Here is a 61,777-nt window from a genome sequence, read left to right as displayed (position 1 = left end):
CACTACTCTATCCTCTCAAAATACTGCTATTAGACTAGGAATAAAAAACTCATGTGCTTTTAGCCTCTATAAACTGATGTTTAACATAAATTCTTCAAAATCAACTGTTTTTGCATCTATAAGAACTCCATTCATCCTATATCCCGAGTGACAAATTGCATTAAAATCTCCTATCACAATTATAGGGTCTGTGGTTGCCATTTGATAACACAAATCTCTCCATTATAACCTTCTTTCGTCAGCTATTGTATGCAAGCCTTACTCAACAACCATTTTAAAATTATAAACCCCACTGTTAACCTTGAAAACCAATAAATTGCTCATGGATAGCTTCAATATGAAGGTTAACATTCATATGCTTCCACCCAGTCCAAATTCTCTCTCTTGAAGAGTGATTATAATTACAAAATTAGGACCATCCTTTCCAAACTTCTTCTGAATTTTACCAACAACGTGAGATCTAATTTTAGTTTAATTTCCAACAAAGCATAAACTTCTACCTTTTGAGAGACTAGAAAATATCTAATCTCTCTTATTTTAAAGGGATTATTCATTCCTCTAAGATTTCAAGTTGTGCAAATTGATAAATAAGGGTTTGATTCCTTAGCGCCTCCAGTACCCGCTAGCTGAGATCTAATTTTCAGATTTTAGTTCATAATTGACAAATGTCCTCATAAATGGAAAAGCCACATGTTTCCCTTTGTCTTTTGACTTCCTTGTAAGCACTTTATGAGTAGATGCTATTAGCGTAACCATAGTGGTTACATTAAGGCTCCGTTTGGTAGGGCGTACAACGTTTTTCTGGAACACTGTTTTCCTCTATTTTCAATTTTTCATTGTTTGGTTGGCAAAAGAGTGTAAAACCATTTTCCCTTGGGGTAAAATTACTCTCCCAATGATGGAAAATCATTTTCCCTTCAAAATGAAGGGAAAACTATTTTCCTTATCTCTCTTGTACACTCCTCTCACTACCTCCTTACTTTCCCTTTCATTTTCCTTTCATTTCATCATTTATCTTACATCAAACCAAACAACGGAAAACTAATCTTGGAATTGTGTTTTCCATTGTAAATTGTTTTCCATGAAAATCATTTTACACTGAAAATGATTTACGCCTTACCAAACGGAGCCTAACGGAAGGAGGGGGATCAGGATTTTTTTATTATCAAATATACCTTACCTTTTCTTTTCTTTCTAGTTTCTTTCATGAATGGAGTAATATTTATCCTTGTGCAACCTATTGATATTGAGCACGAGGTCAATTCAAAGTACATCTTTTGTTTGTAAATTTAAACTATCTTTAGAAATTAAACAATAACAATGATTGTAATCAGTACAACAACGTTAATGTTGGTAGTATCAATTTACACTATTTTTTTTTTGCATGCAATAGATTTTTTTTAATAACCCAAATAATGAACTCCCCCTACTCCCCACCTCCTCAACCTTTTTGAGGCTATGAGCATATAAATCTTGTAGAGCTTATCAAATGAGTCCGACCCAAACTTTTTCCGAGCTTGGGAAGAATTATTTGGCCCGGATTCTGGTCCAACCCAAAATTTTAACTTTGGGATGAGTTTTGGGCAAGTAGAAAATGATTTTTTAGTTTAAATTTCGACCCGACCCGATCAGGGGCGGTTCTTGGCCCATGCAGTATAGGCGACGGAATAGGGCCCCAAAAATAGAGGGGCCCCAAAATATATTATATGTATTAAATGTTTGTAAGAAAAATAAAAGGAAAGCATTTGGATCAATGGTAAAGTAGTAAGGGATGGGACAAAGAGGTGCAGGTTCAATTCTACTTAGGAGCAATTTTTTTTTTACTTTTTGCTGTTTTAATTATGACTGCTGACTCATTACCTACTCACATTAATATGGCTGCTTCAAATCCCCAATTCCCCATTAATGGCTACTCTCTTCTCTCTCCTCCTAACTCTCTCTCATTAATTTCTACTCATACTCTTATATTGTTTTTTGCAATTTTTCAATAAAATTTACTCTATTTATATCTAAGTATTTATTTATTTATAATTATTTGATATGTTGAGAGTATTTTTTTTAATTGAGAATCTAATATCTTTTATGAACTAAATATGAAAGGCTCAATTTTAAGAGAGCGTATAGGGTCCCCGTTATGTTTGCCCCGCCCCTGGACCCGATTTCGACGCAAAAAGTCCGTCGATTTTGGCTCGAAATAGCGGGCTTTGTGGCACAAAAGTTTGACCTTAATTTGGACCAGTCTAAGCCCGATCTGACCCATGACCACCTCTAGAATCTTGAGCATTATCCAAGATTACAAATAACTAGTTATTAGGCCCGGCTATGTCCGGGTAAGAAAACAATTTCATTTATTAATATAATACTTTATGATAGTAATACTAAATACACTTAGTCTAGTGGTTAAGACTTTAGTATATGTACTTGAGGTTTCGAGATCAAACTCTATAATACGCAATTTCTATTTTTTTTTTATTGTACATGGATTATATGAACTAAAACTCCCTAGGGAGAGTGTCATGTGGTACAATTTCTTGTTTATGCACGCCTTTTTAATATATTTGTATAGATATTAACTAAACTCCTACCAGAATAGTATATGATTTATGAAAATTTAATATAACAAATATAAACATATTCCCAAAAAGCTCATTAATTGTTTTAACTTTTAACACACATTCTTCATCTAACTAGTTTATCTTTTCTTTATCTTCTTTTATATATATAAAAAAAATCGCCAGGTGTTATGATTACCTAAGTTTACATTACTTCATTAACTCACCTAGGCTTAAGCTAAACCATCCTATCATCCCCCAGGCCCCCTCCATACATGCACTTTACCAAGGTTTCCTTTTAAAAAATGAGCATCGTATCAATGAGCCAAAAGCTCATCAATTGGTCTGCATCATAGTTACTTGAAGCTTCCTATTGCATAATATTGATGTACAATATGCCTTCCACGCAATTCTACATTGTTATGTATATAGTTCTATAAGAGAAGTAGGAGAGAACCAAGAATATGTACAAACTGCAAAAGGAATTAGCTGACCAACATTTGTCTGTCCTTCACATACAACTAATGCAAATTTTAGTACAAAAACGCTTGAAACGGTCTCCTTACCAAATAATAATTGTAGTAGCATGATGGGCAGTAACATGTAATGTAGTTTATCCACTTCAAAACATAATTGAAGATTAATGGAATGGAGGTGATTATTTAAATTGAATTTCTTGTTGCACTTGGGGAGCAGCTTTACCTGGATTCCCCCAAGTCACTAAAATTCGATTGGTGTAGTCAAAGCAACTAAAATGTGACAACTGTTTGATGGGGGATTTTTGGATCCAAGTTATCTGGGAAACTTCCCAGTTAATGCTGTAGAATTCTCATATCCGTATCACCGTATGTTGTTTATCAGAAAAGATGCAAAAGTTGATATTTTACAGCAAAACACACCTATTTTATAATTATTCAAGAAATAACATACACTCCTTTCAAGAACAAAAGTAACATATACAGTACAGTAATAATACTACACATTTTTTTTAAAAGTTGGTTAGATGAAAGACATTACGAACTGACATCTTGTATAAGTATAATCAATTAGATTTTGCAGGTCAAACTCCTTGGAGGGAGGGGGATGATAAGGGAAACCTCACCTCCAAAGAGTTCCTAAAGATTTGATCCCATGACCTTAAAGTCATAAAATTAAACTTTTACCAATAGGGCAAGCCTTGCTTGGTATACTACATATTTTTGGTATGTTCATTAAAAAAAAAGAAAATATAACACTATAATAGAGTAACAAAGTACAAAATACGTAATATAAAAAGTAATACTTTTTTTTTAATGTAAGGAGAATTCCTTTGCAAGGAGGGGGAAATTGGAAATCCTTTTTGCAAGGAGTGATCGAACTCCTGTAATAGGGGTAGAAGGAGAGTCTTACAACTACTAGGCCAACCTTACTTCTCAAAATACATATATATTTAGTATGTTCATTAATATTATATAGTAGTAGGTATGAGATATGAAAATATCAAAATCTTCGATTGGGTAATTTGCCCAATGTCAACGGAGAATCAAGGTTGGCGTAGTGGTTGTAAGGTCCTCCTTCCACCCCTGTGATAGGAGTTTGATTCTCACCCCTTGCAAAAAAAGATCCCCAAATTTTCCCTTTCCTTGCAATGAAATTTTCCCTACTTTTTTTTTTAAAAAAAAAAAAGTTTTGTCCAATGTCAAGAGCATTTTTGGGGTAGTATCCAACGGTATTTGAGTTTTTTCTCACTTGATAGAGTAGTGGTGTTGAAATAAAATCACTTTTTTTTTTTTTTTTGAGGGGAAAAAGAAGTAGTGGCATTACTCAAGGGACAAATTGTCTATCAAAACATAAGGAGTCACCTCCGAAGGATAGTGGTTCTCCCAAATCTGTTCAACTCCAAAGGGAGTAAGTTTAACTAAATGATGAGCCACATAGTTTCCGTCGCGTCTCACATGAGACCAATGAAAAGAAGAAAAACTAGAACAGGATGCTAGAATGTTAGACAAAATGTTATCTAAATCCGAGAAATAAATGGTGTTCTTCGACAAGCGATTAATAATGGATTGGCAATCCGACTCATGGATGATATGTTGGAGCCCAAATCGTCTACACAGCCGCACACCCCATTCCAAACCTTTCGCTTCAGCGATTTCAGGGGCCCAACGAGCACGGACCTTGCGAGTAGCTGTAAATACCACCCTCCCTGCATCATCTCTCGCTATGGCTCCAAGCCCGACCCAGCCATCCTCTGCCAGAGAGGCATCCACATTAATTTTGTGTGTGCCTGCAGGAGGTAAGTACCAAGTTCTCGAGCTGCCAGCAGCCTCTCGGTTTTGGCGCTTGTATATGGCCTTAGCGTACTTGCCTTGTTCCTCCGCGTATCGTGCGGTCCTCTGCAGCAATACTTGGTTTGGTGTGTTCTTGGCATCAAAAACCTTATTGTTCCTCTCGCCCCACATACACCACAAAAGGAAGGCACCTTTCACTCTCACTTTCCCATCTACGCTTTGCCAGCTTTCAAGGACCTCGCACATGGTGCGATTAGCATCCATTTCTCGCATCACAGCACAACCACTATCCATCCATAACTCCAGTTCTATACCCGGGTAGAAATAAAATCACTTAAATTGGACATTTTGTCCAATAATGCCAGTTGCTAGATAACTCCAGTTCTATTTAATATGAACTCCAAGAAGGTAAGCTAAGGCTGATTCCCAAGTAGTACTAAATTGATTATTTTTTTATTTTTTTTGAAGGAATAAATTGATTATTTTTTAGATATTTGTGTATTTTGTTGATAAGCAACTATACAGAATTATGAATCCAATAATATCCATGGTAAACATATTACAAAACCACTTGAAAAGAATAAACAAATATTTTTGCCATTCTCCTCGATACTCTCGGGTAAGATATTATAGTAACAAAGATAAGAAATCAAATGACAGACAGACAAGGGCATCAAGAAACTGGAAAACTAAGCTCCAATCTCGAAGAAGAGCATGAGGAAGACAAATGCAGATTCAATTACTGAATCAAAGAAAAGAAATAACAGTAAACACTTAATTGAGCAAGGTGATAGATCTAAAAGGCAGGTTTTGTTCATCAGAAATATATAGCGTATAGCTAATCCATATCTCAATCATATTCATAGCTATTACAAAATAATCCTTACAATGTCATAAATTGGCTAGTTGAGCAAGAGCAGAAGCTCTGCAAGCCAGACTGCACAACATAGGTATATTACAGTTTCATTTGCCGCAAAAGCGAAGAATTGAAATTGCCCTCTCTAATTTACAGTTAGCGTACATCGCTTGTACATCTTTTCACAATATCAATTTATACAATATATACTTTTGAAGGCAAAAAAAGCGACCTATCCAACCTAGAGCATGTGGGATAGCAGCATGATGTAAATAATATTACAGCCTATTTTTACAAATGCTACAGGGTGCAGATGAAAATTACCAGACGAACCAACTTTAGATAAAACGTTCCTCCTGAGATCTGACAATGGATCTAGCAACCTACTTGTTATCTGCCCAACATTTGGCACTATGCTGTAGTTGGGCGGTTAGCGTGTCCAATTTATGTATTCATAGATCCAGCAAGAAGCCTTGGTTTAAAAAAGAAACTCCACGACTCCATTGAATAGTATGTCTCACATTTTAGAATCAGCTCCCTTGATACCAGCTTTGCTATTCAGAAGGCAGATAGGCAATAAAGAACAACCGGAAGCTGAATCCTGAATCCAGTGCAGCATGATGTATTGATGGTTATAAAATGGCACAGTGAATCCTGAACAACCTGCACGATGTTTGAATGATGGTGTTAGCCTAAATTTGATGAAGGAATATTAAAATGATATAGGTGGAGTATAGCTTCCTGAATCAAATAGCCTTGCAAATAGATAGGGAAGATAAGAAACGCCAAAGTTCGGTTTATGATGTCATTTTACTATTGTTTAATTGGTAACTAAGTCAAACTAAACAAAGAACTTTTAGACTAATAGGAGCCTCTTAGATAAGTGAGGACTATAAATAAGGTCTTCTAGCTAGCAAGAATGAGTCAGCCTGGAGACAACTAGTGTCAGTTTATGAGGAATTAATCAAGTTTGTGGAGAAGTCCGCAACTGATATAACCTTCCCTGTCACTCTACCACCATTATATAACTAGCCATGAAAGCATTCACTGAGTATACTCATGGTCCACGGAAGTGGTCATCACTCACCAAGACTTCTATCTTTGTTGCTCTGTCATGGACTCATGGGTGATACTGACTACTGAGGCTTATCTGAATTTCTATGACTGGGAGGAGAAAGAACGAGAGTTTCAAGCTAAAGTTTATGTTGAAGTTCAGATCTTACTAAGATGCTATTTCTGTAAATGCATATAATCAAATATAACTTGATCACATACTGAAATGAAGAGAAATAAACAAGAATGAAAAATGAAGTTCAAAATAATTAAAGATTAAAATCAATGTTCTTTTTATGCATGAGAACATTAAAATCAATATATAAACATTTATATACATATGTATATATATGTATGTATGTGTGTATATATATATATATATATATATATATATATAGGAATGAGTTCAGGTGAGAATGATGTTTTATATGAGAAGTGAGAACAAATATAAACCCTTAGATTAGCTTGTTTAACGGCCCAGATTATCGGGTAAAAGTTTAATGAAAAATTCAAAGCAAATGTCGCGCATCCCATTTGGGTCTAACATTCTCCCTTTAATTCTCTCTCATCTCATCTCCTCTCCTTTCTGCCATTACATCTCTCATGATATTCACTTCCTCAAGTTGATTGTGCTTTTCTTCTCTATAGAAGTTCAGTAAACTCCATTTTTTATCTATTTACATTCAAGTCTTACCTCCCTTTCAATATCTCTCCTCAATACCTTGGAGCTCCAACAATAATGGTGGAAGAATCTCAAACTACGAAGGAGGGAGCATAATCGCCGATAGAGAGGCCGAAGAAAACAGAAGAAGAGTCTGCAATAGTGGTTAATTGTGATGGTGGTGGTGCGTGAGGAAAGAGAGATAGTAGGGGGTAAAATTTACTTTCGACAACAATGGTGAAGTTGAGGTTTAATTTGATTTTTATTTTTGGATTTGGCCTCAATTTTGCACTCTAATGTGTTGTAACTTTGATATATCATCTTTCAAAGATTTTTTTTGGTTTTTGATGAATTTAGCATAATTCTAATTTGTAATTGTTTTAACTCTTAAGATAAGTTCCTACAACTTTAAATATTAATGGCTATAACTCCAAAGAAATGTTCATATAACTCTAATTATTAATTACTATAACTCTAAAGAAATGTTCCTATAACTCTAATTACTAATTTGTGTAACTCTAAAGAAATATTCCTATAAACTTTTATTTGTAATTTTGCACTCTAAAGTCTAATGTACTAATGGGATTTATTGGCAAAAGGTGTATATATACATATATATTTGACTTTAGTTGATTGCCATTCATTGGATTTTTATTTCAATGAACTACCGCTCATCCTATTTTTGTGCTTCAGTCCCTAAGGAGGGATTTGTAGAGTGGTAAATTCAAAGAAGCGATCAGTATTATATGTATGGGTGGGCAGTTGTCGCGGTGGTGATTGGTGAAGTCGGTGAACTGAAACAGGAAAATAAGTGAAGAATGAGAAGAGTGTGTGCAAGAGAGTGAAAAATTTGGAACGTTAGATCTCCTAAAATCATATGGTTGTGATTGTTTCTCATTTCTCATATAAAATGCTTTCTCATGTGATCTTGCCTATATATATATATATATATATATATATATATATATTATTATATATATATATATATATGTGTGTATGTATGTATGTATTTGTGTGTATATATATAAGATGAACTTTGCGCACATGGTTAAAGTTTAGTTGCTAAAGTATGAAACCTCCAGAAATGTCACAGTAGCTCCTGAGATTTTGTTAAAACATTCGGGAGCCTCGCTATTTTTTCATTTAATAAGTTGTCTTACAAGAAGTTATTATTTTAGATTGAAATAGTATTCAACTTTAGATTGACAAGATCACTTTTTGGGAGGAAGATATCCCAGCTATTATAAATTTGCAACAGTTTCTGAAGTTGTGCAAGCAGCACTCTAGAGAACTCGTATTCAACTTGAAATTGACAAGATTTCTTTATAGGAAGTATATGTCCCCGCTATTGTAAACTTGCAACAGCTTCTGTAGTTGTGCAAGCAGCACTCTAGAGAAACTCTGTAACCAAATGCTAAGTTAGGGCTGCTAAAAAAATTCTACGAAGGTGTCTTGCCCAAGAAGGAGCCTTTACCAGGACGAATATCTTCCACCAACCTGCTCCACTGTCTGGATACTGCTAAGTCACTTAAGGATACTGCATTACTACTAGACTAACAGAAAGTTCTTTTTCCAATGTCTTAGGGGTAAGCATGGAAATGGGGCTTATTGCGGTGCAAATGACAGGAGAAAAAGTTGCTGGCAGAACATAGGTAGTGCAAATTAAGACATGAAAATAGCACAGATTCAAAATTATTGAAAGGCAAAAGCACATTAGCATGCACACAGACTATTGGCTATTATACAGCCAATTCCGGTCATCTAACAATACAAATAAGACAAAATGCTCTTAAAGATGAAAATGCAAAAATATTGCTTACCACCTGTTCAAGCAGTTCCGGTAACTAATCTCTCTCTTTGGTCCAGCTTTTTGACCTTAAGAACACCAAATAAAGCTTGAAGGCCGAAAAGTGCACAGACAGCATAAGCAGCAACAGCAGGCACCTGAAAGGGACATTAATTTGAGCATTCATAGTTATCTGTACGAGGAAAACTTGTTAAGCAGAGAAAAGAGCTATAAAATTACTTACTCGAATCGAGTGGAGTTGCAACAGTGTGGCTAGATTGACCAAGGTTCCAGCAACTACAGCCTGTTCAAGCGAAATTAAGATAACAAGTTTTCCTTAGTATCCTGTCTGATTCCAGCTCAAATAAGGCATTGCTGAACAAAAATAACTTCTTCCATTGCAGAAACAGGAGACCAAAAAGAAAGACACATAATTAAGACACTAAATTCTTCAGTTTTATTTGAAGCCAAGTTAGCATTCGACAGCTTAAACGAGTTTGTCAATGAGCCAACTGGATCTTTCACCAGACAGGTTGTTCTGTATATGCTAACAAGTACATGCCTATCTTCAGACTCCAACTATCGAGACATAGATCTCAAATATGCGAAATGGAAACAACTCAAGACAAGAAAAAGCTAGGTATCTGCCAATGAATGATATATATTCCTTGAACTGAATAGTGTTATCTTTATTTGCTAACAAAAAGTAGAGAGAGGGGATTGAAGGGTGAGGGTGTATCAAAGTACTCAGTAAGATAGATAGCTTTCATATTTTATTTTCTTATCGATCCTCTTTAGGTTTTCCACATTTCTATCTAATCATTCATCAACATAGTATGCTCAAATATATCAGTCAAAAAGTAGTCATCCAGATGACACACATTTCCTATTGTCTTCTGGACAGCTGCTACACGCTGGAAGGCTCTCTCAGACTCCAGAGCTCGAACTCGAAGCTTCAGGTCTCCTTTTTCCTATTACACATATGAGGCCATGTCAGGGGTGAAGGAGAAAGAGAAACCACGAAACCACATACAATAAACTGCAGATACATCTGTATTAAAAGGTTGGTGACGATAACTACCAGTCGTTCAATGATATTGGCCAGCTTTTCAACTCTATCTGCCTGTCTAAACAGATTGTAGAATGCCTGGGATTGCCGGTCCCATCTCTTCCGGAAATCCTAGAGATATATAGTTCGAATCAGGTTTAGATTTGCCAAAACTAATTGTAATTGAAGCCTCAAGGTGTGCAAAAAGATTGATTTACTTCAGAGAGTTTTTACCTTTACAAGAACTTCAACACCAGCTTCGCGAAATTTAAGCAGTTCTAGAGCATAACTGCAAGGCAAGATGACACACAAAGAAAATTCTTTTAACCCTGAGATCAAGTACGCTGAATAAATAAAGATGAGGAATTGGAATCCGAACTTACGGTTTTGCAATTTCAGTAATATCAAACCGAGGGTCAAGCCCCTTCCCAATGCCATCTAAAACTGCAAATTTGATCAATGAAAAGTATCAGGATTTCAGTTAATTTAGTCAAATAGAAAAAGAGATGTTAATTTTGAAGTTGACTACCAGAGAATGCTCTAACAACAAACGTAAATGTAGCAGGAAATCTGAAAGGTTGGTCTGCAGCAATTGCCAATAAATCTTCCCCTGAAATATAATGCACCACAACCATCATCAGCCAGCCGCATAGGACCCATTGAGTTATAAGTCAAGGATAATGCTATGGTCAGTTATAGGGAGAGGGGTAACATCAGAAGTACAATATAGTTAGGTTAGCTTGGAGAGAAAGCAAGTAAGTTAGCTATATAAATAGAAGAGATTAGAGAGAGGAAAGGGTATGAAGAAAATATCTGAGAGTTCATTCAAGTGGTTAGCTTGGGAGTGTGTCAAGTCACTCGAAACTTGATATTTACCCTTTCATTTACTGTAATTTCTCCTTCATTAATGAAAATCATCTTCTTCAGTTTTCAATTAATCTACCTTCAGTGCATTACAGATAACCTCCAAAAAACTTCTTTCAACCAAGTGGTTCATCCTTGTCCTCAAATTCGAAGGACATGGTCTGGAGGAGTCGAGATGAAGGTTAAAAAGGACAAACATGAATGAAAATTATACTCCCTCCATCCAAATCTAGTAGTTATATGCTGTAACAGAAAGTCTGATAGAAGTTGTTCCATTTCTGAAAAGATAAATGGTTTATAATTCCCACAATACCCTAACTACAACATGCAGTGGCGGATTATAGAAGGGGCGGGTGGGGGCTTGGCCCCCCATAACTGTATAAGATAAATTAAGTAAATTGTAGTTTATGTCACAAAACAAACTCTGGCACAGTGGCAGTGAAGCAAGGTGTAAAAGGAAGTTTGAGCACTTAAGGTTGCAAGTTCGAACCTTGCATCAGCACATTTAGACTTTTTTGTTTTTTTTTTTTTTTTCATTTTAAATACTTCTCTTTTTTCTTTTCTTTCTTTTCCTTCTTTCTTTTTTACTTCTTTCTTTCTTCTTCCCCTTTATCTTTGGCTTGTATCAATTTGCCTAATTTAGAAAAATATTTTTCCATTGATTGTACTATTTTATTCTTTTTCTCTAAAAAAAATTTCTTTTTTCTTTAACTATAATAGTACTTTTTATTTCCTCAAACTCATTCCTAACAATCATAAAATATAAGTTTATCTCTTTTTTTGTGACTTAAGAAAGCAATTTGGTAATTTACTTAGTTTTTTCTACTGGATTAAGTTATTTAGTTGCTTATGAACTATACCTTCAATTTCTTAAAAAATTATTCAAATTCTTGAATATCATAATGATCAAACAAATAAATGAAAACAAATCTTAAAAATTGCGCCTTTGAGATTTTGATTTATTACATTAACTACAAGCTTTTTGTAGCCATTAATAATAGTATCTTTATATTTTGGTGTGTATTAGTGTTCTTATTCATCATTTAAAATTTTACACTAAAACTTTTAATTTATCAACTCGGCCCCTGTTAAATAGTCGGTCAAGATCCACCACTGACAACATGACAATCATAGCTAGAACAACACCTCAGATGCCAAAACTCAAAGCTATATACAGCAGAAAATATATAGCTGACTCGAAGCGCACAAGTTTATGTTATTGAAACTAGTTTTACCAATTGCAGCTAGCCTTTGCTTTTTCTTTTGAATTTTCTCCTCCTTGCTTAATGGCTTTTTGAATCCAAGTTCTGCTGCTGCTATTTCCTTCTCTTTCTTTTGTGCTGCCAGACGTTCCTCAAAACTACATAAAAGAAACCCAACAGCAGTCATGATAATTGAACGGAAAAAAAAAAAATCATCCTAAGTTCTTCACATGTATCCTCTGGTCAAAGTCTCTATTCAACCAAGATACTTCCATTTTTTCAATAGAGGTAAGTAAGCTGCTGAAATCATCTGAAGCATCAGGCGTCCACACAAATGTCTACTCTTTATCTTTTCCTTTATTTTTCAAGAATAAGTGATGAGGACAAATGTCAAATTCGTAAAAGAAGCCAAAATTAATCTCCAAATAAAAGGAGAGCTGAGGTAAAATATCCAATACCATCAAGCTATCATATACTATAAGTCTGTAACAATTAATGTCGAATCAATAATAGTCAAGTGCCTCTTGAGACCCAACAATTGACTACAATATATAATACTCGAGAAAAGGATAGCTTCAAAAACAGCTGTTCATGTATTGATGCTAACCAACAGGATGAAAAGCTTCTGATTGAGTATATATCAGTTTTCAGACCACAAACAAAACTACAAAAGCAACAAAAGCTCATAGACAGCTTCAATGTCAAGTGCATAATGGTAAATACGGAGCAACTCTGTCCCATGACAGCCACCAGCAAGCTCTTTTACATGGTCTGATGGTTATATCTATTAACTATCATACTTGACATATGCCCCAAAAAAAGTACCTATTAAGGAAGAATTTTGCAGTTCGTCTCACAGCAGTCATATCTCCAGTAGGTACTAAAACACCCATTTGAACCATAGATTGTAGGACCTAAATAAAAGGGTATATTCATGAAAATATTATACAAAAGGATGGTAGCACAGCATGAACTTTGAACAACATGATAGCCATAAAGAAAACCTTATCTGGGTCCTTCTCATAGATTCCATAAAATGCCTCGAGCAAACCCTCTCTAATGTTTGAACTGATACTGCATGGTACAAGAATTAACTCTGTTAAGCATGAACACGCTTTCAGAGATAGATGTATGATACATCCTCAGTAGTATACCTTCCCATCATTCCAAAGTCATAAAATATCAGTCTTCCACCATTCACATCATCAACAGCAATATTTCCAGGGTGCTGCCAAAAGAAGAGAAACACTTAAATCAAAATCATTTTTGAAGTGTTGTAATGAAGTATACCTTAGAAGCATCAAAATATCCAAGTATTAACCACCATCTCTTCGAGAAACAGAAATGATGAGGGAGGACTCCCAACCTCACATCAGAAATAGTTTTTACACCCAGCGAAACAAGAAGCTGGTAAAACTCGTATATTCTATCAAGATAAGTATCACACATTATGATATATATCGTCAGATGTTCAGAACACGATAACATCCGCACTATTACTCAGTTCTATCATAAGCCCAAGCACATAAATTACTAATGAATCAATTTTGAATAAATATCTTAAAGGGGGGAGGGGGAGGGGGGGCGGAACGGGTTCACCTTTTTTTTACTTAGCCAGGTTAAGCTTTTGAAAAACGGAAACAAAAGGAAGTACTCACTGGATCAGCATGGAAAAAACCATGAGAAAGTATTTGTTCCAGATAAGACTCAACAGCATATCGACCTAACCTGCAAGAGACAAGACCAACAATGAAGATTTATGTGGGAAAGAAAGACTTTCTTGGGTTAAGCTCATTTTCATGTAATACCTGCTTTCCAAGAGGTGCTATGAAATACTTTTCTTGAATTGTTATCATTCATAGCACAAAGAAAAAAACACACTCTTACCTTTTGCGATCAACTCCCAACTCATCTAATGCTTGAATTCTATTTATTTTAATCCCTGGGACATACTCCATGGTCAAGACCTGCACCAAGCTAAAATTGCTTAACATGGATATTAGAGTAAATCAACAGAAGTAGCTCTTCTAAATTTTTAAGATTCGGACATTCAGTGCAGCTAAACCTGTGGAGTAGTGTATTCCCAAAAGATTGAAGGAACTTTAACATAATCCATGTTTTTGAAATTGCTAGCAAACAGTTCAGCATTAGCTGCTTCCTTGGTGTAGTCAATTTCCTGAAAGAACTTACAGTTAGGCAATCATTTGCACATAAATGTGCCAAATATCAAAGTAAAACAAGACGTCAATACATGCAAACACATTGTCAAACTAGATAACTGGTTGTCTTAGAATTCCACCTAGCATGAAGCCATGAATCATCCTCTTTAGCTATCAAACCCATAATATAAACATGGTTCATTGTACTATGAGAATAAAGTACCTCTGACTTGGATTTGCTATGTTGCACCGAAACAGAAATGTGGTTACGTGGGAACAAGAAAGCACAAGTTTTTAAAAAGTAGGTAACTTGAAACAACAAATGAAGAGCATATGAAATTTGCTTACTGTTATTATAAGAAAATATTAAAAATATACTACTATCTCTGTGAATGGAGTAAATACAATATTTAGTAGAGCATCTTTGTGCAAGAACATAGTTTAGTTGGGAATAATTCTCACTTACTCCCTCCGTCCCAAAAGAATTTGAACACTTGTTGGGACATGTAATTTAAGGTGATTCGTTGTAGTGTGGTTATCAAATGTTATTTTATTTAAAAAGTAGATGTAATAGGAGTTGCTGAGGTACTTTTTATTAGAGGAGAGATAAAGTTGGGTACCTTTTTATTGATAAGGATAGAGTGTGGGCCAAAGGAGTGTAAAAGAAACAATATAGTAATATTGGGACCGTGGCAAACATGGAAGTGTCAAACTAACTTGGGACAAACATAAAAGTAGAGTTTTCAAACTATTATGGGACGGAAGAAGTATATAACTCCTGCTTCATAAGTAGCGAAACACTTGCTATCTTGGGATGTTATACAACATGTGAAATATCAATTTTTGTCACATGGGTCCTCTTCATCTTTTCCTCGTCCGAAGTCATCTGTTTCTATCTCTCTAATCTTGCTTAATGAGAGAGCCACAATGCAATGCCTCTTTTGTTCTAAATCAAGGGAGTTATACTAAATCAAAAGGCTGGAAAGCAAAGTAGAAAATAGTTAAAGTGTGACCTTAGTATATGCCTATTGCCTAGTTCTGTAAGGGTCAATAGATCCCTCTCAACTCTTTTGACTGGTCAGAACCAACCTCGGAAATTTAAAGCCATCTCCTCAAAACATATCACCTCACTGTTTGTTGCTGAAGGGAGAAAGCACCTTCAATGGGATACCTTGGGAAGCAGAAGTTTCCAAAACACGAGGGAAGTGGCTTACCTACCTCCCTTTTAGTAAGTCACATTCCGCACTAGTTCTTGCTTAATGAGTGCGCCACAATGCAATGTTTCTTTTTTTTTTTCAAATCAAGGGAGTAATACTAAATCAAATGGCTGGAAAGTAAAATAGAAAATTTGAAGTATGACGTCATTATATGCCTATTGCCTAGTTCTGGAAGGGTCAATAAATCCATCCCTACTCTTTTGACAGGTCAGAAGCAACCCCAGAAATTCAAAGCAATATCCTCAAAACGTAACACCTCACTGTTTGTCGCTGGAGGGCGAAAGCACCTTCAGTGGGCTCCCCTAAAAAGCAAAAGTTTGCAGAACACGTGGGAAATGGCTTATTTACCTTACTCTTAGTAAATCACATCCTGTACGAGTTCCTACGAAGTGTGAAATACCTAGTGTCAACCAAACGTATTAAGATCATGTCCAAGGAAGCGTATATGAGAAATAGATTCCCAGGATTATACCCTCCAAGAACTGAATACCTATATGAATCAACCAATCAATTAATATTCTTTAGAGCCTTTAAATATAATTCATGCGTGCATAGCCTATTCCATTATAGAAATAGTTCATTATGTTACAAACTGGCCAAGCATTACAATTTTCACCTATACAGAGTTTTAAGCAGATCAAGCATGAAGGACATAAACTTTTTAGAACAATAAGACAATACTTCAAAGGATCAGAAAGGTAACCTGGTACAACACACTAGCACATTCATCATAAATTGCCACCCAATCCCTCTTTGCACCGTCAGACTTTGGGTCAATTTTCTGAAGATATTCTGCTATTACCTACAATAGACAAAAATCATCAAACAAATGGAATAATAATGGAATGAGAATGCTTCAGATAAAATTTAAAGTTAAAATAGAATTTGCTAGAGTGGTTAGCACTGTACAGTTAAGTAATTGACCATTGGGTTTCTACAACAACTTGAATACTTTTAAGGTTTTAACAACTTCTTCGCCTCGCCATCCTCCCAAAATGATTCAAAGATGCATTATCACAAATTCCCAACTTAACCTTGGATTGTTTCCCGTTCTTTTATCCTCAAACCTCAATTACCGACAGCGATACATTCTTATTACATTTTGTTTTTTGCATAGGACTCGCAATACCCCTTCCCGAGCAAGTTCCTTGGGAGTTGGGACATAGTTCTCATAAAGTCTCAAAATCTTAGGTGAGTTCACTACGCATACCAGAAAACTCCGGAATTTTTTTAAAACATCTTGTCCTGGCAAAAAAACAAGGAGCACAAATCTGCATTCATTCTCCAAACACGTCATATCAGCCAACTAGGATTACCAGAACAACCATCACTGAGAAAGCTATGGTAACTAAAAACCTAATGAATGATTAAAGGTAATCTTCCTTTTTTCACCTCCAAGGCTCCAACCTTGATAAAAGTAGTTTTACATAATGGTTTGACTAACATTAGTCATTCATCATCAGCATGACAATTACTCCCTCCGTTTCCATTTGTTTGCCCCATTGTAACTCGATTATAATTTCAATTTTTGGTTGAGTGGAGTTAATGGAAAAAAAAATGTGGGACAAAACACATTGTATATGAGAGTAAAGTAGTGGCCCCTCATAATACTTAGTATGGGGCAGTCTTTTGGGGACATCCCAAAAAGAGAATTGAGGCAAACAAAAGGGAATGCAGGGAGTATACAATAGTTAAGAGATGGTTTGCGAGATACAGCTACCTGCTTGATTTATTAAATGAAAAAGCCTCTATATCACTATGTGGGTTATTTCATATACCACCACAACAAGGAACAATGCTTTCACTCATCAATTGACTCAAAGATCAAAATGTTTGTGTACCTTTTACATTTATACTATTGTAAAGAGTAAAGACTGTGTTCATGTTATTCATAGATTATTGATTTTTTGGTATCATTCAATGCACACATATAGGGGTGATTATTGGTCTCCGACCGGATCAAACTAAACCGGACCAGACCAGACCAATCAGAAAAGTCAAATTTTCAAGACCAAAGACTGAATCAGGAAATACTGGTCCGGTCCCAATTTTGGACTGGAAAAATCCGATTCGGTCCCATTCCATAGTCCAAACAAATTATTCATTTATTTCCATTGTAAAAAAAATTGTCACTTCTTTAACGTTTATATTATAATTTATTGAATATTTGAAAATATAGTTAATATACTTCCACTGTTTTTTTTATAGATGCTACGTTCCCTTATATGGAAATGTCATAATAGATGCTACATACCACAAATGGATCCCTTTTCACCATAAAGATCTTAAAATACTATTAAAAAGTTGGTGGTTCCCCACCTTCTCCTTAAAAATACCCATACTTTTTCCTTAACAAATGTTTTTCTATTCAAAAAGTGGTGGTACCCTACTTTCTCTCTCTAACTTTCTAACAAACCCACCACTTTCTCTATGTAGCATGTATGAAAAAACTGAGGAAGTATGATATAATAATACTTTTGGATTATCAATAAAAAATTTAGATAGAAAAAGCAATAAAATTAAATTTTACATGAAAGTTATTAAAAAAAATTATCAGTTTAACCGATATTGGACCAAAAAATCTGAAAAAAAGCTTAGTCCGAACAGATCTATTATCACGATGTGGACCGGTAGATGCACACCTCTGTGCACATGTAATACAAATGGGAAAAAGTTAAAAGCACTCATTCCTTCAATTAAATTACAAAGCCATTAAAGATGTAGGCAAAAGTATATACATTACTTTTATTTTGCCTAGTTCATAAAACCAATTTAGATTCTACACTCAGGAGCATGTTCTTTTCATGACACAAGCATGTTTTTATTAACAGAAATCCATTTTTTATTTTATCTATCTACTTGCATGTTTTTTTTACTATAATGATTTTTTTTCTCCTCTTACATTTGTGTTTTCCTTTTTTTATGCCTCTATGTTCTTTTGATTTGAATAAACATGTATATAAATACGAACATGTAACCAAGCATGATGCACAATTGCACAACATATGTCCAAGTGTAGGATCTAAGCATTTTGGTTCATTAATAAGCATGTTCTGTGAGCTTACCCTAATTGCAAACAATTATCATGAACGGGATATAGTTTCAAGATAAGTGAAGAATGTTGCATTTCAAAAGGGAAAAAAAAAATAATGTTTCTGTCACCAGGTTGTAAGTATGCACTATGCACAATATAATCCTGCAGGAACCGATAGCATAAGAGAAATTAAGTACTACTCCATTCTTAATCAACCTAGGAACGTTCTCTTCAGGAATTAGGATACTGAAGTCACACTAAGAAACTAGTAAATGTAAATTGTGCAATAGGTAGTTGCAGAAGGAAAAGAATTAAACACTAACCCTCAGATTTTTAAGATCAATATCAAAGAGATCCTTGAGCCCAGGCCTCTGCACTTTAATAACTACATCTTGTCCTTTAACTCTGGCGCGATGGACCTGACCTGCAAATAACATATATCATGCTGCTTATAATTTGTTCAACCAGGGGAGGATAGAATATAAAGAGGGCAAACAATTACCAAGACTTGCCGCTGCTATGGGCTCATAATCAAAACGCTCGAAGGTATTACTTATGGGAGCTCCAAGCTCCTCTTCAACAATAGATACAGCTGTCTCTGATGGAAAAGGAGGAACTTGGTCCTGCATACAAATGGAGGTTCTGTAAGGGTCATATTTACATAGACAGTAGCTGATGTTTAGACATATTGGGCGAGCTGCATTACTATAAAGTGTTGTGATATCAGCATGAGGCAATCAAAAGACTAAAATACTTCAGCTAAACTTGCTATCAAGGTGTTCAAGTTTCAAGAATTACAAGAAATACAAGATGCCAGTAGCCTATTAAGCACCAAACTTTTGAAGCTTGACAACAGAAAATGTAATATTCTTCAGCTTTGTCTCTCCATCAATAAAACCAAAAAATAATCTGGACTAAGATAAGTGTTAGCACTACTTGCAAAGTCATGGATGCGCTCTGATTATAAAGTCAAAACTTGAAACTCAATGTGTTCATAACATTAGCCAGATGAGCCCCATATATGAGACATCCCCGATCTTCCCAAGACATCTATAACTTAGTATGCACCCTGATTCAGGAATTTCATGCATCAGAAAATCAACATATACTAGTAAAGTGGCTCATCTGAGACTAAACAAATATGGGAACCATACATAACAAAATTTCTCAATTCCATTGGAGGAATTAACAGAAAATATACGGAAACACGGAATGGTATGAATCAAGAGCCCTTCTACAATTTTGGCTAGAGAAGCATTGACCTGAAGTTCTGAAAGCTGGTCAACATATTCTTGAGCAAGTATATCTACTCTTGTGGAGAATTGCTGCCCAATTTTTATAAATGTTGGACCAAGCCTCAGGATATTTTCCTTCAACCATTTTGCAAGAGTCATCCGCCTCAACCTCTTCTTCTCTTCGGTCATACCTCCTACGAGTCAAAACTACGTTAGATCCATCCATTAAAATAAAGAATGCAGAACAACAGCCTAAACTATCAAAAGTCTACTTCTTAAAATGGATTTTGTTAAATGAGTGAATAGATAAACTGCTATGCTATACCCAAACGGGAATAGACTAAAAAAAAGCATATTAGAACAACTGTAGGGTTTTACTATAGGGAAACATCACTGTTGTATCCTGAAGTACTGGAAACATCAAACAATGATGGCTTTAGATTGAACAGATGACTTCTGGTAGAATGGCTCATATGAAAAAGCAAGAGAGAGTGAGAGATAGCAGATAGACCGGAGAATCTGCCAACCAGAATTAGACAAGAAGATGGAAATGGTTTTCCACAATGAAAGAAATTATATCAGCCCTATTGAGAATCACGGTACATAACGGAAAAATCACTTTAAATAAGAACATACAGAGTGGTCCATTTCCAGATAATATAGTAACTTAGAGAGATCAAATCAGAGACTTAACTCCAATATATTCACCTTTATAGGAAAACTTCTGGTTGCTCAGCCAAACTCTAAAAACAAATGTCAGAACAAAACCCCAAATTTCCAATGTCCTTTGTATTGTTGAATATGTTTTAAACCTGCTCCACCGGCCTCCAGGTGCAACAGAAACCTACAAAAAGCAACTAAGATAAATACTTAACAGGTATATATAGTGAAAGGGAAATAATAACATAAATATGTCGCAATCAGTTACAAACACAGACTTTCAGCAGTTCTGTGATCTTGAAAGTATTCAAAAGTTACCCTCAGTCCCATATCTATCTTCCTGCATTCCATTTTCAGGGTATCCCAAAATAATCTTCTCATTTTCTTTTTCAGCACCCACTCTTCACACCTTTTCAAGTAGCCCATAAAGGTTATTTTCGTAGGTCGTGGGAGAGATTTAACTTAGAGACAAAGTTCATCAAACACTACAAACCATTTCTCGTTGTTTTAGGAGATTTTACTTTGTAGAGACCCAAAATATGGAACTTCAGCTCACTATCAGCGAAGAATAGGTGTTATCAATTATCCTAACACATACATTAAACCCTTCTAATATTCAGCATTCTGCACGACCAAAATGTTTATTTTTTCTTAACTTTCCTTCATTGGGTCATTATAAGAAACTCGGACCCTCCACCAAAATGAATACAACATTAGCAGCAGCAGCAACAACAACAACAACAATAATGTCAAAGCCTTAATCCCAATAGGATTTGGTCAGTTGCATGACTCTAGATTTTATATCTAGTTGTCGACCACATATATCTCTCTTCCTGCATCCTCTTCTCATAAGTACTACATGCTCTCGTAAACCTAATCTTCTCATATAATTTCTAACACTCTTTACCCAAGTCATATCTGGCCGCCCTATCTTCCTCTAAATGCTCTAGTATCCGAACTTTCTGCTACTCTAACCGGTGCGTCATCTAATCAACGTCTCACATGCCTGAACCACAGTAAGAGTTCTCTCTTATGTTATCATTAATATCTGCAAAATTCAACCTTCTTTAGAATATCTTTGTTCCGCATTCTATATCATGATGTATTCCAACACATTCATCTCTGCTACCCCATCTTCCTAGGTTTTTCTAGTACCCCAATATGCATGTACCAATGTTTTGCATATTGACAAAACAATGTCAACTTATATGTTATATCCTTTTGAGATTCGACTTATTACTGACAATGTTTCACACATTACTGTTTTCTTCATATCACGTCTATGAAGAAAATTCGACAGCAAGACCCTAGAGAGTGGATCAAAAGTGATCTGTAAACGAACTAGGCACAACCATTTATAACTACTATTATACTCGTTTCCATAAGTGTGAAAGTACCACATCTCTACTAGCATTAATAGTCATCCTTTACATCTTCCCACAGTATTTTCACAGCAGGTTTTCCCTGCTAGGTTAGTTAGTGACGTGTAATGCTGAGTAGTACAAGGATTCACACACATGGAAATGTGGTAGAAGTGTAGAACGAATCCCAAATAGCTTGTGTGGAAATCCTTTCTTCCAGAATTAAGTACAGTACTATAGAAAAGGAGGGGTACAAGTCCATTAGGCATACCAAGGAAATAATAAATTTCTATGCAGAAGATTTGTGAAGAAATATGAAAAGATTTTGTCCTTCTAGCATAAGAGCAATACAAAGGAATCTACATAAAAATGAAACAAACGTGCAATTGCTTGCTTCTTTTTTTTTTTTTTGAGGAGAAACGGGTAAGAAATTATATTAAAGCAATTTCCGCCAAAGCTAAGATGCTTTGGGGAAAAGAATCAACCCATACATATTATGAGTCCATCTCAATCTCCCATCTAGCTATTAAATGGGCAACAGTATTTCCCGTTCTCTTAACATGACTAATAGAAAAAGCAGAAAGGTTATGAATGTGTAATATGTTCTTCAATTGATCTCTCAATTAAGACCACTAAACTTAACCCTTGGAATTTGAAATGTATCCTTACTCATAAAATGAGGTACACAAAGGCTTGAACATCTACCAAATATATTAGGAGAGCTTTGTGATGGTTAAAAGATGTGGTTTCATTATATAACATCTGATATAATACACAAAATTTGTGATCCAATATATAATTTTAAAATCCAACCAATTAAAAATTGGGCGCCTTCCTCCCCAAATACCATTACAAAAGCATGAATTTGACCCCCTCAGATCACAATACTCAAAATTGTTCAGGAATATGATATATGTAACCCTAAGCATAATAAAAAGTTGATAGTGGAAATATCAAGATATAACTAAGCATCAATAAGTAGACTGATCGAAGCTTTAAAATTTCTAAATTAATACCATATTAGGATCTATATCTAATTCTAATGGTGAGCCCTTAGAGGTGCATGTATCAAAGATAACCACATAATTCAGCAACTCTGTACAGTTAACAAAAATTCTTCAGGAAACAGTTAGCAAAAAACAAATGCACATATCACATAATATTCAATAACTATGATCATAAACAATAAATTGAGTTACATTTAGATTACAGATTAAAATTACCTCTAATTTACCGCGACCGCCTTGCTTGAACCAAGCTTCCTCTTGTCCAATATCCTCTACTGTCTTCTTCTCCATCACTACGTCAGAAACTTTACCAGCCACACGATCACCATCAACATACTTATAAAAGCTTCCATTACTCGTTGTAGCACCATTCTGACTCCCTTTCACTCCGCCATTACCATTCAAATAGGACTCAACGGAGCCATTTCCATTTCCGTTCAGTTTCAGGCTCTCCACTCCATTGATCACCGGAATTTCTCTCTCTTCAGCCGCCGGAAGCGTATTTTCCCTAACAGCTCGAATTTTAAGAAATTGCGAGGATTTAGGGTTTTGAAAAGTGCTAATCTTAGACGAAAATCGAAGTCTGCGAACTTTATGTTGGTTAAGAGAAGTAAGCTCGAGAAGAGAATGAGACATCAAGGAGAGAGACAACGACGCCATTGAATTTACAGAGGAGAGAGAAAAGTTAGGATTTTTGAGCTTAAAATTGGCTGCTGATTTTCATGGAGTTCAACGAGAGAGATGAGTGGAGGTTGATTGTCCAGAGTGTTAGAACTTAGAGTGGGAGAGTTGAGAAAGAACTCAAAAGAAAAAACGAACAAGACAAGATATTTTTTGCGTATAATAAGAAAAAGTGTGGAAAATTAAAAAGGGTGGCGAAGGATATGCCACGTGAGAAGAGATAGATGAGAGTCGGGATTATCGAGTGTTCTGATTGGCTGGAGAGCCTTGCCTCTTCTCGCCACAAGCATGGTGGTCACTTTTACTTCACTAGTCATGACTCATGAAGTGGAGCTGCCATGTAGTACATGTTGATTCTAACAAATTTTGTGGTGATACTTTGTCAAGGGGTCCACCATCCATGTAGGACACGTTAGTAATATGAACACCCATTCACCATTTTAGTCCACGTTGAGATTATGTCATTTAGGCCTTTCAACCATGGCTGTTCACAACTCTGAAATAATATAATCTCTTCATTATTTCCCTTAACCTCACAAGGTTATATACAAAAGGACTAGATCTAATCTAGGTTATAAACTAGGAGACCTAATATATAATTACCTAAATATACAAAACACAATATTTACATATATATTTTATCACACCCCCACAGTCGAAGCTGGAGGTGGACGAATGCTGAGACTGTCTCTAAAATCTTCAACAACACCAAGGAAAGACCCTTAGTGAAGATGTCAGCTATCTGATGCCGAGATGGGACATGGAGAATACGAACCTGGCCACGAGCTACATTTTCCCGAACAAAATGGATATCCATTTCAATATGTTTAGTGCGTTGATGTTGAACATGATTCCCAGAGAGATAAATAACACTAATATTATCACAATAAACCAAGGTAGCAGTCGGAATATGAAAATGAAGCTCTAGAAGAAGATTGCGTAGCTAACAAGACTCGGAAACCACATTGGCCACACCACGATACTCGGCCTCAGCACTAGATCGAGAAAGAGTTGGTTGGCGCTTTGCCGACCAAGATAGTAAGTTATCACCAAGAAAAATGTAGTAACTAGATGTGGAACGGCATGTGTCGGGACATTCTCCCCAATCGGCATCGGTGTAGGCAATGAGCTTGGAGATAGAGGAGGGGTAGAGATGTAAACCATGATCTAGAGTACCCTGTAAGTAGCGCACAATGCGCTTCAATGCATGCATGTGAGCATCACGTGGATCATGCATGTATAAACACAACTGTTGGACAGCATAGGAAATATAAGGTCTGGTGAAGGTGAGATACTGAAGAGCACCAGCAAGACTGCGATACAATGAAGGATCAGCATAAGGAGCACTGGAGGTGGAACTCAATTTAGGCTTAGTATCCACAGGAGTAGAAGAGGTCTTGCAAGCAGACATTCCGGCACGTTCAATGATCTCAGTGGCATACTTTTGCTGAGAAAGAAAGAGGCCACATGCATGACGGTTAACAGCAATACCCAAAAAATAACTGAGAGCACCCATATCTTTCATAGCAAATTTAGAGCTGAGTTTAGTGATAATGGATCGTAGTAGAGTATCTGAAGAAGCTGTCAAAACAATATCATCAACATATAACAACAAGTATGCCATAGAATTACCGTGACGATATATAAACAAGGAGTGATTAGATGTGCTGTGAGAGAAACCAATAGTAGAAAGATAATCAGCAAACAGTTGATATCAAGCACGAGGCGCCTGTTTAAGGCCATATAATGAGTTCTTCAACAAGCACACATGATCAGGATGAGTAGCATCTCGATATCCCAAGGGCTTATACTGTATGCCGTCTCTTTCAATTCTCCATGCAAAAAGGCGTTTTTGACATCTAGCTGATTAATAGACCAATGCTTAGATAGAGCTAAGCTAAGAACAGTCCTAATGGTATCTGGTTTGACAACTGGACTGAAAGTCTCTCCACAATCCATGCCAACCTGCTGAGTTTTTCCATCACCTACAAGACGAGCCTTATGTCTCTCAAAAGAACCATCAACATTTTCTTTATGAGCAAAAATCCACATAAAACGAATCACATTAACTCCAAGGGGCGGGGTACTAACTCCCAAGACTTATTTTCAATAAGAGCATTATATTCATCAGCATCCATTGCCAGTTTCCAATTATGGTCACGCAAAGCCGATACCGGGTTACGAGGTAAAGGGGAACGAATAGTGGTGGAATGGAGATTAAGCTGGCGTTTGGGCTTGACAATACCCCGCTGACTTCGGGTTATTGGGCTGTGGGTAGTCTGGGTAAGGGGAGGGAGGTTAGTATTTGTGGATGTGGCTATGGGATCTGTGGGCTGGGCCATATGGGGGAGAGAGAGTTGGGGCGTGCGCTGTTGACTGGGAGGGAGGGATATGGGTTGCTGACTGGGCCTGAGTTAGGCGTGCTAAGGAAGGAGGGGAAGGTTGGGGGCCTGGGAGGGAGTTATTGGACTGGGCCAGCAGCGTTGGATGTGGGGTTGTAGGAGGAGGAGCAGGGATGGGAGAGTGATCCATGAGGCCCACATGAGGTGGCCTAGTTGGGGACGATGCAGCTAGATGAGCTGGGCGAGCAGATTGGGCCAGTTGATGGAGCATATAAGGAGAAATGCCCTCATCTAAGAACTCATAGGTGGAATTTGTGGGCTTATGAAGAGTAGTAAAGGGAAATTGACTCTCATTAAATATGACATGACGATTTATGATAATTTTTCGTGAAGAAATATCGTAGCATTTATATCCCTGATGATTAGAAGGGTACCCCAATAAGACACAAGGAGTAGATCGAGCTTGAAGTTTATTAATAGTGGTAGAAGGAAATAGCGGATAACATAAACACCCAAAAACCCGAAGGTGAGAATATAGAGGATCTCGATTATAAAGAGTTTAGAGTGGACTTTCGTAGTCTAATACTTTGCTCGGAAGAATGTTAAGAAGATATGTGGCCATTGCCAAAGCATGATGCCAAAACGAAGGAGGGATGGACGCATGAACCATAAGAGTTCTAATAATATTATTAATGGTTCGAATTTTCCGTTATGCTTTGCCATTTTGAGAAGAAGTATAGGGACAAGAAAGATGGAAAGAAGACCATTAATTTGACAGAAATGTTGAAATGGTCCATTATCAAATTCTTTACCATTGTCACATTGAATATTTTTAATGTTGCGATTAAATTGTGTGCGAATGAAGGCTCTAATATTAAGAAATGTGGAAAAAACATCAGATTTTTTTGATATAGGAAACATCCACAAATAGTTAGAGAAATCATTCAACAACACAACATAATAACGCTGGTCAGAAGTACTTAAAACTGGAGAAGTCCACAAATCACTATGACTAATATCAAATGATAACAACGTACAAGAATTTGAGGCAACAAAAGGTAATTTAATGTGTTTTCCAAGAGGACACGAATTGTAAATATTAGAACTACGAGACGAAGTACACTCAATAACTTTATTTTTCTGAAGGAGAAAGGATAGGATCCCCCGGATGACTGAGTCGCTCATGCCATAAAAAGGGTGCTAAGGCCGCAAAAGTAGAAGGAGAGGCACTATTTGTTGTGGTGGTAAGAAGGTAGAGCTCACCCCACTGTCACATCTCATTAGACGCATCCCCGTCTGATAATCCTTCATAGAAAACCCAAATGGATCAAATTCAATAGAAATAGAGTTGTCATTGGTAAATTTGCGGACTGAGACCAAATTTTCAATTAATTGGGGGGCATGAAGTACATTTTTTAAGGTCAAAGGCCGGTTCGAGGAGGATAATGTTGTGTGACCATAACCAAGTATCGGAATTGAGTTACCATTACCAACAAGAATACCACGTTTATTGCTCAAATGAAAATAAGAAGAGAGGTTACCTTGCTCGGAAGTCATGTGAGATGTCGCACTGGTGTCCATGTACCAATTTGCATTCGGTGGTGTGAGTCCCAAAATATACATGGTTGCCTCGATATCCATGGCACTGGGCTGCTCCGAATCTCCAGTGACATAAGCCTGTGGGCGAGATCCTAACACACCTGGGCCTAGATGAGTGGCGGGTGGCCTAGGAAAGTAATTGGGCCTGCCCCAATTGTTTTGTGTTGCTGGGTAAGGGCAAGGAGGAAGTTGCCAAGGCCAAACTTTCCAGGTCTGCTGCTGCTGCCACTTGGGACTCACGGTCTATTGCTGCTGTGAGCCACCATGCCGACCACCGTGGCCACCCCCATTGCCACGACCACCGCCCTTGCCACCATACCGACCACCACCACCATTTTTTTGTTGTTATTATTGCTGCGATTTTGAGTCTTTTTCCCCCATGATTATAATGTTGTGAGAAGTGTGAAGGAGACTCATCCGAATCATGTGAAGAGACAGCCACCATAGCAGTGGTGGAACCGGTGGCAGCTTGTTTGGCAAATCCGGCCTCCTCCAAAGTAAGTATTGATCTTGCTTGGTAGAAAGGAGGAAGAGGAGAAGTTTGACGAATAAGAGTACTAACCGTGTTATAGGAGGGAGTAAAGCCGGAAACCAATTGTAATACAAGTCAATCATTTGAAACCGGAGAACCAACGCGACGTTCTTGAGTTGGTCGAAAATTTCCTTGAGGCGTTGACAATATGCCGATGCATTGGAAAAATCTTCCATAGAAAGATGAGAAAACTCTTGCTCAAGAGCCACGACACGGGAGTTTTTGTTATCTTGGAAAATGTCTTGGAGTTGGTTCCAAGCATCCATGGCCGGAGCGTCCGGTTCAATAATTGTATGAAAAAGATCGGTTGAAATTGTGGAGTAAATCCATTGCAAGACGATAGTGTCTAGTGTCATCCAAAGCTCGCTGTCCTCCGTGGAAGGGGTCGTGACTGTAGCATCTTTAGGAGGGATGATATGGTGGAGAACATGGTGGGAGCGAGCGTGGACCTTGAATAACTCAGCCCAAGTTGCGTATTGCACGTTCTCCATCTCAAGAAGTATGGGAATATTATTCTTGATGTTAGACACGGCAAGAGCAGGGTGAAAAGAAGAAGAAGTGTTCTTTCCGTCAACCATGGCTGACTTGAAGATGGAGTATGGTGATTGATACGGCTGGGCTGGGCAGCGGAAGAAGATTGTGCGTGAGAAATAGAGGAAGAAGAAGATAGTCTAGGTTAGGCTAACTGATACCATGAAATAATATAATCCCTTTGATTATTTCCCTTAACCTCATAAGGTTATATACAAAAGATATACAAAAGGACTAGGAGCTAATCCAGGCTATAAACTAGGAAACCAAATATACAGTTACCTAAATATACAGTTACCTAAATATACAAAACACAATATTTACATATATATTCTATCAAACCGAATATTCGATTTTTCAAGTATTCGATTTGGACATGCGGATACCCGTATTTGCAGGTAGTTAAAAAATCAAACTGTGATCCGATCTGGAAAAAATCAGGTATCCGTTTTTTTACGTCATGTCATAGACTCATAGGGTACCCTAATAAAGAAACAACCACGAATTTTATTTTATAAATTGTCATATTTTTTGAAAAAACCCGATTTTATTATTGTCGAATAGAAACAAATTAAACTTCCTAAAATGTAAACATAACACCAGGGTGAGGAGGGGGAATATAAATAGTGAAAGCATAAAAATATAGCGGTGATGCAGGCCAAAGACAAGCAAGTGGCTAAAGATGAAATATTATGGAAGGCTAGAATGTTATAGTCTTGATATAGCAATCTGATTGATACTACCCAACAACGCTGACAAGTGAACCTTTCATCCCGCACATAAGATTACAACATGTCTTTAAGAGTTTACAAATGAAGCGAGAATTCCTGCAGACTAATATTTCTTCATGAGTAGACAAATGGCTTGGAAACCCATTCTATTTAACACTCTTTTGCTCTCTCTGTCTGTTTGTCTCTCGTACAATTGAGAAATTACTGTATTAGCTAAACTGAAAACATATCAGTAGAACATTCGATAAATAATATCAGCAGGCCAATTGGACAATAATTGAATAAAATGGAGGAAAAAAGGAACTTTTGTCGGGTACCGAGTACCCGCTTAACCAAAACAAAGCGACATGTTACCTGACTCGCTTCTTGCCTCTTTTACAAAGTTGGGTACTCGATCCATTAATGTTGAAAATTTTAGCATAATTACCCAGTTTTTTATTGCGGGTCGACGGGTCAACGGATCGAGTCAACTGGATCGGGTATTTTTTAACACCCTTACTACCAGTGGCTATCAACCTTTACGTATCTATGTATTTATTTACATGGTAATTAATATTAGACTCGTTATTATATATCGTGCGTACAAGCTGGTTTTTGTATGGTCCTTAAAATTTTGAAAGCATAACATATTTCAACCATTTCCATGTTTTAGTGATTCAGATGGATTTTTTTTGTTTAGTTTCAGATCCATAATGTAAGACTAACGCCAATGATTAGCTAAGGTAATACTTAGCTAAAGATGGTAATTTCTCTTTAATGACTTAGTAAAACTATTTTTGTATGTGAATAGGTCTCACAACTTAGTGGCCAGACGCAATGAGGGACAATTGTACCCCGTTTTTCGAAAAGAAAAATCAGTTTTGAAAAGAAGCAAAAAAGCGTGAAGCATGAAGCTGCCAACATAGGTTTGCATTCCAGCCTCTGCCTTTACTTATTGGTCGGGCCGCGGCTTCCCGCCGATCCCCCCGCCCATGTTGTTTGCTTGCCTCGACCTACAATAAGTTTTTGTTAGCTTTTTTTAATTCGATGTTTTCAGTTTTTACTTTTAAAATTTGTTTTTCGTACTTTATTTATGTAATATGTGTTGAAATTAGTTAATCCAGAAAAATCTTGAAATATCTAATGTTTAGAATTAAGCCCAAACATATATTGTAAAATATCAAGAACAATCTAGCAATCTCATGTATCTAGCCTAAGGATAGTCAATTAAGTTTACTTAGAGTACTCTTGAATATGCAAGAATATGCAAGAAGGAAAGGTAAGTGAGTCGGTGCATGCATGTCCACCGACATATATGCTAGTATAAATATATGAACGTGCAATTGTAAGTGGCAAGAAAACATATTACACACAATCAATAAAAGTCAACCATTTCTTATAATCAAACTCTCCTATTTTCATCCTCACATCATCAACATAATACAACCAAAATAATTCAAAGCCCACTACATTTCCGCTAAGTTAATTCCAACATTTGGTATCAGAGCCAATTTAATCCAAAGCCTCCAATTTCCATTCATCATCCAAACTCCATATCAATACCAACTCCACATTACTTCAAATGGCCTCCCCTACTCCAAACACAAATACAAACAGAAACACAAACACAAATATTTTTAACCCCCAAGTTAATTGGGTACCTACATTTAAGGGGGAGAAATTTGATGAATGGAGTATGCAAATGAAATCAATTTTTATCACCCAAGATATTTGGGAGATTATTCAAGATGGCTATGAAAAACCCAAAGATGCCATTGAGGAGGCTTCTTGGGATGACACTAAAAAGTGTCAATATAAACAAATAAAAGAAGGGATCATTATGCCTTATCTATAATATATCGTGGAGTAGATGAAACTATTCTACCAACAATCATGGCCGCCACAATGGCAAAGGAGGCATGGAGCACTTTGGAGACAAAATATAGAGGCTCGGAGAAGGTAATAATCTTTAAACTTCAATCTTTATGGGGACAATTTGATAGTATGCAAATGACAGGTAATGAATCAATTCAATCATATGTTGACCGAGTCTCAAATATTGTTAACCAAATTCGATCAAATGGAGACACAATTGAAGATGTAAAAATAATCCGGAAAATATTAAGAACTCTTAACAAAAAATTTGATCACGTTGTGGCTGCTACAGAAGAATCTAATAAAGATTTAAGATCTCTTACAATGACTGAGCTAATCGGTTCCCTATTAGCTCATGAAGAAAGAATGCGTAAGTTTGATGAGCAGCCGGTAGAACAAGCTTTTCAAGCTAAACTAAAATTTTCTAATAATGGAGAAAATAAAAATGGCCACGGAAAAAGTTTTCAATCAAAAAGAGGAAATTTTAGTAACCGTGGCAGGGGGAGAGGAAATTATAAAAATCAAGGGAACCGAGATAATTCTTATTGCATATTATGCAAGAAAAATGGCCATAACACAAGAGATTGTCGGTACAAATGCAAAAGATGTACACGACACTCTCATTTTGAAAAAGATTGTTATTTCCGGCAAAAAGAAGAGGCCAATTTCACAGAAAATAATAGCCATAATGATCAATTGTTCTACTCATATTTAAATGCTCAAGAAGAACAAAAATGGCATATGGTATATAGATAGTGGTTGCTCCAACCACATGACGGGAGATAAAAATTCTTTTGTCAATCTTGATGAAAATGTAAAATCACAAATAACACTTGGTGATGGGAGCAACCAAGAAGTTGCCGGAAAAGGAACAATCATGGTTAAAACAAAAAATGGCTCCTCTAAATTCATCCCCGATGTCTTTTATATCCCTGGGCTTGCACAAAATCTATTAAGTGTGGGCCAATTAGTCCAAAAGGGCTATATGGTAAAATTTGATAATAATCAATGCCACATATTTGATAAGAAAAATGGGCAATTAATCACCACCACTAAAATGGCTCCTAATAAAATATTTCCACTTAAAATGCAATTGGAGTCTAATACTGCCCTAAGTTTAATAGTGGATGAATCCACATTGTGGCATTTAAGATTCGGGCATTTAAATTTTGACAGTTTAAAATTGTTAAAAAATAGAGAAATGGTGATTGGGCTACCACCAACAACTAATGAAAAGAAAATTTGTGAGGGTTGTATCTATGGAAAAATGCATAGATCACCATTTCCAACCTCATCTTGGAGGGCCCGAGCTCCATTAGAACTTGTCCATGCAGATATATGGGGCCCTACCAAGAATCCGTCTCTTGGCGGAAAAAGATATTTTCTGTTGATTGTTGATGATTTTTCACGCATGATGTGGGTATATTTTTTTGGAGAAAAAATCAGAAGCATTGTCCCACTTCATGCAATTTAAAGCCCTCACAGAAAAACAAAGTGGGCATTCAATAAAGGTTCTAAGAACCGATCGTGGGGGAGAATTCACAAGTTATGAATTCAACAAATTTTGTAAAGAGAGTGGAATAAAAAAGGAGCTCACAGTTAGACGCACACCACAACAAAATGGTGTTGCAGAAAGGAGAAACAGAATAATAGCTGAAATGACCCGCAGTATGATGCAAGGAAAAAATCTGCCTAAATATTGTTGGGTCGAAGCTGTCCATACAGCAGTTTACATCCTCAACAGATCTCCCACAAAAGTAATAAAAAGCATGACACCCTATGAAGCTTGGCATAAACGAAAGCCAAGAGTAGAGCACCTCAAAGTTTTCGGGTGCATTGCATATGCCACGTCCCGAAGGAGAATCGGGATAAGCTAGATGGAAAAGGAGAAAAATGTATCTTCATTGGATACAGTGACGAATCTAAAGGATATCGTCTCTATCAGCCGAATCCAAGAAGTTGATCATCTCAAGAGATGTATTTTCGACGAAGGAGCACAATGGCAATGGAATGAGAACGATCCAGAAGGTCCAGTTGCACTCATTCCACCACCAAGCCTAGTTCAAGGTGAAGGCCCAAGTCAGTCACCAACACAATCATCTACAAGTCCATCGCCATCAAGCAATCCAAGATCACCATCAAGGAGCTCAAGATCCACATCAAGCTCAAGTCCAACACCTGAATCAAGCCCAACTCAAGAAGCTCGACGATCACAACGAGACAGGCGTCCTCCAAGCTACTTAGAAGACTACCAATGCAACCATGCAATCATGGCATTGTTCGTAGGAGAACCACAAAACTTTCAAGAAGCAACTCGAGAAGAAAAATGGATTGATGCCATGAACGAGGAGATCAAGATGATAGAGAAGAACAAGACATGGGAGCTCATGGAAAAGCCACAAGACAAGGAAGTCATAGGCCTCAAATGGGTCTATAAGGCAAAGTTCAATGAAGATGGATCCATTCAGAAGCACAAGGCACGTCTCGTAGTAAAAGGTTACTCACAACAACCAGGCATCGACTTCAACGAGACGTATGCTCCGGTTATCCGCATGGAGACAATCAGGTCAGTTCTCGCCCTTGCTGCTCAATTCAAGTTATCAGTGTATCAATTAGATGTCAAGTCAGCATTTCTCAACGGGGAGCTAGAGGAAGAGGTATATGTTGAACAACCTTAAGGATATGTAATTGAAGGTAAAGAAGACAAAGTATATCGCCTTCAAAAAGCCCTCTATGGGCTCAAGCAAGCTCCTCGTGCATGGAATAGCAAAATCGATGGTTATCTTCTCCAAAATGGCTATACAAAAAGCCCAAGTGAGCCATCACTTTATATCAAGATCCAAGGGTTAGATTTTCTCATCTTATGCCTATATGTAGATGACCTAATCTACACAGGCACTAATCCAAGGATGATAGAAGAGTTCAAGAAGGCAATGACGTCAGAATATGAAATGACAGACCTCGGAGCTATGAAGTACTTCCTTGGGATGCAAGTCAAGCAAAGTCCAGGCAAAATATTTCTCTCACAAGAAAAATATGCCGAAGACATGCTTAAAAAATTCAACTGAGCGATTGTAAGCCAATGGCTACACCAATGGCTACAAATGTGAAGCTCTCAAAGAACGATGGCAAAGAAAAGGTGGATGCATCACTCTACCAAAGTTTGGTCGGATCTCTCATATATCTTACAAATACAAGACCCGACATCGTTCATTCAGTGAGCATCATTTAAAGGTTTATGAGTGACCCAAGCAAAGATCACTTAGCAGCAGCCAAAAGGATACTCAGGTATATCAAAGGAACAAAGAGTCATGGAATCATGTACGAGGCCGAGAATGACTGCAGGCTTACAGGCTACACCGACAGCGATTGGGCTGGAAGCATTGATGATTGAAGAAGTACAAGCGGATACGTGTTTCAACTAGGATCCAAGTCTATCTCATGGTCATCAAAGAAACAAGCAACAGTGCGTGGCACTATCATCATCTGAAGCTGAGTACATAGCGTCAACAAGCGCGACATGTGAAGCAATATGGCTACGGAGAATCCTAAAATATCTACAACAAGAAGTAGAAGATCCAACTACCATCTACTGTGACAATATATCAGCCATAACAATGACAAAGAATCCAGTCTTTCATAGTCGCACGAAGCATATCGAGATACGACACCACTTCATCCGAGAGTTAGTCGAAAAACAAGAGATCGTATTACAATTCTGCAAAACAGGATAGCAACTTGCGGATATATTCACCAAGGCACTTCCAACAGATAAATTCTTCCACTTTAGAAGACGACTCAGAGTTCAAGATTTTTCAGATTAAGGGGGAGTGTTGAAATTAGTTAATCCAGAAAAATCTTGAAATATCTAATGTTTAGAATTAAGCCCAAACATATCTTGTAAAATATCAAGAACAATCTAGCAATCTCATGTATCCAGCCTAAGGATAGTCAATTAAGTTTACTTAGAGTACTCTGGAATATGCAAGAATATGCAAGAAGGAAAGGTAAGTGAGTCGGTGCATGCATGTCCACCGACATATATGCTAGTATAAATATATGAACATGCAATTGTAAGTGGCAAGAAAACATATTACACACAATCAATAAAAGCCAACCATTTCTTATAATCAAACTCTCCTATTTTCATCCTCACATCATCAACATAATACAACCAAAATAATTCAAAGCCCACTACATTTCCGCTAAGTTAATTCCAACAATATGTTAGTTAGATTCTTAAAGTGTTGATATTATTGTTCATTCCAATTGACATAGAAATCAAATATAGTTTTTAGAAATTTAACAATTTGGAATTGTTCTATTTTCACTACAAGAATCCGTGTTATTACCTACCGCAGTAATCGGTAGGTAATTCATCCAAAACGGTAGGTAAACAAATTACCTACCGCTAAGCGGTAGGTACAGGTCGGTATGTAAAGGCTTGGTAGGTATTCCGCAGTTACCTACTGATTAATCGGTAGGTAATTTTAGCTACCGATAAATACGAATTACCTACCGGATTTTCAGTAGGTGAATTATACCTACTACCTTAATCAATAGGTGATTTACCTACTAAATAAGCGGTAGGTATTCCCTACCGTGAAAGTGGTAGGTAATTAGCTACCGTTTTTCTAATTTACCTACCATTTATTGAAGACTAAAAATCAGAACCATGCTACAATTACCTACCAATAAGCGGTAGGTATTATTCATTTCACGTATTTTTTTTTGGCACATTGCAAATAAATAAAAAACCTGTTAATAATAGTAATAATAATTATAATAATAGTTTTCATATATATATATATATATATATATATATATATATATATATATATATATATATATATATATATATATATATATATATATATATATATAAAGATTTTTTTGTTTTAGATCGTGCACATCACTTTGCTTTCGGTTGATAAGAGAATTTATCTCACTATTGTAAATAGAACTTGCTTTTATAATGTTGAGATTCCTAGTTTTTGGTTTTTCTAGGAAAAGGAATTCTAGTTTCTTATTTTTGGTTTTGAAGGATATCCTATCATAGCTAACATTGTAAGGGGTTATTATATTTATGAAAGGTGTTCCCAAAATTACAGAATGGTGTATATTGGTAACAAGGACAAACTGGCTTTTTAGTGAAAGACCTTGATTAAGAATGCTGGCTTCAGTTTTTCCTTCTATTTGCATCTTGGTGTTATTAGCCGAGCTAAGTCTTTCAGAAGTTTTTTGATGAAAACGTCTCGGGACAAGACTAGATTTAATACAATTTAAATCTGCCCCGGTATCGAATAAAGCTATGGTATTAATTATGAAATCACTAGAAAATTCAAGTGTAACCTTTATATAATATTTTCTAGAACTGATCTCTTTTAAAACAAAGAGGAAATCCTCTGGGACTTTTGGGCTATTTTCTTCACCTGGGTCGGTGTCAGGATCACTCTCGTTAGGGGTGTCTGTAGTAATATGAGAGGTTAGAAGTTGAATTATGGCAGAGTCATGCTGTTGTTTTGTTTTAAGATCTCTTATGTCAGCTTTAATGGTTTTAACTTCGGCTTGAAGATCCTGTATGGTTCTTTCTGGCTTCTTTCTAGAACTCCTCTTTTCTAAAATAGAGGTGAGGTTGTATGGTTCAGTGCTGGGGGAGGGGGGTTGAGATCTTTTTCTTTAGGTTTTTCTCAAGGGATTCACGAAGGCGCTCAAGGTATTGTTTTTGTAAATCAGGGTTGCTAATATCCTGGATAACATCTAGGATAAGGCTTTGTTCTTTGGTTAGAACGTTTAGGGTATAAGGTTCATCTTCTTCCGAAGATGAGGATTCAATTTCATCAATCTGAGGTCCATGACTCTCAGCAGAATTATAAGATTCAGTCTCTTCATCAGAAGATTCTATTAGAAGAGCTGAAATTCTTCCTAGAGTCTCATCATCTAGGTCAAGATTTTGGATCTTGTTAGAAACTCTACAATATCTGGCAGTATGACCCTTTTTACCACATTTGAAACAAGTTATATTTTTAAAGTCAGGTTTTGGGGTGGTTTGTTGGTGTTTCTTATGGGTCTTCCATTTTCGTTGCTCAAAGGGTTTTTTATGGAAGACTTTCTCAGTCTTTTTATAAAACCTTCGGGTTCTATAGGGTTTTTGGTAAGTGGTTGGTTTACTACAACTTCCTTTGCAAGTTTTTGCTTGGGGGAAGGAGTTATCAAACTGTTGGCAGAAGGATCCTAACTCCTTTTTAGTTTCTTTTAACTCCTTCTTAAGATGTTTTTGAAGCTTCAAATCCTGACATATTTGAAGGCCTTGTTTAGAGGTTAGGCTAACTAATTCACCGTAGGTTAGTCTATCATAAGGGATGATATGTTCCCAAAGTCTTCCCGGATTCTGTTTTGACCTTTTCTCCTAGGATGGTTGGGAGTCCTGCTAGGAATTTTTCTTTCCAAAAGGGTTGGTTAGAATCTTCCCTAAGCATAACCCTAGTGAGAAAAGTATTCTTATACCATTGAAAATCACTAAGTTTTTTGCATCTAAGATTAGATAAAAGATCTGCGTTTTTATCTCTTAGATGGGAGGAATCTCCAATGAAATGTAGAGATAAGGTAAAGATTAGGGTCGAGACAGAATCTTGGGTTGGTTCTCCATTCTGGTTGAGAATGGGAACCCCATCTTCTGTTGTTTGGATAGCATTTAAAATGTCCAGTTGCTGTTGTTTGGTGAGATAGAAATCCCACCATCCCTTTAACTGGCCAGAGAAGCCTGCAATTAACAGTTCTGCAACCGTTTTATCTGACGTACCAGATTGGGTTTTATAAGCATTTGAAGCCATGGTCATCTGTTGTAAAAGGTTTAAAATCTGGTGTTCACTCATGCCATCTATGTTCCATTCATAAATGGAAGATGCGTTATATTTTGGTTGAACAATTGTGTTAGGCTGACTTCCAACCTGGAATTCACTAGATCTTATAGGAATAACATCAAGAGGACCAGAATTTTGCCAAGAGAGCTTAGCTATTTCAGGTGTTTTGTCATGGATGGAGGTAGTCTCGGTATCGGTGTCTTCACCTAAGTTTGGACACTGATAGTGTTATTCTGGACTGTTTCTTCCTCAACAACTCGTGAGGTAGAAGGTTCCACCCTGCTAAGTTGGTCTTTGATAGCTTGAAGAAATTCGGTTTTTGAAGTCATGACCTCGTTTTGTGCCTTTTGCGAAATCTGAAATGGTTTAAAAATCGGATTTCGGAGGATCTTATCTACAGGGGTTGAGACCGAGTTTGTATCAGTTTTAAGGTTATGTTTCTCAATTCTGGAAAGTTGCTTTCCTAACGTGTTAAGGGTAATATTGGTGAAGTTGTTTTGTAGGACAATATTTTTGAGGTTTGTGGTATCTTCATCTTGAGGTATCTTTAGAGGTGAGGCCTCTACCTTGTGCTCTCCTATGGAGAAGGTAATTTGTCGCAAAGGAGGATGGTCAGCTTGAACAGTGCCATCTGGAGTCTCCCAGACGGATGTCCTTTTGCTGGTGTTTACAGGTTCTATGGATTTAAAAGGGTAAACAATGTTGTGGTCAAAACTATAGAGTTCAAACCAGTCAAAAAATAAAATATGAGCTTTGTGTTGAACTAAAAAGTTGTAGTAACTTTCTTGTATTTGTGCACGTATATCTAGGAAATGTTCAAAAAACCACGTTCTCTTTGAGAGATTATGTGTGGCATAAAAGTCTTCATGAACTAATTTTTTATTGACCTCAAAGTTCTTTTCAAGGACGTTTAGCTCATTTGCAATGTTCTCAGTTATAACCGAAGCCGATGGCGAGTCTGGAGGAGACTGTCGTTCAGCATAAACGGGGTGTGGAACTTGGGTTCTATATTCAACATTTTGGATGGAAGGTGAAGGTATATCTGAGGTAGAATACCTTGGCCTTTCTGGATAATTGTTTCTAGGACAACTGATTTGTCGTTTGTAATGCATGTTGTTTATAGAAGGTAGATGAGAAGACCTTCCAAGGTTTTCAACAGAGGAATGGTCTGAATATCTGGAGCTAATACTCCTGTTAAAACTAAGTTTTACACTACCATCAGAGTACTGTACAACTTGTTGTAAATCGGTGTTAGGTTCTGGAAGAGCTGGGGATTGCTCTTCAGGTTCAGCTGCTCCCTCGAGGAACCAATCATCAGGAAGACTGACGTCATTCCATTGTATTGGTCTAGGGATTCTTATGTTAGACCTAGAAAGGTCGGTTTGGAGGAGGAGAGTTTCTCCTTTCTTGCTATGTTGTATGTTTTTAGTATTAAAAGCAGACATCATGGCTTTGTAGTGGACTTTATAAATCAAAGCTACTGGTATAGAACCATCGAACATTTTGTAATTATGAGTTTTGATTTGCAAAAGCAAGGAGGATAAGATATTTTTATCACTTAAAGAGACACTGAAATTTGGATAACAATCGAACGAGACTGGACCCATGCATAAGCTTGACTCTATTGTTCCTAATAAGGAATCATTAAAGTCTTTGAATCGGCCATCTCTGAGAGCCACAAGGACTGAAGAATTCAATCCTTCTTTTGTAAGAGGTTTTAAACCTACTTGAACCAATCCTATATGGATGTAAGATATCCCTTTTCAACATGTTTTTGCAAGGTTTTAGCTGAAAACAATTTTATAGTATCAATAGGCTTTGTTAAATGTATATCACGTTCTTGGGTTTTGATAATATAATCTGTTTTAAAAATGTTATTCTACTCATTTTGTAAATTTGGTCTTTATTGACTCTGGGTATTTCCCAATTGTCAATACTTTGTTCAAGATTTTCTATAGTAAAGGTTTCATTTTTTACCAGCTTATTGGCTTTACTACTACTACCATGAGAAGAGGATGAGGTTCCTTGCTCCAAATAGAACTCATGAATCTGGTTAAAAAACTTAGACCAGGGTTAACACTTGGTACAAGCCCTATAATCTACCTGCCATAGAGAAGGTGTAGCCCTATGGTCTGACCGCCACTTTTGGGACTTACTGCCTCTACAAACCTTAAAAATAGCCGAAATAAAAGGACTGGAGCAAGAGTTAAGAATGGAAAGTACTATAACCAGAAAGATAAAGTTTTATAAGGAACAAAAATACTACAACCCCTTGGCTCTGATACCAGGATAAAGACCAAGGATCTGGGGTTTTAACAGATAATACAGAGATAAAATAAAATCTTAGAATACATTATCAGGTTTACCTCAGGGCACTGGAATGATACCCAGAAAAAATACTCTACTATAAAACAAGAAATGTTGTCAATTGTTCTTTGTATTACCAAATTCCAGTCTGATTTATTAAATAGAAAATTCCTCTTACGAGTTGATTGTCAAGCTGCTAAAGCTGTTTTAAAAAAGGATGTCCAAAACATTGCTACATATATATAATAAAGTTTAACAAAGTTAACTAACTTACAACCAAAACCATCAACTACTACATACCCAACTAATAAGGGGGGAAATAGTGCTTATATTTTAAATTCATGTAAAAACATAGCTTACAAAAACCATCGACAAAGTAGCATAGACTACTAATGTAAGTTGTCCAAAACGGAAGCTACTAAAGTAAGTTGTCCAAAATGTAACTTCTAGAACCCCTTTACTCTTGAATAATAATGGAACTAAGTAGCACAAGGAGCACCTCCACTTGATGGATCTTCATTGTCACGAGAATGAGTTGAACGCTTGGATTTACACAATTTTGAACCTTTGAACTCTCTAGAACTTGTCTCTTCATGACTTCAATATATTCCATAAATTTTCTCATTTCTTCTTGGTTCTCTTGGTGAGATTTAATGCGCTCCCTCTCTACTGCTATACGTTCATTCTCAAGTTGTTCACATTTCTTCTCATACTCAGCTTGTTTGCGTTCAAGTTCAACCATCCGCTCATTGGCTTGTTGTTGAGATTGTTCAAGTTGCTGTTGAGATTGTTGTAATTGACTTGAAAGTTGAGAAAGAAGTGATGGTGTGTAAGCAATAGTAGAAGAACTATTTATGCGGGAAGTAGACTTTTTGAACCACAGATCACCACTACATCCTAATCCAGGGACCAACCCTTTCTTTCTTCCACCTACCACCTCCAAGTAGACCTCATTTGGATCTTTATTGATGACTTTTTCTTTGTACTCAGTCACCTTCTTTTCATAATCATCCTACAATTGATCATAAATAAAGTTACTAAGTTGCAACATATTAAGTAATAATTCTACAAAAATTTCGGCAGAGTCTCCTTTGTATATGGAACAAAACCAAATATGACAACCTGCATTATAAACTCATGACCACCCTCCAATCATCCAACACATAACAATAATTCAACAACCAACACATAACACATGGATAACAATCCACCATCCACTCCAATTCGTCTTTCAATATATTTCAAGCAAGGTATTGAAGATACATTTACATATTCCAATTTGTCCATCAACATAAAAGATAGATTGAATTTGTATTTACTTACCATGATTTTTTTTGGCTTAGCACTACAAGGTACTTTCCCAAGGTTGACGTCTGTCTTACTATGTGTTGTCAGATACACATCTGCAGCTAGTGGTAGTAGACCTTTCTGTTTCGCCTTTATAATAACAAAAGTAAGAAAGTGACATTATAATTGATTTTAAACATACTAGCTTAATCATACTCATAAGCCTAATACATATATATAAACTAACTTTGAAAGAGAAACTAACCAATCGTTCTGCAACTTCATGTGTAGAGATCGAGCCTTGGATGTGCCCAGGGTGAATCACTCCATTTTCCACTCCACTTAGTTTGTTTTTCTTCGCTTGTTCCGATCTCTTCTTGAATTCTGGATCTTCAAGCCTCTCCATTACTTGTTTGTGTACATTCACCTGCATCCATGCAGGGCATACCCCACCCTTTTTCCTTGGTTATACTAGTACATATGATGCAATAAGAAAACACACACCTAAATCACATGCCGCTTTTAATGAGATTATATATAAAAAAAGGTAACAATCAACAATACAAAGTAGTTTAAAAAAACTAATGGAAGTGCTAGTATGAAATATTTTAATTAGGCGTCCTAAGAAAGAATTTTATGTGGGTATATTATACACAACCTATTATAAAATTGTACAGTGTATTTTTGTTACCTTCAATGCATCGTGAACTTACCAATTTAATGATTGTATTGGACCCCTTAATTAATATCTTTTCTTTCCATGTAAAGTCAACTTCTATGGGTTTTTTTATCACTAGATTTTTAGAAGGTACATATATATGCTACTTTAGAAAACCACAACAATATAATGCTACATTTTTATAATGTCACTTGGCTTCTACATATCACTTATACTATACAGGAAAGTGCAAAATTCATTCAACATAATTTACAATAACAACATATAAATATAATTCCACAGTCACTAATCCCCAATCACAATTACATCTTATTATCTTAACAAGTACAATTTAATTATAGCAAAGGCTAAAATAAAAATTTGAAGCAAAGAAAAAAAAACAATTAAATTACCTAAAATCAGAATAGTGAGGATGAATTGATTGAAGGAAGCGAAATCAACCAATAGTGGCAGCAACGGTCGGCATCATAATTCAAACACCTTTGCCATGAAAATGATTCTACAACAACAACATAAGGATGGAGAAAAATTATGTTGCCATGAAAATGATTCCACAACAACATAAGGATGGAGAATAGTCATTTGATAACACTTTATACAATAAAAGTTCTAGTGAGGTAGTGAATCACTGTGAATGCCTCTTCTTTTTCAAATGGAGAATAGTCATTTGATGGAGAATAGTCAAATTCCGCGAAGACATGAACATGACAAAAGATATGCACTCATAATGAAAGAAAAAACACTTAGCAGGCAAATCCAAGAGAGTTTTGAGGAATTCTGCTGCTAAAATATGTTCGGATCTTTGTCATAAGAGTGTTGCTTTAATACCTCTTTTATAAAGCGCCTATTTCAGACAATCTACATGGGGTCTGCACCTAAAGTGATTTGTATAGATCAATCAACAATAACACGCTAAAACTTCTTTTCTGATCAATCAGAAAAGTGAATTATAGGTTGTTCAAGTAGAATTCTAACAAGCTAGAATCGTATTCCCATTGTAAAGTAGAGCAGATAGATAAAGACAACATAAAGTCAAGGAGTTGGAGAAAAAGAGCACCAATTGCAAGATATGCAAGCAACTAACTGAGGAGTGAGCAACTGTTTCATCATAAATCAAAGACTAGAGACCGTAATTGTTGCTTCTTAATAAATTAAGACTTTAGAATAGCCTAAGCAGAAAAGCTAACTATCAAGACTAGGAATTTAAGAATTATTATATGGCAAAAACAAGTTACCATGAAAATGATTCCACAACAACATAAGGATGGAGAAACAAGTTACCATGAAAACATTCAACAACATATGGATTTCCGGCAGCAAAGGCGGTAAGGCGACAACAATTCCGGCGACAGCAGCAACAATTCCGGCGACAGCAGCAACAATTCGCGGCGACAGCAGTAACAATTCGCGGCGACAGCAGCAACAATTCCGGCGACATCAGCAACAATTTGCGGTGGCGATTCGGCGCCAGCAAAGGCGGTCAAGCGATGATTTCCGGCAGCTAGGGTTTCATCAATGGTGGCAGCTTCAATTGGCATTATTTGGGTGAAGGTGGAGGACCACGTTATTTGGCAGCTTCAATTGGCGTTACTTGGTAGGGTTTCTAATGGGTAATTGAGATATACCTACTATAATAATTTACCTACCACTAAACGGTAGGTATTGTTATAAAATTAGTTGGTATTTTCTTTTTATATAGAGATAATTCTTTAATTGTTATACCAACTGCAAAATAGTAGGTATAAGGAGATAAGTGGCAGGTAAATAGCTACTATTTTTTAAAACGGTAGGTGTTAAATAAGAGTGGTAGGTAAATTACCTACCGATTTTTAAAAACAGTAGGTGTTAAATGTGATCAGTAGCTAAATTACCTACCGATGTCAAAGCAGTAGGTAATTTCACGGAGCAGTAGCTATAATAATAATTACCTACTGATTGAAATGCGGTAGATAATTTTGGTAGGTAATAAGACGGATTCTTGTAGTGTTTTTTCAATTGGTATGTGTATGGCCCTATGTTTTATTTACTCGCTACAATATTTATTTTTGGGAAATTCTACATGTTGGCCTCCTACTTTCAATTTTTCTATTTGGTCGTAGGACAAAAAAAAATGTATAACAAGTGATATCCTACTTTAAGAAATTATACTTAGTGACCCTGATCCACTTAAAGTATGGATAACCACCCAATTAAATGCAGCTACAAGTGACGTTCATGTATATGGAAATGGTGTTTATACAACTAACAGAATGATGTTCATGAAAAATGAATAGTCATATGTGTGTGTGTGTATATATATATATATATATATATATATATATATTATATATATATATATATATAATATATATATATATATATATATATATATATATATATATATATATATATATATTATATATATATATATATATTAAAAGGTAAACTAAATCCTGCAAACATTATTTTTCTTTTTTTATATTATCATTTATTACTTCTTTTTTTTTTTGGCTAGATGTTAGTAAATATCTAGTAATTAGATTTTTTTTTTTAAATTTGTAAGATGAAGGACCCTATTGAACTGGTACCTCGCGCATATATAACCAGCCAGGTTTGCAGGCCAAATTTCTTGAAGGAAGTGGGATGGTAAAGGAAATCTCACCCCTAAAGAGCCTCTAATAGGATTATTAGTTCCCATAACCTTGAAGTAATGAGGCCAAATCATTATCAATAGGCCAAATCTTAATTGGTACATCTAGCGATTAGATGATTATCATATCTCCTTTATGTCTTTGGGTATATGACTTGATTTTATGTTTACATATTAAAAAAAAAAAAAGTGAGATCAAGTCATTTGTCTTCTACTCCATTTAAATTCGCCTTTCACACATTACATGTAGTAGGAGACTAGGAATAGGACTTTTTAATAACTTAGGCTAAATCTTTTCTTATAATACAATATCAATTTCTAATATATAAGACAAGGGATGAGTTACGATGTCCTCCTGTAAGGTTATTTTTCTATTATTTACTTATCAAAAAATGCTAATTATAAAATATTCAATTCCTTCTTGATCTATATTTATGTGTAATAACTAATAAGAAAACTTAAGATTGCCTAACTTATAATAAGATGTAATATATACATAAAATATTTCCCAAAAAAATATGTTTAAAAAGATATATTTTTGATTGAAAATTAAACTAATCTAACTAAAGCAATTCCAAATAATTAAAAAGTAAGAACTTATAAAGTTTCTTTCTAACTAAACTTTCAATTGCAATCATGATTTCAAAGAACATATATTGACATAAACATACCAAAAAAAAGAAGACAGTCTCATCTTTTTATTTTTTGCCTTTTAAAAAATATCTTATGTGTCGATCAGGATAATTTATCATTTTATTTAGGATTTTTTAACCAGAATAATACAAACTTTTGCCCGTTCTCTCGTAATAATACAAACTTTTGATTATTTTTTAATAATACAAACTTTTGATCAAAATTCCTCCAGTAGGACAATACCGGTTATTAACTGTTGTAGGAGGTAGCAAGTTGATGTGGTTCAGGTGGGTGGGGGTGGGGGAGGAGGGAGAATAAAGAAAGATCATTTTGTAATTTTTTTGACTTGTTTTACAGGTTACAAGTCAACTTGACCTACAGGAGGAATTTTGATTTAAAGTTTGTATTATTAAAAAATAATCAAAAGTTTAATTTGTATTATTGCGAGAGAACAGGCAAAAGTTTGTATTATTGTAGTTAAAAAATTCTTTTATTTATTTAAAGGCTCATAGTGGTCGTTTTTGTTAGTTGGGGTAATCCATCTCATCATTATTTAAAAATATGTTACGTAATTCAAATATATCAAAGAAAAAGGCTTATACCATCCAATTTCTCAATATAATGTTACGCAATGAGTTACACATATATTAAAGAAATGAGCATATATCATCCAATAATATCAACTTATAATACATTATGGCACACGTTCATTTATCACATTGAAAAAAGTTGTGGATGATCAAATTAAACTACAATAAAATTATATAAGTGCAATTAGCGTTTTTGATATCAATATTAATTTTAATATGTTTTCGCACGCATCGCGTGCATATGAAACTAGCATGTTATAAAATCAAGTCTTACATATGAATAACTTGAAATGACATGATAACATATGGATAAAATGGAAGTCATATTAATAAGTAAAACATTACAATGTAACTCAAGATTGCAAATGATATCTAAAATCTAAATAATTAAAATGGAAAATTTATTATTATTCCACAAACCAATGACATCATTCAATAATGAAATGCACTACTAGAAAACAAAAACGAGCATCAGAATATAAACTCTAATTCAACAATTCATTATAAGGCGAAATGGCTGTTGGATGTTTTTTCCCCTTATACCAAGAAAGAGCAATATATAGTATGGCTTACATTTAAAAACCTTTATGATAATTGTGATGCTCCTCAAATTTCACTCCCAACTTTTCACGTAATTTTTTCCTTTATTATTTTTTTTTATTAAAATTAAAGTATTTTACTTCTTAAAATATTATATTGTACATATATTTTTCCCTTTGTAACTATTATTATGTTATTATAAATGATTTGATTAGAAATTATAGATATATATATATTTAATATTTATATTACGCATTTAAAATATGTATTTTATTTTACCACTTTCTGCTGCATTTTGAACCGTTTGCTTAACGAACTTTAGCCCGCCTTTTTTTGTTTAAGTGCTGCCCAGTTTAAATCAGCTTTTAAGCCTTTGTAATCCCCCATAATAACCCTACTAATTTCCTCTTTATTGCCCATAATCACCTATAAAGATCCCATTTGTAACCCCGTTCTATTCCCTCTCTTGCTGTTGGTTTATTACCACATTTTTAGTCCATAACCCCCATAATCTGACGGCCAAAGTGAAGAAAAATAAAGAGAATCTGTTTTCGTTCAACATACAAAATTCCACCCTTATTGCTCTACTTTTCCACTCTAAACCCTCCATCTTTTCTTATAATTTTTCTTGAGTTTGAGTATGTTAATTTCGCCACATAGAAGGTGATTGCGTGGAGGGTGACGTTACACCGGAGGAAGAGGACTATACACTTTTATTGCACTCCTCCAGTTGGCCCAAGTAACTAACAATTTTCCTATAATGGTTAGGAATCACATAGGAATTATTTTACTTTTAATAGTAAAATTGGGTTAGTTTAGGATTTGGGTGGGAGTAAAAAATTATGGTTATATGCCTGTTCTCATGTGTTCTAATGAATTGTATGATATGAAAATACCAGCGCTCTCTCTCTCTCTCTAACCTCCTAAGCAAACCCTAAAAGCCGCCACCCCCAGGTTCACTGGTGGTCGGTAGCTCTACCGGTCGCTGGCGAGCCTATCCCTAGCGTGTTCTTTCATTTAGTCGTGTTCAATCTCCCATGTAGTCGCGTCAGCATTCCCATCTCCTTCTGCCGCCGTGTCCCCTCTGTCGTCATGTCCCCGTAGTCTTCTAGTTTGTGCTTTAGTCTTCTTCATTTTAGCAGGATTGTCTAACCGCCATTTCAATTCATTCGAATTTTGTTTAATCGATCTTCCCCTCCCCCATAGTTGCATCGGTCTTCCCCATCCCCTTCTCCCTCCCCTCCTGGTGGTGCGTCGGGGTTCCTCTTCCGCTTCCCTGTTTTGAGATAGTCGGGCCTCCCTTTCCCCTCCTTTGTTTTCACTTATTGTATTGGGCTTCCCCTCCCCTTCCCCTGGTTTTGCGTATCTAGTTGGGCTTCCCCTTCCCCTCCCATGTTTATGTTTTTTTGCCGAGTCCCTTTCCCCTTTGTTGGTCAAGTTTTGGTTATCAGGCATCCCTTTCCCTAACCCTTGTTTGGTAATGCTCCCTTCCCGAGCTATGTTAGCTATAATTATGTTGCACTAGTAAAATAAATGTTTATTGCTGGGGTAAAAAAGTGGCCTATTGCTGCGATTTTGGGCGCGCAGCAACTAAGGGGGCAACAATAGGTAATAATTATATTGCTGCGGTTTTAAACTGCAGCAATATCTACAAATATTGCTGCAGTTTTTAGGCCAAACCGCAGTAATATTATTATGTATTAGCTATTTAACAGAGAATATTGCTGCGGTTTTGGGCCAAAACCGCGGCAATATGTCAAACTATTGCTGCGGTTTTGGCCTAAAACCGCAGCAATATATCCTGGTAACAATTTTTTTTTTTTTTTTTTTTTTTGCATTTTGCAATCACATATGAAAGATTAAAATCAGGCAACAAACCAATCCACTATCCACAAAATTCGCATATGAATTGACACAAGTTCAATGTGCACAAAATCTCAAAATGAAGGATGAAAATAAGTTTGTTTATTAGATCTTATGGCAACTTAAATTTTAGTTACAATGACTATTACTAAAAGAAAAAAAAAAACAAAAAATATATTAAAAAATCCTAAAATAAAAATTCTACCGATCTAAAATAACGAAAGAAACAAAAAAAGGAAAAAAAAATAGAACCCAAAAAACAGAATGAAACCTAAAAAAAACAGAAAGTATGAAACCTAAGAAAAAAACGAGTGTCGAAATCAAACAAATCCTAAAACAAAGAATCTACATTTTTATTTTATGAAACCTAATGAACAGAAATTCGAAATTATGAACACAAAAATTCTATAGATCTAAAAAAACAAAAATACCGAAAAAAACGAAAAAAGAAAAAAAAATGGATCTATTGACGAAATTAGCGACCCAATTATAGGGTGTTGACGAAGCCGGAGCGAACGAAGTGGAGGGAGGAAGCGCTAGAGCGAGGAACGAAGACGAGTGCAAACGAACCGCCGGTGGCGTGAGGAGGAACGAACACGAGTGCAAACGAACTGCCGGTACGTGAGGAGGAACGAACACGAGTGCAACGAGGAGATCTAGAGAGATAGAGAGGAAAAAGGCTGATGGCGTGAGGAGGAAGTGAAGCGCACGGTGGGTGAGGAGGCATGAATCGCCGGTGGAGTGAGGAGGAAGGCTGGTCGTTGTTAGGTGAAGAGAGGGAGGAAGGAGATCTGGAGAGGGTGCGTGAGAAATAGAGAAGGAAGGAGATTTAGAGAGGGTGAGGTTGTGAAGAGGAATTAGTGTTATTGTGAGAGTGAAGGGAACGACGCCTTTGAGTTTTATTAAACCCTAATGAACATATTGCTGCGGTTTCTAGAAGGAACCGCTGCAATAGATTAAAATAATAATTTTTTTATATTATTTAATATATTGCTGCGGTTTTTGTTAGAAACCGCAGTAATATATTTGGTCAAATAGTCAAAAAGATTTTAAAAAATTTATGTTGAAATCATATTGCTTCAGTTTTCAGCCAAAATCGCAGCAATATGGTTATTTTATTTTATTTTTTTCTTTTTACTTGATATATTGCTGCGTATGGATAAAACCGCAGCAATATCATCGCAGCAACAAGCAATTATTCTACTAGTGTTGGTCTCTTTCTTACTCTGTGTGGTAAGTTGTCAAATAGTTGATGTAAGTTTTTACTGTCGAGTTGTTAAGGTTGTGGATCGTTGTTGGTTATGGCAATTCGAAAATGTTTGCCAGTTGCATAAGGAATGGTGGTGTAATACTGTAGTCATGGAATATGTAGATCTTTTAGAATCTATAATGAAGGAACATGTGACTCAAGAGGACAAGCAGTGTGAGCATGATCGAGGCGATGAACATTATCTCTGGTTCGGACATGTATTTATCGTTTCTGTAATACTCCGTATTTTTGGGAGTTATTATTTATAAATAAGAAAATATGAAGAATATAATCGAAAAGTATTTTAGTATAATTTACAAAAAATAATATAGTTTGGGTAAGCTCACAACTATAACGTAATTAAGCAACCTATTTAATATACATAATTATATTATGGTTTGGTTTATTTTAATTTCGAAATAAATAAAATAAAACAAATCCTATTAGACTTAGGATGGCCACCCTATAAATAGGAAAGAAGGAGAAATAAAAAAAATCAGAAACCCTAACTCTAATTTCCCAGCCGTTTTCTTCATCCCCTCTCAAATTTTCCCTCTCCTCTCTCCTTCTCCCTCGTCGTTTTCTTTTCCTCCAAATCTCGTCCCCTTCGACGAGGTTGGATTGTGTGCGTGTTGTGTGTGTGTGGTGTTCGAGCAGTCAGATTGTGCAAGGTGTGTGAGAGGCGTTCGAAAGACTTGTGCAAGCCGTCGACGGGTCGAGGCGAGCGAGTGTGTGGTGTGTGCGACTCGAGCGTGGCCTGTGGCTTGAGGGTGTTGTGTGATGAATTGTGCGAGGGTGCTGTGCGAGGAATTGTGCGAGTGTGTTGTGCGACGAATTGTGCGAGGGTGTTGCGACGAATTGTGCAAGGTTGGTGCGACGAGCGACGAATCGTCACTGCTACTGTCGTGCTTGGTGTGCGCCGGTGCTGTGGTTGTGCGAAGCAAGGTGTGCGAGACTCGAGTTGTTCGCGACCGTGTGTGTGGCGCACGAAGTATCATGGTTCAAGGCTTGAGCGGTTGCATCGCTGCTGGAGTTTCGTTACAGGTGTTTGACGCTAGCAAGACTGAGTGGTATAAAAAAATATGTATATAATATAATTTTCTTTTTAGTACTTAATATTGTATAATCTGATTTTTAAATTATTAATTTGTAATTTAATTAAGTTTTAATTATAGTAAGTTATGAATTGATTAAGTTTGTAAGTGGACTTAAGTTGTAAATTTGATAAAGTTTTGAAAGTATAAGTAAGGTATAAAGTTAATAAAAGAAATCAGATTATTAGTTATAGTTGTAATGTTATAAGAACCTTGTTACTCAAATCTGATTTTGATAGTACCTGGATATAAAGATTTAAGTGGAGTTGTAAGGGTAATTTGTTATTAAGCAAACTAAAATCAGCTTTGCACATTGATATTGGTTCTTAAAAGACGTTAAGTTCAATAGAGTTATGAAAGGAAAGAAGACTAATGAACAACAAGATTACCTATTTTTATACTCCGAAATACTAAGTTTTATATAGTTAGTCACGTTCTTCTATATTAATAATATCAAGGATGTAGCATTGAAGTATTTCCTTATTCGTTTAGGTCCCAATTTCATAAGCGGAGCGTTTAATTAGTCAGCGAAGATTATTCGTTACAAGGTACGTACGCATACCACTTCAGTTGCAAATACTAGTATCATGTTAATTAGGTTATGAACTCTTTCATTGGAACCTAAAATCATGATAGGGAGCGATTATATGATTGTGATTGCTGAGATTGTTTGGTAGCATGAAATGGATTGGAAATAGATATGTATTTCCTAATTATATGACTTGTGAATTGGTTTGCGTTGTTATTTAAATGCGTAATACTATTGTATCATAAACATGAAAGTATTGGATTTGTATTCCTTGATCTATGGGGTAACAAGGATGTTACAAGAATTAAAGAATTAAATATTGTATCTAAGAAAGAACATTAAATGATTATATGTTTAATGTAGTGTAAATGGACAATACTAAGAGTGAGAAAGGATTTTGGCAATAAACCTGTAGTTGGATTCCCTACAAGCGATGAACAATGGCGCGGGGGGGGGGGGGGTGTGGGACTTGTTCTACACTCCTACGCAGGGCCTACTGTGACAACAGTAGTGTCCTTATGAATTTTGATAACTCAAGTAGGCAGAAGGTTCCGTACGATCTTGGGGGTACACATACTAAGGTGATGGATGTGGGACGAAACGAAACCGTATTTGCATTTCATCTAATAGACCAAGTTGTCTATTAAGGATTAAGTAGCCCGTATGATTCTAGTAAGATGACGGTGTCCGTTCCCTGCAAACTAAATTACAAAAGTAATGAATGTAATACTATTGTAGTATCATGTCTAGAAACGTTTCTTATTGTTTTGTTTATGCTTAGTATATTATCTCAATGTTTTACTATGTACTCAGCATAGCTGATTGTTTTTTATTATATATGTTGTTTGTTGACATGTGATGAACCATTGATGCTACAATGGGAAGTGGACTAGGTGTGCTGGTGTTGCTGCATGAGATTGGGCGTACGAGGGATATTTTCTAGTCCATAAACCTTAAAGCGTTTTGGTTAAACATTATAGAACTAATATGATTTACTTAGTTTGTGGTTTAAATAAAAAGGGGTTGTTGATGATTCTCGAGTTGTAGTTAACATTTATTTCTGCTGCAGTTTAATTTTCATAATAAGGTTTTAAGTTAAATGTTTCATTTCAATAAGCCTTGCGTTTCACCGCGGCAATAACACTCCCAGAGTCGATGCGACGTAATCATAGACGTGTATGGATGTTGGGGGGTGTTACAGTTTCAAAAGTCGGAAGTGTGTTCGAGAGCTCAAATTGTTGAGCTCTCTTTATAGCTTGGTAATGATCTTAATGGTCCTTGCCTTGAAAAATTCAAATCTGCAGGCGGCACCCTAGTTTCATCTGGTGGATTTCAGCATGCCCCATTTCTCCTACCTAATGGAGAAACCTAAAATACTCTCGAGAGAGAGTCATGAGTCACATAGGAACGTGACTCTTTAAGAGATCATGTGCCAAGGATCCCAAGCGTCAGAAGTTCCTTGGGATTGCTTATGCGGCGAGATGTGAATCTTGCCTTTGGTTGTCCGTTGTCCGGATTGTGAACGACATTCGCTTTTTTTACCAATTCCATCAGTCATTAGAGTTCTGACTCCAACGGTACAATCGTCGACTAGCGACGTCCTCCTTAATAGGCGACTCTTTATCAGTTCTCCTTTTTTTTTTTAGCTGTAAGAGCTCGTAGCTAACACATAACATTCATCTACTTTGATCTTTATTTTTTATTTCGTTATATTTGCAACTGGAAGAAAAAAAAATTGTGCCCAATAGCTAGGTGTGCTTATTAACACTGCATTCACCAACTGAGCTCTTCCAGCAAATGATAAGTGCTTTGTATTCTGATCTTAATAGTAATCTTATCCACTATCACATAACATTCAGCTATTTTGATCTTTTTGGATGACATAGGTCCACTAAGATGCCTAAAAGGAAGAGTTTCTCTGATAAAGCCTGAGAAACGATGATTTCTCTATGCACCTTCTTATGAAATATAAGTACTATATACATAGCTAATTTATTAATATTTTCTATAGGCTAGAGGACTATGAAAAAACCTTATAAGCCCCTGCCAACACTAGTAGAATAAATGCTATTTGCTGCGATTAAAAAGTGCCATATTGCTGCGGTTTTGGGCGCGCAGCAATTAAGAGGGCAGCAATAGGTATTAATAATATTGCTGCGGTTTTAAACCGCAGCAATATCTACAAATATTGCTGCGGTTTTTAGGCCAAACCGCAGCAATATTTTTATGTATTACATATTTAACAGAGAGTATTGCTGCAGTTTTGGGCCAAAATCGCAGCAATATGTCAAACTATTGCTGCGGTTTTGGGCTCAAAACCGCAGCAATATGTCCTGGTAACCAAAAAAAAAAAATTTTTTTTTTCATTTTGGAATCACATTTGAAAATTAAAATCCGGCAACAAATAAATCCACTATCCACAAAATTTGCATATGAATTGAAAATGAAATGACATATAAATATTATTAATATATAACGATAGAAAAAACTAGTTACATAAATAATACAATAAATTAAAAAGTAAAATGAAAATAAAAACACTTACAACTAAAACTGAAAAATTGACAAACGGTACATAATAACAGTAGAAATTCGAAAACAATGAACACAACCAACAAATTGGAGGAACACAACAACCGGCGACCCAAAACCAGTACTTGAGTCTGGCGAACTGTTGAGCAACGAACGAAACTGAACCCTATGAATCTGGCGACGGCGACCTTATGAATCTGGTGAGCAAATAGCAATGAACGGTCGACCTTGCGAATCTTATGAAATCAAATAGCAAATAGCAATCTGGTGACCTTATGAACGAAAACCGAACGAAAACCGAACGAAAACAATGAACGGTCGACCTCGTTGAAAGACCTTGCGATAATCAACATCGACCTCGTCGAAATCATCATCGACCTCGTCGAAAGACCTTGCGATTTTGGCGAGGGACTTTTCGAAATCAACGTCGACCTTGCGAGTTTTGCGATTTCGAAAGACGACGTTGAGTTCGAAGGACGTCCGGCGTGACTAAGAGGGATAGAGGAGAGAGAGAAGATGAGGGGGAGAAGAGAGAGAAGATGAGAGGAGGCGTGACTGAGAGGGTTAGAGGAGAGAGGGAAGATGAGGAGAGAAGCGAGAGAAGATGAGAGGAGGCGTGAAAAAGATGGGAGGAAGAGAGGAGGAGAGAGAGAGGGGAAACCCTACTTGGGCCGTTTTATTATAATTTTAAAAAGATATTGCTGCGGTTTTTTTAGGAACCGCAGCAATGGTTTAAAATAATATTTTTTAATGTTATTTTAATATATTGCTGCGGTTCTTTCTAGAAACCGCAGCAATATATTTGGTCAAATAGTCAAAAAGTTTCAAAAAAATCCCGTTGAAAATATATTGCTGCGGTTTTCGGCCGAAACCGCAACAATATGGTTATTTTTTGTTTTTTCTTTTCTTTTTACGTGATATATTGCTGCGTATGGGTAAAACCGCAGCAATACCACCGCAGCAAATAGCATTTATTCTACTAGTGCAAATCAGATAGGCAGACTTACGTCTCCTTTACAAAAAAGAAGCAAATCATTAGCAAAAAAAAAAAAGTGAACTCTTGCAACTACCCAATATAGAAAATATTTTGGATAGTTAGTCCATACAACAAACAAACAAGAGAGGAGAAATGGGGTCTTCCTGTCTCAAGTCTCTATTAGTAGGGAACCCTTCTAAACTTCCATTAATCAGCTATGTGAATCTAGGAGTAGTTATACAAGCAAGCACACATATATGAAATGAGTGGGAAATTTGAGAGCAATCATCAAATCTTCCACAAACTGTCACCCTATGGAATCATATGCCTTCTTTAAATCAATTCTCATCAGAACTCCATGGACTTAATTACTTCTTCAAATGAATATCATCACTATATCTTGGCATAGCAAGATGTTATGATGATGCTTATGCCAGTGATAATGTACCCTAATTAGGACCAATGGAATCACATAGAACCTAGCTCAATTTGGAAAAAATGAGCTTAGTTATTATAGACTTACTAGCCTTCTATTCACGCAATGAGTACATTGATTGGTTGGGTTTGTTCTTAAATTTCATTGAAAATATAATTTTCAAAGTGTAATTTATAATCATTACAGTATAGACTAATGTAATTTATAAAGTATTTAGAAATTGTGATGAACATTTAAATGTAAAGTCTTATAGTCAAATTAAATTTGTAAAAGTTTTTTTTTTGAGTAACAATTTTCTCATTATGTCAAGTTAGTTTATTAATGCTTATTTAGTTTATTATTGGAACTTTAAGGAAACACCAATACACACCATGATCACATCTTTAAATATGGAAATGATATAATTGTAGAAAAGCTGAATATGCAATTATATATTTAGTTAAGAACACAAAAGACTTTTCATAGGGGCCGGGGACACCATAACTCCACTTGACTTATATAGTAAAACATATTACAATTTTGTGAAGCACGGGTACTTCTCCAGGGTGTCGTTTCCCCTACCAGGGACGGGGACGGTACGGGGATGCCGAAAATACGTCCCTGGCGCGTCTCTGAAAAATGGGGACGCTGAGTTATTTGTGTACGGCTAGGGTTTCTTGATGGGAACGTTTTGGGGACGGCTGAAGCAAATTTAGAGACGTCTTCTTACTCTTCACTGAAATTTTAGACGCCATTGAAGAAGAGCATTAGTCTTCTGATTGAGTTTGAGGGAGGAGAAGGAGAGGGGAGAGGAGAGAGGAGAGAGGAAAGAGGAAAAATAGGTATCACGTGATATCTTAAAAGAAAAAAGAACTTGTTGCGGTCTCTTCAAAAAACCGCAGCAATAGAGCTGGTCAAACTAGTCAACCAAATTTGAAAAATTGTCCCGTTGATATCTATTGCTGTAGTTTTGGTTGGGAACCGCAACATAAGTTTATTGTCGATTTATTCTTTTCTTTTGACGTGGCTGCGTATAGGTAAAACCGCAGCAATTCAGCCGCAACAATTATTCTACTAGTGTGAGGAGGCCAGGGATGTCTTGATGAAATTCCTAGTACTAGATGTATCGGGAGTGCACAATACTATAATAGGACGTCCTTTTAATTTTCATCCATGATGTTCAAGGAGTTGGTTCTACATATCACTTAACAATGTTGTACGTCTCTAACGGAGGGACGACAACAAAGTTGAAAGGGAATCAGGAGATGGATAGGTCATGCTACCTTACAGCCTTAAAGCAACCTGCCAGAAGAATTCCAGTGGAAGCCTTGAGTCCACCAATGCGAAAATAGAAGAGAGCTCAGAGAAAAGCTCAAGCGCAAGAGGTGAAACCTGATGAGGAAGAAGAAGAAATGATGGAGATCTCCATGTAGGATTTGGAGTCTCGACCTGATAATATGCCGAGACCAAGCTTGATGGGGAGACAAAGCAAGAGATGTTAGCCGATGACATGACAAGGACGGTCGCTGTCGGGACGGACAAGGACGGTCGCTGTCGGGACGGACATGGACCCAGAGGTCAGAGTCAACCTAGGGACTCTCGTTCGAGAAAATGCTGACATCTTCACGTTCTCGGCGGATAAGATGCCGGGAATAGACCCAGCCGTGATGGTGCATCGTCTGAACATCAACAGTGGAGTTTGCTCTATCAAGCAAAAAAAAAGAGAGCTTTTTCCACCGAAAAAACAAGGCCATTAAAGAGAAAATAGACAAGTTGTTGGTGGTCGACTTCATTGAGTCGTGTGATTATCCGGAGTGGTTGGCCAATGTCTTAAAGGTAAAAAAGCTAATGGCTAATGAAGGATATGTGTGGACTTCACAATTCTGAACATAGCCTTCCCAAAAGACTCCTATCCTCTATCAAAAATAGATCAACTGGTAGACTCCACTAGCGGGTATGCATTGTTGAGCTTCATGGATGCATTGTCAGGGTACCACCAGATGAGCTTGCTGGATACCGACAGAAGAAAAACAAGGTTCATAACAGACTGCAGGGTATATAATTTCAAGGCAATGCTATTTGAACTCAGAAATGCAGGAGCCACATATCAGAAGCTAGTCGATAAGGTGTTCGCGGACCAGAAGGGGAGAAACACAAAGGTATATGTGGATGACTCCATTGTGAAAAGAAAAATGGACTGCGAGCATTTAAACAAACTTGAAGAAACCTTTAGTACGTTGAGAAAGTACAAAATGAAGCTAACGATTGTTAGGCACAAATTCAAATCAACTGGAGGCAATAAATCTGAACATAGTGAGAGCTGGGGTTAAACTAAGTGCTACTGCTTGTGAGCAATTAGTGCAACCAATCACCACACAGGAGATTGACCAAGCTTCGGCTGCTATTGATGATGCAAAGGCTCCTGGGTTAGATGGATTTAACTCAGTTTTGTTCAAGAAAAGTTGGCTGGTGATCAAGCATGAGGCATATGCAGGTATAATGAAGTAGTTTGATAATGGTTTCATGCATAAACCTGTGAATTGTACTGCTGTAACAATGATACCTAAAATTGATGATGCACAATATGCTAGAGATTATAGACCCATTGCCTGTTGTTCTACTCTATACAAAATAATATCAAAAATCCTGACAAAGAGACTGCAAGCTGTGATTACAGAGGTGGTAGATAGTGCTCAAACAGGTTTCATTCCAGAGAGAAATATTGGTGATAATATTCTCTTAGCTACTGAACTTATAAGAAGCTATAGTAGAAGACATATTTCTCCTAGGTGTGTGATAAAAATAGATATTAAGAAAGCTTATGATTCTGTTGAATGGGTTTTTCTTGAAAGTATGCTCAAAGAATTAGGCTTTCCTAGTATCTTTATTGGGTGGATTATGGCCTGTGTGAAGACTGTGTCTTACTCCATTTTGCTGAATGGTGTTCCTTCTATACCTTTTGATGCAAAGAAAGGTTTAAGACAAGGAGACCCATTGTCTCCTTTCTTATTTGCATTGAGCATGGAGTATCTGAGTAGGTGCATGGGTGCTATGTGTAATGATCCAGATTTTAATTTCCATCCCAAATGTGAGAGGATCAAGCTCACCCATCTCATGTTTGCGGATGATCTGCTAATGTTTGCTAGAGCAGATGCAAGCTCCATCACCAAGATTATGAAAGCTTTCAATCTATTCTCAAAGGCTTCAGGCCTTCAGGTAAGTATTGAGAAAAGCTGTATTTATTTTGGGGGTGTAAATCAAGATGAGGCAAATCAGATGGCTGAAAGTATTCAGATGCCTATTGGCACCCTGCCATTTAGCTACCTTGGAGTTCCACTTGCAGCAAAAAAACTAAACTTTTCTCAGTGCAAACCCCTCATTGACAAGATCACAGCAAGAACACAAGGTTGGGTTGCTCACTTGCTATCTTATGCTGGTAGATTACAGTTGGTGAAGTCTATTCTCAATAGCATGCAAAATTATTGGGCCCAAAATTTTCCACTACCCTAGAAACTGATAAAGGCTGTTGAATTAACCTGTAGAACATTTCTATGGACTGGATCAGTTGATACTAGCTCTAAAGCTCCTGTGGCCTGGGACTTCTTGCAACAACCAAAGAGTACAGGAGACTTAAATGTTACTGATATGGTAATATGGAATAAAGCAGCAATACTTAAGCTTCTTTGGGCCCTAGCTTTCAAGCAAGATAAGCTTTGGGTTAGATGGGTGAATGCTTATTACATCAAGAGACAAAGGCTTGAAAATGATACTGTCAGCAGTAACACATCATGGCTTCTAAGAAAAATCCTTGAAGCTAGAGAATTGTTGGTAAGGAGTGGAGGTTGGGAGACAATGAGCACTCATTGGAAATTTAGCATAAAGAAAGCATACAAGATTCTCCAAGAAAATATGACAATGTGGTCTGGAAAAGGTTAGTTTGTAATAACCAAGCTACTCCAAAAAGCAAGTTTATTCTATGGCTAGCCATGCTAAATAGACTTGCTACAGCTGAAAGAGTGAGTAAATGGAGTAGGGAAGTGAGTCCCTTGTGCAAGTTATGTGGAAATGATATAGAAAATGTGCAGCATTTGTTTTTCAACCGTCCTTACAGTAAGACAGTCTGGTGCAAGGTTCTCAGATACATGAACATCCAGCCTCAAGTAACTGCTCAAAATGAACTGGAGTTGGCTATCAAAAGAGCTCGTAGCACTAAGGATAGTAGTAAGTTGTTTGTTATGATGTATACAGAGAGCTTGTATTCCATCTGGTTACAGAGAAATGTCATGTTTTTTAGGGATTCAGATGTAAATCCTAATCAACTTGCTAGAAATATCATTTTTAGAATTGCTGTTAGATGTAGTGAGAAGCAAAAACAAATGTTAGTGTTGTAAGCAGCTGCTTTGGCTTGTTTGGTTGGCATTAGGAGTATTCTGTTACTCTAATGCTGTAGGTTGTACCCAATTTTTTTTTGGTTGTCAATAACAATTTTGAATTGCCAAAAAAAAAAAAAAAATGAAGCTAACCCAAACAATTGTGTCTTTGGAGTAAGGGCCGGGAAGTTTTTGGGTTTCATGGTGAGTAAGAGGGGTACAGACGCGAATCCAGATAAAGTTCGTGCAATCATGGACCTGCCTGAGCCAAAGAGCGTTAAAAACATATAGAGGCTAGCTGACAGGGAGAATGGCGGCCTTGACTCGATTTATCTCGAAATCAGCTGATAAATCCCTACCTTTCTTCGCACTGTTGAGGGGAAACAAGATGTTTGAGTGGGGAAAAGAGCAAAGCGAAGCCTTCTCAGCAGTAAAAGAACATTTGAAAAATCTACCAACCATTACAAGGCCTGAGACAGGGGATACATTGCAGTTGTATATCTCGATCTCTCCCAAAACGGTCGCGGCCGTGTTATTGGTGGAAAAAGAAAAAAGGCAGCAACCTGTATACTTCATCAGCCACAGACTCAATGGACCGGAAAGTCGCTACTAGTTGGTGGAGAAGATGGCGTTGGTAGCCGTTATAGCGGTCATGGAGCGCAGGCCTTACTTTGATGTCATCCCATCAAAGTTTTAACAAATCAGCCATTAGAAAAAGCTTTACAGAAGATTAATAGTTCAGGCCGCTTGTTGAAATGGGCCGTGGAGTTATCGGAATATGACATTCAATACAAACCAAGAACCGCTATTAAAGCACAAGCGTTAGTGGACTTCATCGTAGAAGCCTCATACGAAGAAGAAGAGATAAAAGAAAAGAAAACTTGGCTGTTGGAGATAGATGGATCTTCAACAGTAAGCGAAGTAGGAGCTGGGATTATAATGACAAGTCTGGAAGGAAATACTTATGAGTACTACATAAAGTTCGCATTCCCGACGTCAAACAACGAAGCTAAGTATGAGGCAGCCATCGTTGGTCTCAGAATATGCATAGCGGTAGGAGCAAAAAATGTATCTTTGAAAACGGACTCATAGTTGGTGAGTGGTCAACTCAAAGGAGAATTCGAAGTTAGAGAGGCCAATATGCAGAAATATGTTGAGAAAGCTAAGGAAATGGTTGCTCAGTTAGAGTAGTTTGAAATACAAGCCATTCCTAGAGCCGAGAACGTGAAAGCGGACGCATTATCAAAATTTGCTAGCTCAGACTTGTTTAGCATTGAGAGAACTGTCACAGTGGATATCTTAAGAGAAAAAGTATCACAGAGAAAACAGTGACCGTCAACAGTATCAATGGTTCAATGAGCTAGTAGAGTATAAGCTAACAGGGACACTTCCCAAGGATCAAATGTCCGCGAAGAAACTGAAGCGACACGCAAGCTGGTACATAATATATCAAGGGGAGCTATATAAAAAAATCTTTCAGCCTACCATTACTGAAATGTGCAACGGCCAGAGAATTCGCGAAGATCATAGAGGAGATACATGAGAGCGTTTATGGTAACCATATAGGAGGAAAAGTTCTGGCATTGAAGGCACTGAGAGCTGGTTTCTGTTGGCCAAGTATGTTAGTGGATGCTCAGAGTTATATGAAGAAATGTGACAAATGCCAAACGTTCGCTGCTGTAATTAACATACCCGCCAAATGTCCAATACCGTTTTCCCAGTGGGGGATGGACATTCTGGGACCATTCACGGTCGCGACAAGAGGTAGACGATTTCTGATAGTAGGGATTGATTATTTTACGAAATGGATAGAAGCGGAGCCGATGACAAAAATTAAGGAAAACCAGGTCCGAAAGTTTATCTAGCATAACATCATGACCAAATTTGGAATCCTTATGGCCATTGTTTTTGATCACGACGTCCAGTTCGACTGTAGTCCCATACAAGCTTTCCTGACGGACTTCAGGGTTAAATTTGCCTACACAA

The 61,777-nt window shown here is 36.6% G+C and overlaps 2 protein-coding genes across 2 annotated transcripts; both read right to left on the bottom strand.

The window, feature by feature from the left end:
• Window positions 1-9,218: 9,218 nt before the first annotated feature.
• On the bottom strand, window positions 9,219-23,754 carry LOC104896100 (hypothetical protein). Its single transcript, XM_010682802.4, has 20 exons — window positions 23,182-23,754; window positions 20,646-20,781; window positions 19,965-20,131; window positions 19,205-19,325; window positions 19,026-19,126; window positions 16,372-16,470; window positions 14,358-14,468; window positions 14,180-14,259; window positions 13,951-14,020; window positions 13,447-13,520; window positions 13,297-13,366; window positions 13,118-13,206; window positions 12,326-12,450; window positions 10,756-10,836; window positions 10,610-10,670; window positions 10,461-10,515; window positions 10,260-10,358; window positions 10,060-10,149; window positions 9,423-9,482; window positions 9,219-9,336 (listed from the first exon to the last, which is right to left on the bottom strand). Exons 1-20 carry the CDS (start codon window positions 23,623-23,625, stop codon window positions 9,220-9,222), a joined length of 2,250 nt encoding a protein of 749 aa, XP_010681104.2. The 5' UTR covers window positions 23,626-23,754; the 3' UTR covers window position 9,219.
• An 835-nt stretch (window positions 23,755-24,589) lies between these two features.
• Window positions 24,590-25,698, bottom strand: LOC130591781 (uncharacterized mitochondrial protein AtMg00810-like). Its single transcript, XM_057395693.1, has 2 exons — window positions 25,415-25,698; window positions 24,590-25,313 (listed from the first exon to the last, which is right to left on the bottom strand). The coding sequence occupies exons 1-2, from the start codon at window positions 25,696-25,698 to the stop codon at window positions 24,590-24,592; spliced, it is 1,008 nt and encodes a 335-aa protein (XP_057251676.1).
• Window positions 25,699-61,777: the final 36,079 nt, after the last annotated feature.

The sequence above is a fragment of the Beta vulgaris genome, chromosome 6 (genome assembly GCF_026745355.1).
Source record: "Beta vulgaris subsp. vulgaris cultivar EL10 chromosome 6, EL10.2, whole genome shotgun sequence".
In the NCBI taxonomy this organism is placed as follows: Eukaryota; Viridiplantae; Streptophyta; class Magnoliopsida; order Caryophyllales; family Amaranthaceae; genus Beta; species Beta vulgaris.
Note: the sequence above shows the minus strand (reverse complement) of the source record. Positions and strands in the feature narration are given on the sequence as shown.

Coding starts and splice junctions, on each gene's coding strand:
- LOC104896100 (XM_010682802.4), bottom strand. CDS start 23,625: ATGGCGTCGTTGTCTCTCTCCTTGATGTCTCATTCTCTTCTCGAGCTT. Junction 10,671..10,755: donor TGTTGTTAGAGCATTCTCTG/GTAGTCAACTTC, acceptor TCAAATTTGCAG/TTTTAGATGGCATTGGGAAG. Junction 9,483..10,059: donor TCCAGAAGACAATAGGAAAT/GTGTGTCATCTG, acceptor TCGCTTGAACAG/GCTGTAGTTGCTGGAACCTT.
- LOC130591781 (XM_057395693.1), bottom strand. CDS start 25,698: ATGTGGATTTTTGCTCATAAAGAAAATGTTGATGGTTCTTTTGAGAGA. Junction 25,314..25,414: donor ATGCTACTCATCCTGATCAT/GTGTGCTTGTTG, acceptor TTTCTCTCACAG/CACATCTAATCACTCCTTGT.